This window comes from Dendropsophus ebraccatus, unplaced genomic scaffold, assembly GCF_027789765.1.
Source record: "Dendropsophus ebraccatus isolate aDenEbr1 unplaced genomic scaffold, aDenEbr1.pat pat_scaffold_1190_ctg1, whole genome shotgun sequence".
Taxonomy (NCBI): Eukaryota; Metazoa; Chordata; class Amphibia; order Anura; family Hylidae; genus Dendropsophus; species Dendropsophus ebraccatus.
Window position 1 is genome coordinate 1 of NW_027208607.1, and position 52414 is coordinate 52414.

Below are 52414 nucleotides of genomic sequence, written 5' to 3' on the forward strand. Positions count from 1 at the left end.
TTTCATTTCTCAGCACAGGAGTGCGGAGTTGAAGCCTCAGTGAACAGCCATGTTTGAGTCCCCAAATGTTTGGACTAAGAGTTAAAAGCCAGTATAGTCCTCCTAATTTTTACCATCCGGGCAGAGACTTATATACATTTTGTCCGTAGTGAAATTGAGAAATTTATGGGAGATGTTGCCAATACACATTTGATGTTCACCACAATCTGTCTAAGAAGAGAAATTGATCCTCCGTGAGCTGGCAGATGACCGTAACATCACGATTAAACGGCCGACAAGGCGGGTCCATCGTTGTTATGGACACTAGTATGTATATAGAGAAGTCATGCGCCAACTCACGGACATCAATACCTATGAGAGATTACAAGGCAATCCTTGTTGAAAATACGTAGTAAAATTGAGAATGTGATACAAGATTATGTTGAAAAAAGGAGTGATTGACACCAAAATGGCTAATTTCTTACGAGTTGAACATCCGGTTACCCCCGTCTTCTATATTTTGCCTAAGGTGCATAAGACCTTGATTGATCCCCCGGGTAGACCCTATAGTGGCCTCTATGACTCTATATTGACCCCACTGTCCAAGACGTTGGATAGGTTAAAAACAACGAGGTCTTACCTAGTAGATACATCAGACTTTCTTATGGCAGTAGAGACTTGACTGACATCGGGGAGGAGGACTGGTTGGTGACTATTGACGTTACTAGTCTTTACACCTCAATCGAACATGCAAAGGGATGTAGATCAGCGAGAGTGGTTACTTGAGCAGAGTACATATACTACAGATTCAGAAGAAATTCTTTTTAGATCTTTGGAGTTGGTTCTCTATGAGAACTATTTTATGTACAAAGATGATTTTTTTCCTACAGAAGAGGAGATCCGCGATGGGCTCAAATGTGGCCCCCCCCCATACGCAAATGCATATATGGCATATTTTGAAGAAACATTTTGTTTATAAACCATCCATTGTTTTTATCGCACGCCAAGATCTGGCGAAGATTTATTGATGATATTTTTTGCGTATGGGGAGGGCCACATGAGAGCATGATATCGTTTGTTTGAACATCTTAATTCAGTTTGGGTGGAGCTACAGTTTACCATGTCAGCTGATCGTAAATGTGCGAGTTTTTCTGGACGTACGACTGACGAAGAGTGTATCTGGGTACCTTAGACACTGACCTATTTAGAAAATCCACAGATAGGAAACAGTATATTACATTTCAGTAGTTCACACCCTGCACCACAAAGAGATCTATACCTAAGTCCCAATTTCAGCGTATACGTAGGATTGTGAGCAATCCTGATGTCCAGGAGGACAGGATGAAGGAGATGAAACAGATTCAGAGATAGAGGGTATCCAGAGAGTATTTTAGAGGAAGCCAGCCGTCTGCCAGATCCTAATAGTGTTACTAGAAGAGATACCGCACAGAATAGGATACCATTTGTTAGAGAATTCCATCCTCTCAGTTACAAAGTTGATCAGATAGTGAGGAGACATTGGATATTTTGTCACAGGCATATCCCGATGTAGATGAGTTTAGGAGTCCCCCACTTATCTGCAACAAACGTGCCCCTAACTTGAGAACACACCTTGGTAAGAGCGGAGAGCCGCTCACCCAATGCAAGTACAGTACAGAGTACACTAGCTCCAGGTAAGAACGGCACATGACCGTGTCTACACTGTTCTCAGTGTAGTAATATGATAAAGGGAAAATTCTTCTATCACCCTCATACTGGTAAAGCATTTGAAAATAAAGTGGTATCATACTATGTGACACGAAAAACGTAGTATATTTGATCAAGTGCCCATGTGGCAAGTTGTACATAGGTGAGACTATGCAAGCAATTAAGATGAGGATTTGCAAACATAAATCCACAATTAGGTGCGGCAATACATTACTCCCCTTACCATATCACTTTTGAGAACATCAACACAACTTGTCACAACCCAATTTCAGGTCATTGAGAAAGTGTTTCCTCTCAAAAAGAGGAGGTGATTTGAAAACATTACTACGCCGTAGAGAGGCGTTTTGGATACATACTCTCCGGACCCTCGAACCTAGAGGGTTAAACCGGGAGTATGAATTGTCGGGATTTATGTAGATTTATGGCACTTCTATCTTATTTTTCAATATCTACTCATTGGCTACATTATTCTACTTTTTATCATCTGGGACAATTGCTAATCTAAGATATATAAATCTAATATTCATGCATTTCATATTTTTCAGATTACTATCATAGATTGAATGGAACGGTGGTAGGCTCTTTTTATATTCTCTCTTATGCATGTACTAACCTTTATAGTTGTGTATTAACTTTTGTTATGTATTTAACATGTTTTTATGTGGGATGTTTCCATGTGTGTTTTACATGTTGCGGTTCGCGTTACTTACATCCATGAATTTCTTGTGTACTCAGCGCGCAATGATTGTAGCAGCTATACGGCACTTCTATTCCTTACAATGAACTTGTTTACTGGTTTCCTGGGTGACTGATTACGTCACTGAGAGCGACGCCGACATACTTGGATCGTCATCGAGGAGTGCCTCTTACGTGTATAAAGTCAGTCAGTTTCCTGTTTGTATTAGGCAGTTGATAAGGCGATTTTGCCGAAACGCGTTTTGACCTGTTGTATGTGTGCACCATGTTCTTGTAAATAAACGCACTTTTGCAAGTTAAAGCTGTGGTGAAGTGAATCCGGGAATCCTTGTTAATGTTACTCTACCCTGTCCCCTCCCTGTTACTTTATCAGATACTCTTCATTGTCCTCCATTACTGTACCTACAGTCGTCTGTTACATTAGCTGATATTAATCCCCGAGCCCTGTTGCTATACGGATAGCTATACGGAGGAGGATGATGGGAGTGCGCGCTCTGACAGGAGAGGAGCTGCTGGGACCGGCGGACAGGTGAGTTACTGTTTTTTTATTTTCTTTTTCTGCTGGGGGCAGTGCGGGTGCCACTTGTGGGTGGATAATGCTACATTGGGCACTATTGGGGGATTGCATACAATATTGGGCACTATTGAGGTACTATATGGGCACTATTCTGGGGATTGGATACCATGTGGGCACTATAATGGGGGATTGGATACTATGTGGGGCACTATATGGGGGCATTGGATACTATGTGGGCACTATATGAGGGGTATTGGATACTATGTGGGGCACTATATGGGGGCATTTGATACTATATGGGTCACTATATGGGGCATGGATACTATGTGGGGCACTATATGGAGGGATTGGATACTATGTGGGCACTATATTGGGGGATTGGATACTATGTGGGGCACTATATGGGGGCATTGGATACTATGTGGGTCACTATATGGGGCATTGGATACTATGTGGGGGCACTATATGGACGGATTGGATACTATGTGGGCACTAGATACTATGTGGAGCACTATATGGGGGCGTTGGATACTATGTGGGCACTATATGGGGGCATTGGATACTATGTGGAGCACTATATGGGGACATTGGATACTATGTGGGGCACTATATGGAAGGATTGGATACTATGTGGGGGCATTGGATACTATGTGGACACTATATGGGGGGCATTGGATACTATGTGTGCACTATATGGGGGCATTGGATACTATGTGGGCACTATATGGGGGCATTGGATACTATGTGGGCACTATATGGGGGTATTGGATACTATGTGGGCACTATATGGGGGCATTGGAAAGTATGTGGGGCATATATGGTGGCATTGGAAACTATGTGGGGCATATATGGGGCATGGATACTATGTGGGGCATATATGGGCATTGGATACTATGTAGGCATATATGGAGGCATGGATGCTATGTGGGGCACTACATGGGGGATGGATACTATGTGGGGCACGATATGGGGATTGGAGACTATGTAGGGCACTATATGGGGGCATTGGAGACTATGTAGGGCAATATATGATGGATTAGAGACTATGTGAGGCACTATATGGGGGATTGGAGACTATGTGGGGCACCATATGGAGGATTGGAGACTATGTAGGGCACTATATGATGGAGTGGAGACTATGTGGGGCACTGTAATGGGGGATTGGAGACTATATGGGCACTATATGATGGATTGGAAACTATATGGGACACTATATGATGGATTGGAGACTATGTAGGGCACTATATGATGGATTGTAGACTATGTAGGGCACTATATGGGATTGGAAACTATATGGGGCACTATATGATGATTGGAGACTATGTAGGGCACTCTATGGGGGATTGGAGACTATGTAGGGGACTTCTAAATCAGCAGCATGTGGTGACTGTAGGGGAGTGGCTATGGAAGGATGCTATGGGGGCATGGCTATGGAGGGTTGCTATGGGGCGCTGCTATGGAGGGACGCTATAGGAGCGTGGCTATGGGGACCGCATTGCACGTGTCCCTCTGCTCTTTGCAAAAGTTGGGAGGTATTGATATAGTAACGGTAGAGCCTAGAATGGATCCTCTTCTTTGAGTTTCTCACTGCAGGGGATACATTCTAGCACTTTCACTATTGAAATGCCTGGAATGTATCCTCTCCTCTGAGGCTGTCACTAAAGGCTATACATTCTAGCATGCTCAGTACTGAAATGGCTAGAATGTATCCTCTCCTCTGAGTCTCTCACTGTAGGGTATACATTCTAGCATGTTCGGTATTGAAATATTTAGAATGTATCCTCTCCTCTGAGTGTATCCTCTCTTATGAGTTTCTCACATTCTAGCATGTTTAGTATTTAAATGTCTAGAATATATACCCTCCCAGAGGAGATGATACATTCTAGGCATTTCAGTACCTGAACATGCTAGAATGTATACCCTGCAGTAAGAAACTCAGAAGAGAGGATACACTCAGAGGAGAGGATACATTCTAGGCATTTTATTACTGAATATGCTAGAATATATAGCCTGCAGTGAGAAACTCAGCAGAGAGGATACACTCAGAGGAGAGGATACACTCTAGCCATTTCAGTACTGAAATGGGAGAATGTATCCCCTGCAGTGAGAAACTCAAAGAGAATACATTCAGAGGAGAGGAGACTATTCTAGACATGTCAATACTGAACCATGCTAGACTCTATACCCTGCAGTGAGAGACTCAAAGGAGAGGATACATTCTAGGCTCTACCGGGTAGAGCATAGAATGTATCTCTCCTCTGAGTTTCTCACTGTAGGGTATACATTTCTAGCATGTTCAGTACTGAAATGTCTAGAATGTATCCTCTCCTCTGAGTGTATCCTCTCCTTTGAGTCTCTCAATGCAGGGATACATTCTAGCATTTTCAGTACTGAAATGCCTAGAATGTATCCTCTCCCTTGAGTTTCTCACTTTATGGTATACATTCTAGTGTGTTCAGTTTACAAGGTCTAGAGTATATCCTCTCCTCTGTGCTAATACCCTTAACCTCTTAAGGACAGAGACAATTTTCATTTTTGCGTTTTCGCTTTTTTCCTCCTTGTGCTTAGAAGGCCATAGCACTTGCATTTTTACACCTAGAAACCCACATGAGCCCTTATTTTTTGCGTCACTAATTGTACTTTGCAATGGCAGACTTAATTTTTGCATAAAATATGCTGTGAAACCAGAAAAAAAATTATGTGCACAGTGAAATTAAAAATAAACACAATTCTTTTTCTTTGGGGTTTTTACGCTGTTTGTCCTATGGAAAAACTAACATGTATACATGTTCCTCAAGTCGGTTCGATCAAACGATATGCAACTTGCATAACTTTTATATTATTTGATGGCTTTTAAAAAAATAAAACTTTCTACAGCAAAAAAATGTTCCCTAAAATTGCTCTATTCCCAGGCTTATAACCCTTTTATCCTTTGGTCTATGGGGCTGTGTAATTTTTTGTGCCATGATGTGTTCTTTCTATCGGTACCTTGATTGCGCATATGCTACTTTTTGATCGCTTTTCATTACAATGTTTCTGGATTTGATGTGACCAAAAATGCGCAATTTTTGCACTCTGGCGGGTCTTTTCGCTTGCGCCGTATACCGTGCCAGATCAGGAATGTGATAAGTCAATAGTTCGCGCGATTACGCACGTGACGATACCAAACATGTTTATTTATTTTTATTATTAAAATGGGAAAAGGGGGGTGATTCAAACTTTAATTAGGTGAGGGGGCTTTTTATAAATGGAAACTCTTTTTTTTTCTTTCAATTTAACTTTAATTTGAAGTCCCCTTGGGGGACTTCTAATACAGCTACACTGATCTCTCATAGAGATCAGTGTAGCTGTATAACACAGCACGATCCATGAGATCGGTGCTCTATTGCTTTGGCCTGCTGCAGGCCAATACAATAGAATACCGAGCCGGGATCAGCGTCATTACGTCGCTGAGGCCCGGTAAGAATTAAGGGATCCCCCTCCACAATCGCATCGCGTGGGGGTATCCGCGACTTGACACCAGGGATGGGCTGCATTAACACTGTTAGATGCAGCTGTCATGTTTGACAGCTGCATCCAACGGTGTTAATTAGCGGGGAGCGGTGATAGACCGCTCCCGCTAATAGCCGCGGTCCCATGCTGCGGCGCGGCCTCCCTCTGAACACCTCTTTGGGGACATATGACGTACGGGTACGGCATATGTCCCTAAGAGGTAACAAAACTCCGCCCCTTCTGGAAGAGGCTCCACCTCTCTTGCTGACATCACACTCAAAGGAGAGGATACACTTTAGCATTTACTGTATTGTAAAGTCTAGAATGTATCCTCTCCTCTGAGAGGGTATACATTCTGGCATCTTCAAAGTATCAAAATGTCTGAGTGTATCCTCTCTCCTGAGTCTCTCACTGCAAGGTATACATTCTAGCATGTTTAGTATAAAATGTCTAGTTTATCCTCTCCTCTGAGTTTCTCACTGCAGGGTATACAATTTAGCATGTTTAGGGCTATGTTCACACACAGTATTTCCGTCAGTCTTTTTTCAACCAAAACCAGGAGTGGGTTGAAAACACAGCAGCTGTGCAAATCTTTCCATTATAATTTTGCCCTGTTAGTTCCACTCCTGGTTTTAGTTGAAAAAAAAACTGACGGAAATACTATGTGTGAACATAGCCTAGTAAAGTCTAGCAAGTATCCTAGACTTTAGGGTATACATTCTAGCATGTTTAGTACTGAAAGGTCTGGAGCACAGGTGTCAGACTTCGGCCCTCAGCTGTTATAAACTACATTTCCCATCATGCCTTACATGTCCAGGCATGATAGGAATTGTAGTTTTGCAACTGCTGGAGGGCCTGAGTCTGACATCTCTGGTCTAGAATGTTCCCTTTTCTCTCTGCAGGGTTAAACAGTCTAGCATGTTCAGTATTGAAATGTCTAGAATGTATTCTCTCCTCTGAGCGTATCCTCTCTCCTGAGCTTCTCACTGCAGAGGACCGTATTACACGGCATGATTGAGAGGTGAAAGAGAGCGGCGATATGTTAGGTAAGTGCTCGCCTCCCCCTTGTTCCCTGCTCGCTGTCTGCGTTATTAAAGGGTAGTGCGGCGCTAAGAAATTATTCACAAAATAACCACACATTACAAAGTTATACAACTTTGTAATGTATGTTATGTATGTGAATCGCCCCCTTCCCCATGTTCTCCCACCCCCGCACGTGGACCCGGAAGTGTAGTGTACCATACATACCTGACCTGCGCGTCGTCCCAGTCCCCGATCTTCTGTCAACGACGTAATCTTCGGGAGGCAGGCCGAATCGCTGCAGCCGTCCCTGATAGCCGGCCCCCCTCTGCCACGTCTCATCAGCTGCTCAGCCGCGATTGGCTGAGCACAGTTATGCTCAGCCAATCGCGGGCTGAGCAGCCAATTGGGGTCTGTGGGGTCTGTATACAGGGGGAGAGGACTGGTGTGTGGGGTCTGTATACAGGGGGAGAGGACTGGTGTGGGGGGGTCTGTATACAGGGGGAGAGGACTGGTGTCGGGGGTCTGTATACAGGGGAGAGGACTGGTGTGGGGGGTCTGTATACAGAGGGAGACTACTGGTGTTAGGAGGTCTGTATACAAAGGGAGAGGACTGGTGTGTGTGTGTGTAGGGTCTATATACAGGGGGAGAGAACTGGTGTGTGTGGGGGTCTGTATACAGGGGGAGAGGACTGGTGTGTGGGGGGTCTATATACAGGGGGAGAGGACTGGTGTGTGTGTGTGTGTAGGGTCTGTATACAGGAGGAAAGGACTGGTGTGGGGGTCTGTATACAGGAGGAGAGGACTGGTGTGTGTGGGGGTCTGTATACAGGAGGAGAGGACTGGTGTGGGGGGTCTGTATACAGGGGGAGAAGACTGGTGTGGGGGGTCTGTATACAGGGGGAGAGGACTGGTGTGTGGGGTCTGTATACAGGGGGAGAGGACTGGTGTGGGGGGGTCTGTATACAGGGGGAGACTACTGGTGTGAGGAGGTCTGTATACAAAGGGAGAGGACTGGTGTGTGTGTGTGTGTGTAGGGTCTATATACAGGGGGAGAGAACTGGTGTGTGTGTGGGGGTCTGTATACAGGGGGAGAGGACTGGTGTGTGGGGGTCTGTATACAGGGGGAGAGGACTGGTGTGTGTGGGGGTCTGTATACAGGAGGAGAGGACTGGTGTGGGGGTCTGTATACAGGGGGAGAAGACTGGTGTGTGGGGGGGGGTTCTGTATACAGTAGGAGAGGACTGGTGTGTGTGAGGGGTCTGTATACAGTAGGAGAGGACTGGTGTGTGGGGTCTGTATACAGGAGGAGAGGACTGGTGTGTGGGGTCTGTATACAGGGGGAGAAGACTGGTGTGTGGGGGGGGGTTCTGTATACAGAAGGAGAGGACTGGTGTGGGGGGTCTGTATACAGGGGGGGGACTGGTGTGTGTGGGGGGTCTGTATACAGGGGGAGAGGACTGGTGTGTGTGGGGGTCTGTATACAGGAGGAGAGGACTGGTGTGGGGGGTCTGTATACAGGGGAGAAGACTGGTGTGTGGGGGGGTTCTGTATACAGAAGGAGAGGACTGGTGTGGGGGGTCTGTATACAGGGGGGGACTGGTGTGTGTGGGGGTCTGTATACAGGGGGAGAGGACTGGTGTGTGTGAGGGGTCTGTATACAGTAGGAGAGGACTGGTGTGTGTGAGGGGTCTGTATACAGTAGGAGAGGACTGGTGTGTGGGGTCTGTATACAGGGGAGAGGACTGGTGTGTGGGGGTCTGTATACAGGGGGAGAGGACTGGTGTGTGGGGTCTGTATACAGTAGGAGAGGACTGGTGTGTGGGGTCTGTATACAGGAGGAGAGGACTGGTGTGGGGGGTCTGTATACAGGGGGAGAAGACTGGTGTGTGGGGGGGGTTCTGTATACAGTAGGAGAGGACTGGTGTGTGTGAGGGGTCTGTATACAGTAGGAGAGGACTGGTGTGTGGGGTCTGTATACAGGAGGAGAGGACTGGTGTGTGGGGTCTGTATACAGGGGAGAGGACTGGTGTGTGGTATCTGTATACAGATCCCACACACCTGTCCTCTGCCGCCCCCCCCCATATGTTACTGTGGAGATTGGAGCTTATATACCAGTGAATGGTGCAGCAGCTCACTGCTTCCTACTTCCTGCTTGTAAGGTCAACACAACTCCGCCCCTTCTGGTCAAAGCCCCGCCCCTCCTGGTGACATCACACTGAAAGGAGAGGATATACCTAGCATTTGCCGTATAGTAACCGGAAAAACAGACCTGGAGCCGGGCACTAGTCTCTCCCGGGGCTCTTGTCCACGGTCGCGCACACAGCACGAGTGGGAGATTGAGAGGCGGAGCTTATCAGTGACGGTGGTGTAGCACGGCTCGGCCGCGGTACACGGAGCTGGGCGCCTGCGGCCGGCAGGCATGTCTGCGTTCTCTGAGGCGGCGCTGGAGAAAAAGTTGTCGGAGCTGAGTAACTCTCAGCAGAGCGTGCAGACCCTGTCCCTGTGGCTCATCCACCATAGAAAGCACTCCCGCGTTATTGTCTACGTGTGGATAGGGAGCTGCGGAAAGGTAAGGTGGGAGGGAGCCGCAGGGGTGCCGGGCATGGTGGGCACAGCACATGGCAGGGGGGAGTACTGCGGAGCCATCCCAACCTTCACCAGTCTGCTAACACCACTCACTAGGGCGCCATGCACACCACAGTATGCGGCTTCTGTCAGGCTGGAATAGGTCGCCAAGCTGTCAGCGAGCTTTGCTACCCTCTCAGTATATGGCGAGAGCCCAGCAAGATGCCGCCAGGGCTTGTGGGTAAGAGGAGTCCTAGGTATTGGGGAGATTCTGCTAGGTTCCTGTGCTGGAGCTGGGCTGCCCCATGTCACGTGATCTGCTCAGCGGATTATAGAGTGGGGACAGCTCAGCAAGTATATAGGATGTGGGAAGACATCAGTAGGTCTTGTACATTAAAGTCTCTGCTCAATCCAAAGTCCAGGGGGTGGGGGTAGTGGATTTGGTGACAGTAAGGGTATGTTCACATTAGGGAATACAGGTGGAAAGTTCAAGCAGAGGCTGCCTGGTGGAATGCACTGATGCCACCAAGATGATGGTGCCCAGTGCTACAGCCTGGGGACAGAGCATTAGGTGCAGTATTAGATATAGACTGCAAAGTTTGTATCTTAAATACACTAAGGGAATCATGTACATTTACAATAGTGACTGCTACATGTAGGTGATAGCTGCTTTACTACAGCTCAGAGCGGGGTCACAGCATTGAATCTTGTATTTCCAGTGAGAGGGAATTAGATTGTACCATGGCCTCAGATTGTTTCTGATCGCATATCCCCGTCTGCTGTCTAATAGATGGTGTGGGTCATCTGATCTCATTGCTTGGTGGAGATTCCAGTGGTCTGATTCCTAGCAGATGGCTTATGGAGATTTACACTGCTCAAAAAAAATAAAGTGAACACTCAAATAAACATCCTAGATCTGAATGAATTAAAGTGACTGTACCACCAGGCCCAGGCTGAAGCACTGGAGGCGGGCCAACCCACCCCTAGTGGGAAGAACCCCAGCCCCTCCATGACGTGACTCCATTAGAATCAATGGAACCCTATCATAGAGGGGCTAGGGTTTCCTCCCACTAAGGGTGGGTCGGCCCGCCTCCAGTGCTTCAGCCTGGGCCTGGTGGTACAGTCACTTTAATGTGACTCTGTACCCACAATCTGACCCCCAAACTGCTTGTACCTTCAGATAGCTGCTTTAATCCAAGATCTGTCCTGGGGTCCGTTCGGCAGGTGATGCAGTTATTGTCCTACAAACAACTTTTAAACTTGCAGTCCTGTGCCAAACGGCCGTGACCTAGAGTGTCTGTGCATTAGGCTGGCACAACCTCTCCCTCCTCATCATTAGGAATGCTCCAGGCAGATTTTCTACTATTGATCACCTGTGTCAGCCTGGCACATGGCCTGGATCGTTAAGGCACCTGTGCAGTGTTCAGACAAGTGAGGAATAGGAGAATACCTGGATGGAGCATTCCTAATGGTGAGGAGGGACAGAGAGCTTGTGCCAGCCTAATGCATAGTCACTCTAGGCCACGGCAGTTTGACACAGGGCTGCAAGTTAAAAATATTTTTCTGGACAATAACTGCATCACCTGCCGAACGGACCCCAGGACAGATCATGGATTAACAGCAGCTATCCGAAGGTGCAAGTGGTTTTGGGGGGGACAGATTGTGGTACAGAGTAGGGATGCACCGAAATATCGATACTACTATAGATATTCTGGGCATAAAAAGGTTTCGGTACCAGGATTTCCTGGTATTCGATACTTTATGTTAAGCTGCCTAATAGAGCAGCTTAACATAAAGTATAGTGCAGAGAACACGGCCGCCAGCTAGCTGAGCGCTGGCCATGTTCTGTGCTCCCTCTAGAGTCACCTCGGCTGACCGCCTACCCTCCGCTCCCGACAGCGCCAAATTCAAATAGCCGGCACTTAGCGATAGCTTGTGCCGGCTATTTTACTGTGTACATGCCGCTGTCACACTGACAGCTGCATTTATTCCCTCCAGAAATGATCCTGCGGGCAGCAGTCATTTAAGCAGGAATGTCCAATATGGCGCCCGATCAACCCCTTACCCACCCCCCGGTACCACCGGTGCAGCGGCGGGTTGCACGACGTGGTGAGTTGATCCAGAGTGATGCTCCGTTTAGAAGCGGGTCGCTGTGCTGCGGCAGGGCTGGGGAGACCCCGGACTGTACAGAGTATAGGCCGCCCAGTATGCCTGTCAGTGTCTCCTCACTGGGGGATGAGACACTGCATGTCCAAGTCCAGGGGCTGAGTCCTAGGGAGCCGGTGACGCTGAGGGCCAAGGTGGTGCATGAGCAGGGCTTCCTTTTTGACACCTGTGCACACTTCAAGGCTGACAGTTGCGGTACTGTAGATTTGCAGAGGGTTGTGGCCCCGGGGGGGGGGGGGGGACTACATGGAGTGCTGCCCACGGGGGTTGCTATGGAGCTAGTCTCTCTCCTTGCACAGTGGTTGGTTTGGGGCACTCCTGAAAACAAACGTGCTAGGGACCTGGATAATTAATGTTCCGGGTACGTCCCGTAAGCCCCGCCCCAGGAGCCCACCGCCAGTGGGATACTGACTCTCTTCATGCCAAGTTGCTACAATGCATCCTTCTATCTATGAATCGTATCTCTCTATCTCCTGTCCTACCTAGCTAGCTGTCTTCTTTTTCTTTCTCTGTCTCTGACAGTCTCTGAGTCTGTATATACTGTGGCAATCTACTTCACGTACGCTGTTCTGACCCAGGTGCTGTGTATACATGTACTGTCACAGTGTATGCAGACACTGGCGTCTCTCCTTTCCTTGCCTTCTAGGATTTTTTTGTAAAATAAAAAGACTTAAAAAGAGAATTATCCATAATGTTATTTAAAAAACAGTGCATAACTACTACACCCATCATACCCCGACAGCTTAGACAGTGAATAACTACCAGCCCTATCATACCCGGACAGATGAAACAGTGCATAACTACTGCCCCCAGCATACCCCAACAGCTAAAACAGTGACAGTGCATAACTACTGCCCCCAGCATACCCTGACAGCTGAGACAGTGTATAACTACTAGACCTATCATATCCCGACAGCTAAAACAGTGCATAACCACTGCCCCCAGCATACCCCAACAGCTAAAACAGTGCATAACTACTGCCCCCCGCATACCCCGACAGCTGAAATTGTCAGTGCATAACTACTGCCCCAGCATACCCCAACAGCTGAAACAGTGCATAACTACTGCCCCCAGCATACCCACACAGCTAAAACAGTGCATAACTACTGCCTGCAGCATACCCTGATAGCTGAAGTGTTATTGTCTGAACTATAAAATGATTACATTCCTGATCTTGCACAGTAAACAGTGTAATCGCAAAGAAGCCAAGTCCAAATTTGCTGTTTTTTTTTTTTTTTTTTTTTTTTTGTGAAATCATGTCCCAGAAAAAAAATTCAGTGATGAAAAGGTCACATATAACAGTCGAGGGGGGGCATGCATTATATTTCTATAGTTGTGTTTTTCTTTTTTAATTCTTTATTAAGTATCGAATTGGTATTGAGTTTTGAAATAAAAAAGTTGGTATCTGTATCAAACTCAAAATTCTGGTATCGTGACATCACTAGTAAAGAGTCGAAATGAGGCTCAGTATTGTGTGTGGCCTCCATGTGCCTGTATGACCTCCCTACAATGCCTGGGCATGCTCCTGATGAGGTTGCGGATCGTCTCCTGAGGGATCTCCTCCCAGACCTGGACTAAAGCATCCGCCAACTCTGGACAGTCTGTGGTGCTACGTGATGTTGGTGGATGGAGTGAGACATGATGTCCCAGATAATCGGATTCAAGTCTGGGGAACGGACAGGCCAGTCCATAACTTCAATGCCTTCATCTTGCAGGAACTGCTGACACACTCCAGCCACATGAGGTCTAGCATTGTCCTGCATTAGGAGGAACCCAGCGCCAACCACACCAGCATATGGTCTTACTAGGGGACTGAGGATCTCATCTCAGTGCCTAATTGCAGTCAGGCTACCTTTGGTGAGCACATGGAGGGCTGTGTGGCCCTCCAAAGAAATTACACCCATCACCATTATTGACCAGTGAGCACTCCCCCCCTCATTGGTGGACGTCGGACCCTCATACCATCCTAATGGGGGTTGGTCTCTAACAGTTTTGTGCAGACACATGCATGTTTGTGGCCTGCTGGAGATCATTTTGCAGGGCTCTGGCAGTGCTCCTCCTGTCCCTCCTTGTACAAAGGTGGAGGTATCTGTCCTGCTGCTGAGTTGTTGCCCTCCTACGGCCGCCTCCTCCATGTCTCCTGGTCTATTGGTCTGTCTCTTGGTAGTGCCTCTGGACACTACGTTGACAGACACAGCTTGCGCTGACATGCCATCCTGGATGAGATGCACTACCTGAGCCTTGTGTGGCTCATGCTACCACAAGTGTTAAAGCACCACCAACTTTCAAAAGTGACCAAAACATCAGCCAGAAAGCATAGGTACTGAGAAGTGTTCCCCACCTTTAGAACCTCTCCTATATTGAGTGTCTTGCTAATTGCCAAGAATTTCCATCTGTTGTCTATTCCGTTTGCACTACAGCATGTAAAGTTGATTGTCAATCAGTGTTGCTTTCTAAGTGGACAGTATGATTTCATAGAAGTTTGATTTAGGCTGCATTCCCACGTTCCGTGATCCTGACGGATCACGGACTTGGAATGCAGTTACCGGAGTCCCCCCGTGCCCGGACAGCATCTGTTATTAGATGCTGGGAGCGGGGGAGACCGTATTCATAAGCGCCACGCTGTAGTAACAGCACCGCGGCGCTTATGAATACAGTCTCCCCCGCTCCCAGCATCTAATTACAGATGCTGTCCGGGCGCGGGGGGACTCCAGTACATGCATTCCACGTGACGGATCACGGAACGTGGGAATGCAGCCTAAGGGTAGCTTCACACGTATCGGATTCGCAGCGGAAGCTGCGAAATCCGCTGTGAATCCTGGTACTGTCACGTCAGTAGGGTTACATACCGGTAGCAGAATTTTCATTCCGCTGCGGTTATGTAACCCCATTGAAGTGACAGTACCAGAATTTGCAGCGGATTTCGCAGCTTCCCTTACTGGGAGTTATATTGTGTTGTTTAAGTCTTCACTTTATTTTTTGAGCAGTGTTGTTAGTTTCTCTTGAGAGTAAAAAAACAAACATTTAGGGGGACATTTATTAAGTCCGGTGTCTTTTATGCCGGGTTTACAAATGTCCCCGCAGCTCCGGAGCTCAGGGGATTTATGTAGAGGCGCACTGCCTCTACAAAATCCGGATCGCAAGGAGCCGTCCGTGCAAACATTTGAAACCTACATCAGCTCAGAGCTGGCATAGGTTTCAGTATCGTTTTCCGCTGCAAATATTTTTACGCCGATTTGCGCCTAAAAAACGCATTTACGCTTTTTCATACATGTTTCCCTAGTGTTTTACAACCCTGTCTGAGGGGAATCATAATTTTAAAACATATCTAGGAAGGTAAACTGAATACAGAAATCTGAATATGCTATAGGAATAAATTTATAAGCATATGAGCTTGTAAACCTAGCTCTTTCATGATCCAATGTCATTTACAGTCCCTAGATTACTATACCTACATTGTGCTGTAGTGAAATTCCCTGTCAAGAGAATATTTATTTGCAGGTGTGGAAAAGCTGTCTATAACCTGCAAGCGATATGCAAAATGTAGAACTGATGCAGGCTGTCAGCACCTCTTCAAGCTATGGGCTTATAGATAATGGGGCAATGCCATGAATGGTACCTTTTCCAAAGCTGATGGCCTTTGGAGAGGTTTTCAGACAAGCTTTTCTTTCTATTCTGAGCTGTAGTGGGGGGTGCCAATGCCCCAACACTGCAGGAAGCTTGACCCCACCTACTTGACCTCTCCAAACGCCATAATCTTTTAACATGTATTTAAAGAGAATCTGACAGCACCCAGACCCGACCTGAGGTGTATATTACGTTTTTCGAATGTGCTACCACTCTCCATAGAGTACATTGCATATTCTGTCCCTTTTTTTTTGCCTGGCGTAGCTACCATGGGGGCAGGGTACACCGTCGCTATGGGGCCCGGGGGCTCGGGCCCCCAAGGTAAAACTTCCATGGTGGGTGCTAATAGTATCACCCCCCCCACCCCCCGCGGGTGGAACAGCTTGCAGTGTGTCATTATGATCGCGCGTGCAGCCGTCCCTCCCGCGCATCACATGTCACCTCACCCGACCAGCAGCTTTCCTCCATAATAGTCTGCCTTCAGCCTGGTACAACGGCTCCCCTCCTGATCTTGTGTACCGGAGGAGGAGGCCGCAGCCGCTGAAGGAGCTACGTTAGGTGCTGGAGCTGCAGTTGCTGGAGATGTACAGCGGGATCGGGGGTCTGCACTGCGCCCCTCTATCCTGCTGTACATCTCCAGCAACTGCAACTCCAGTCCCGAACGTAGCTCCTTCAGCGGCTGCCTCCTCCGGACACCAGGGACCTCCGGTGCACGATACCAGGAGAGGAGCCTGTGTTCTCGGGGAGGAGATGCCAGGTGTGTGCCCGGGCCGGTCCCTCTGCCCAGCCTGCTCCAGTCTCCTGCCCAGCTCTCCCTCTGCACTCCACCCCATTCAAGGTTTCATGGGGCCCCATGCAGTTTTCTGCTATGGGGCCCCATTACTCCTAGCTACGCCCCTGCTCCTGATAGTAGTATATTCTGCTGTGAAGCAGGTGATCATTTATAAGGTTTTTGGATGTGCTACCATGACTGTTTGTTTTTCTCTCCATAGAGTAATCAAACTGACCCACAGAAAACACCTAACATTTTCACAAGCACACTGTAGAAATGCAAAAAAAAAAACTTTATATATAATGATCCCCAAAAAAGCCTGTAGGTTTACATATGATGCTAATGTCCCGTACATGCAGCAAAATATACATATTTTAGCTCTGAGTTGTGCAAGAGGGAAATCTTTGATTTTTAGTTGTGGACAGAGTATTTAGACAAAGGGGATGCACACCATATATTCAATGCCTTATGACATTTTTTGAGTTAACCCCTATTTTTATAAGCTGTCTGCTCAACTGGTACCCCTGCATTTACCAGGGAGTTCCATCTTGGCAATGTTAGGGGACAGGGATCAATCCAACGGAGGGCTATTACTTGTTTTGTTTTTTTCTGCTACGTAGATGGTTAACCATAAGGCTTTGTTCCCACACAATGTTTGCGATCTGTGTTTTGTTGCCAAAATCAGGAGTCGATTGAAAACACAGGCTATGTTCACACATTTTTTAAAAATTCAGTGGATTGCCGTTATTTAATGGTTGTTTTAAAATAACGGTAATTGTCATTAAATGGCGACCATCCACTAAATTTCAGCAGTGTGTAAACATAGCATCCACTTTCCTACCCTGCTGAAGTGCTACCACCCATGTTCTGCATCTCCAGTCCACTTTCTGGACTGAGATGCGACACAGCAGTTCTGCTCAGCCATTTAGTATGAGCCTGCCACATTTAGTCCTGTCTGTCTGACATGGAAGCAGAGGGACACCATGGGACTGGAGCCGGTGTGGTAAGTGGATGTTACTGTTTACACCAGCCTCCTCCCCTGGCATTACCAAAAAAAGGAGTTGTCAGAGTACCCCTTGAGTACTACCAACTTTAGTTCCCTGGTCTGTTGCTGACCCAAACCTTCTAATGAACATTCATCCAGCTCTCTGCAGTGATAATTGCTGGCAATGCAAAACGATGTGTCAATATTCATTAGGAGGGGCAGGCTGGCTAGGGGCGGATCAGTGAGTGGTAGTCCGAAAATTAAGAAAGCAAAACACGACGGTAAGTTAGGTATAAAACAGCTGTGTTTTGAATCTAACTGTAAAATATATATAGATTTTTATTTTTATTTTTTTTTTTACAATCTGTGCATGGACTGGATTTTCCCATAGACTTTATTGTAGCACATTATTAGATTTAAAATACAGCCGTGTTTTATACCGAATTCACTGTTGTATTTTTTATTTTTTTCTTTCTTTTTTTTTTTTTTTTTTAACCATGTGTGACCATAACCTAAATTCCACTTTTAGAATGTTCTGACTTTCAGGTTCAAGACCCTCTGTGATCTGGAAAAGAAGGAGGGGGGGGCTCCCTACTCTGAAGGGCCATAGGCAACCTTGCATTGCATAGCTTGCTTCATTTTGCTTGCAGTGAAGAGGGGACTCACCAGCTACTCCAAAGAAAAAAGCTTAGGGACTGCCATACTTAGAACTTTTTAGCTCCCAGCTTATTGTCCTAGTAACTCTTTAATACATTAATACAGTTAATACCCTAAATGTACATTGTCACCTTGGAACTGGCTTAAGTACAACTTACAAGTGAATTATTATTATTATATATAGTTGTTCATAAGCCTAGCCCTCACCTTATAATGTAAAGGTAGGAGAGATGAGTGCAACTTGAGCAGGCTTTAGTCTGGTTGTTCAGCATTTGAATAACGGTGGCTGAAGAAGTTGGGTACTGCCTCAGGGAGTCTGGAAAAACATGGATACAGCCATAAAGTCCTGTATTCCAGACCTCCCTAGGGCTGCCAGCCACTTGTATTCAAATGCCGAACAGTCAGACTTGCTCGAGTTGCGCTCATCTCTAAAAAGTAGCATTAAGGAAAATTACTGGTTTTCCTTGAGGTATGCTATTCCTTCAGAGACCTTAAGGTTGAAACATCATAGGCGTTAATTAAGAGAGCTTTCACACAATGTTGATGAAGACTGTTGTGTGCTGAGCTTAATTTATATAATTCAGATCAAAACCCCACAGGGAAACCTAGAATTACAGGAGGTAATGAACCCTCGGGAAAGCGTAGCTGCAAAAAAAAAAAAAGATACTATTTTATCATATTTCTGTTCTGTTAATAAAGCTTTCTACTGTTTTTTTTCTTAACAGCTTTTTAAGAGATACAAAATATTGTAATGCTTAAAAACTATTTTTTTTTTTAAGAAACTACTGTACATTCGGTAAAAAGACAGATGCTTTCTATCTTACTTAGGTACACTGTCTAAAAGTGCTCTCATCTATCTGACTGTATATTGGTTACCACTAGAGATGAGCGAAGCAGCTCGAAATTTGTGTTGTTTTTCGTCATTCATTAAATGAACAGGGAAGGAGGAAACCCCTGATGGGGTACGGGAGTGACTGTCCCATCCTCGCTTTGGTCACTCCCAAAAAAACTCACCCTAAGGTTACAAACACACACATCGTATACGCAGCAGATCTGCAGCAGACTTGGTGGTTCAGATTTGATGCTGTGTTCAGTTATTAAGATCTAATCTGCTGCGTATCGCAGCAGTAAATACGCTGCATATACGGTGTGTGTGTTTGTACCCAAATGGTGCATTCACATGTCGCTCCATGGGCTTCTGCGTAAAACAATAAGCAGATCTTTATGCATGGCGGTACTATGTAGACTTTGGGAAATATGCAATTTCAGTGTTGAACAAGGTAGTTATGCACTGAACTGTGTATTATACACTCGCACCGTAGTGCTAAAAGGTGGCAGAAATATGGCTGCGCTCTGATTTTTGGTTTCTGTTGCCCAAAACCCTCAGCAAACATTTACGGATGAATGCATTATAAGGCAGGGTAACTTGCTTTTTAGCAACAGATAGCTGCTGGTGGTAGCTTAAAAGTTTCGAATATCACATCATCCTCTGGGATATATACACCATCAGAAACTCTTCCTATAGCTTTTAAGCAGTGAAGAAATCACAAGAGCCATTAAAATGTCAAAGAAGTACCCTATCAGGAACCATTGTGCAAGCTCTAAGGACTGTTGTGATAGTTTAAAAATCCCAAGAACAGTATCTTTCCAGTTACCACGCATGTCTTGAAAATGGTAAAATTGTAAAAGTGCCATGGTTGAGACCCCACTCTTCTGTTTAACAAGAAGGTAAATGTCCTCTTTGTGAAACATAGACGTGGGAATGTTTGTCTGGATAGTTCTAATCTTTGGGGCATGTGTTGCACATTCGACTGTGGTAAAGGCCCTTTTCCACGGAACGACTATCGTCCGTATTCGGCCGCTACGGATGACAATCGTCCCTAGGAATAGAGTGCAACGATCAGCCGACATCGTTCATGTCGGCTGATCGTTGCAGTCGCTGGTTGAAAAACCAGCGACTGATACAGCAACGATCTGCTGCCGTTGCTCCGTTGAATAGGAGCAGCGGCAGCAGACGCTGCTGTATCCTATGGGCTGCCCAGACGATCAGCGATCACCCGTGGCAGCCCCCCCCCCCCGCAGCTCCACGTAGCCTTTCCCGCACTCACCCGCTCGCTGCTGCTGCGAGGAATGGCGGCAGCAGCGAGCGGGCAACGAGGACCAAAGAGCGCAGAGAGCGCTTGTCTGCTCCTCTAAACGACCCGTGAAATAGGGCCATAAGACATTAAGGGGATTGTCCAGCCAAAATCTTTTTCTTTCAAATCAACTGATATCAGAAAGTTATATAAATTTGTGATTTCTATTTAAAAAAATCTTAAGTCTTCCCATATTTATTAGCTACTAAATGTCATGCAGTAATGTTTTATTTTCAGTCTGACTCAGTGCTCTCTGCTGACACCTCTGGCCGAGACAGGAACTGTCCAGAGTAGGGGAGGTTTTCTATGGGGATTCATAGAAAACCAAGACAGAGGCCAGAGATGTCAGCAGAGAGCACTGTGTCAGACTGAAAATAAAACATTACTGCATGACGTTTAGTAGCTAATAAGTATGGGAAGACTTAAGATTTTTTTTTTATAGAAATAAATTACAAATTTAAGCTGGTGTTGATAAAAGTGGGGGAAGGATTCATTGGGTGTTGAGGGAGACTGCTATTTACCTGGGGTCACGTTTCTCCCAATCGGTCCAGTGCTGTCACTCCATGTGTTTCTGCATGGAAGTGGTTGTGGGGTTTTTACCCAAATCTTGACCCACTTTCTGTTGGCAGGTGACAGAATTGTCTCTCCCATCACCTGCACAGAACTGCCACACTAATGGGTGCAGTCGGCGTTTCTTGTGAGGTGGCACACTGCTTAGCTCCTCCTGACTGCTGCTGGGCTTTTCCTGAGTGGCACTACAGCCTTGTGGAACTTCTGTGCAAGGGCGCTGTTGTCGTGGGCCTACATGTTCCTTCCTGGCCCTTTTCACTCCTGACCCAGCATCCTTAGATGGAAGCAGCTGCTGGTTCGGTGGCACAAACTGTACTTGCTGCTCCTCCGATGTCAGCAATGATGTTACACATGGCTGCCAGGTGGGGTCTGTCACATCATCTTCTACCACCTCATCATAGTTGGGGACAAAGTTCTTCTCCCCCAACTCATCAGCCATTCAGTATGAGCCTGTACTGCGGCTACAACCTGCCTCTGCCTCACTCCCCTCACTGCTCTCATGTAACTGCTTAACATCTCCTCACTCCATGACATCCTCAACATTGAATGTTTTGGAGTCCAGCCATTGTAAGAAACTGAGGAGGACCTGGCGTGCAGATGGCTCTGGCACTGCAGTGACAGGAAAGTCACTTGGACCTGCAGATGCACCCTGGCTGCTGGCACTGGCTGAAGGGTGTTTTTGGAATCATGGTACTGTGCAGCAACTTGGTGTCACTGTCGTTATAACAGACAGGAGTAAGAAAGGAGGATGGTACCTGGCTGAATAATTCTATATGTGGCTCCCACAAGTCTGTAGTACAAACAAGAAATAGTGAAGGAAAAAGGACTATTGTGGTGAGCCCAGCATATTATACAAAAAGCTACTTTATTATATGATCATAAAGTGCAGAGTACATAGAAAGTGCAATTATTCCATAAGTGTGCAATAGAGGTGTGAATGAGTTATTAAAAAAGGTAGGGTGCTGTCGGGTAAGGTGACCCTGTTATACCCTACCTATACTAGTTGAGGGACCACTGGATAAGGCATCCCTCCTCCAGACGGTTTCTGGATCTGCACTGATTCGTCATATAGAGGTATGTAGGCTGTCAAGAAAGTATATATGTCAGATCGATGGTGCCTATTTTACTAAAGCCAATCGGTTGTGCAGTAAGGGGAGTTAGGAGACTAGGATGGTGTCTCAGGTCAGTACACGGCAATAATGACTCAACATTCGTATATGCTATCGTATGTGCTCTGTACAATTCCTGTGATATTAGGAGTGTGTAGCAAGTTTCCACTTCTTCCAGTTACTCCGACGCATTTCCCCTCTGGTGTACAGAGGTTCATCAGGGAGGTATCATGGAAGTGTTATGGTTTCGGTGGTCTGGAGGACCATCTTAGTGTGGAAATGGTCTTGGAAGCAGTTGGTGTTCCATAGAGAATGTTGATCGGTCCTGATGTAGGTCGTTGGCTCAATGTGTCCATCAATCACATGACTGCCTTCTCTTCGAGTGCTCAGATGGGATACACATGACTTCCTGTTTTCTGACTGTTTTTCTGTTTTTTTTTTTCTTCCCATCAAAAAAAAAAAAGTAAACAGGAAGTGCCATGTTTTCTATAACTAAAAAATGAGTGTATATTGTAAACTTGTTTTTTTATCAGATCTACTGTTTTTAGATTTTGAAAGTTATAACGACAGGTACACTTTAAGTGATGGTGTTTTGTAACAGTACCTAACACATCTATAAAAGTATTCTGTAAAGAAAGTGACTGGATGTAAAACAGCAGCCACTTGCCTTCTAGTCTGAAACCAGCTCTATTTTGGAGAATGCAGCAGCACCCAGATTATGGCTACACTGGCTGCACTGCTCTGATTATTATATACCCACCCAGTCCCACAATCAGCCCTCCTCCCTTTCCCTATAGCTCTTTTTATTTCCCTGCTCTGCCTCTGTCTGCTGCCACCTGCACTACTTACAGCCCACTCGCAACCTTTGTAAATGAACCGGCTTGTGTATAGGGGGAGGGCGAGGTGCTGACATCAGAGGGGCCTGTAGCTGATTGGGCGAGTGCTAGGGATTATGATCCCTTTCTCCCGCCCAGTGATGCTCCAGACAGCATGTGCGGCCGCCATCAATTTTTTTTTTTTTTTTTTTGGTGTGTGAAGTTTCATAATGAATCTGTGTGAGCTCGCTTTGTAGAACGAATTGACGGCGAGATTCCCAGCCAATTTTGATTAGTCTTAGCTCATCTCTAGTTACCACCATGGTACTACCCATACTGTGTAAGATGTTTATATATACTCCTCAACAGTGAAACTACAACACAAAGTAAATTATGGTAATTGTAGGATTGATACATTTTGTATAGTAGGGAATATGCGGTATGTTATGTGCCCCAATATGCAGTATGTTATGTACCCCAATTTGTTCAATAAAGAAAGTGAATGCCACACACCCAGTAACTTTGGCATGCTAATAGTGAGGGTATTAATGTCCTGGGAAATCCTATGTCACCCTGAATGCACTTAGTCACACAAGTCATCAAGATCTGCTGCTGGTCTGGAGAGGATGGAGGCCATGATAGCAACATCAGGCCTTCAGGTTGTTCACAGTAGTACTAGCAACATATGGTCTGCTATCAGGGTAATAAGTGCCAGAGTATGAGGAAAGCACAGATGAAAATGAAAAGGGGGAGTGTGGGTTTAAGAGATATGTGAGATCCAGGAGAGGGCCAGGTCTGTAATTCCAAGGGATGAAAGCTTATAGAAGGAGGGAATGGTAGATTATGTCAAGGAGAAGGAGCACAGAGTATTGGTGTGAGGCTTTGGCGGTTAACAGATGATTGGCAACTTTGGTGAGGGCAGTTTCCGTTTAATGTTGGGTATGGAAGCCAGATATAGGTGAATGAAAACTGGGAGGACAGTTAAAGGGGTTATCCAGCGCTACAAAAACATGGCCACTTTCCCCCTACTGCTGTGTCCACATTGGGTGGGGTTTTGAAGCTCTGTTTCATTAAAGTAAATGAAGCTTAATTGCAAACCACACCTGAACTGGAGACAACAGTGGCCATATTTTTGTAGCGCTGGATAACCCCTTTAAAGGTTGTTGTCAAGAAAATGTGAGGCAAAGATAAGTAAGATGGGCCAATAGCTGTACAAGGAGGATGGGTTGAGGAATTGCTTTTTTAAGAATGGGAATAATGGTTGCCTGTTTATATGAAGAAAAGATGCTAGTGCTTAATGATTGAAGACATGAGTAAGGGCTGTGTTAGACTGCCTGATACCCCAGGTAAGCGAGTGCATATCTGCTTGATCAGCGCTTTCTTACAGAGCCTCATATGGCTCGATTATTGTGCAACAATGTCTGTGCAACCCATGCTTTATATAGTAAATAAAGTTTTATGCTGTGCATGTGCTGTGATGTCATGCTGACTGGAGCCACCTCCGAAGCTTCTACACCTGTCTCTGAACTGACGAGTGGCTTAGTCAATCACTGACCGTGATGGGACAGCGCTGCGGCCAGTGTTTGCCTGAGTGGCCTGTCACTTCAGAGGTGTATAAGCTCTGCTTAGTAGTTATCTGGCCACGCTCTCCAATGTCGTCCTTCCAGTTAAGTATAAAACTTAATTATTTTCTATATACTTTAATCAGCTGCCGACCATGCACCTCCTATACATGGAACAATGTGGGAGGAACAGTTGGAGCTGACCTGGAGTTTCTATATGAAATAGCAGCTGACATTATGGTTGTTGTCACTGTCTTCTATGGCTGGGTTTGACAATATCTACCCAGAAACAGGTTACTGACATGCAAAAGACGCACTCACAGGATGGCAGAGGCGTATGCCAGAAGAATATGAGGGGGATTATGCTACTCGCAAAGCCAAAGTCGCACGTGTATTCCTATCTGAAATGGACCCCATGGGTGAGAATGCTGCTTCACATCTAAAAGTTTTAATGGGCAAGCTGGAAAACCCAACTGTCGAGGAACTAAAATTGTGAGATCAAGAGACACCTAATACATATATTGAAAAACAAATGATTCCTAGGTGATTGAAGACTTAAAAGAAATCCCCACTACTATGTATAGTCCACCATTTCAAAAGTGGCTAGAGGCATTGAATGTTCATTTAAACTCATTTCTATTATAATGTGGCATTAACATATTTTCCCTTTAGCTGAAGAAAATAAAGTGACACAGGACTCTCTCATGCTCTTTAATGGTATACCAGGTTAAATGTTCCTGTAAGGGATAATGTGGATAAACTGGAAAAAGAGATTATGGCACATAAACCATGCAATAAGTTAAAATAATTTCCCTTTAACATACTCTGCTGCAGTACCATAGTAATTGTGAGCTATCACATAGAAAGTCTATATTCATCATGCAGAGAGAAACAGAAGTCATAGAGGACTGCACTTACCAATTGTATTCTCATGTAGCTGTCATTAGAGGTGTATTATTTTTTACAGAGCTGTGCTTGTGCTGTGATCTGTAATTTTTATTACTTAAGTTGTGTAGATGTGACATTTTATACCATTTTTTTTTTGGAATGTGGTGTGACCAAAAAAACAAACCATTTTGGATTTTTTTTTTTTTGCGTGGTTGACAGATAAATTGAACAATTAATGCACAGTTCCAATCTCTGGATAGCTGATAGGTATGCTCACTGTTAGTAAGAAGTTGTTGTTTTGGTATATGACTCTCATAGTTATGCTGACTGTAGTGTGTTTAAATTAATACAAAGTTACTGTTGGTAATATATCTTTTTTGCTTCAGCCTCCTTATCTGTAACGTCTACACACGCTGGAGAAGGGAGAGGACTGTGCAGCAGTGAATGGCTGCATGGTTCTCTGTGGCTGGGCATAGCACTAAATTAGTTCTTTGCACCAGGGCTGTGGAGTCGGTAAGCTGCAGCTCCAACTCACGACTCCTGAATTTTATCAAATATGCAAAAGAACACTGCAGAGACACCATCACATGTCTCGACGTCAGTGAACTAGCCAGACCTTCCCTCCGGGAAGGAACAACCAAGCCAAAGGTGTTCTCCAGTTAAGGAAACCACCTCAGCAAGGTATCCATCCACAGACAGCTGTTTCGGGGTTTTTTGCCCCTCATCAGTGTGGAGTAGGTTTCTGGCTAGTGGGAGCAATGACTAGTAAATGCATGCAAAAGGACGCTGGTTGACCTCAGGGAGATCAACCAAAACACCGCAGAGACACCATCACGTGTCTCAATGTCAGTGTATTCTAGAACATTGCCTCCTGGGAAATCAAATATGCAAAAGAACACTGCAGAGACACAATCACATGTCTCGACGTCAGTGAACTAGCCAGACCTTTCCTCCGGGAAGGAACAACCAAGCCAAAGGCATTTTCCAGTTAAGGAAACCACCTCAGCAAGGTATCCATTGCTCCCACTAGCCAGAAACCTACTCCACACTGATGAGGGGCAAAACCCCCGAAACAGCTGTCTGTGGATGGATACCTTGCTGAGGTGGTTTCCTTAACTGGAGAATGCCTTTGGCTTGGCTGTTCCTTCCCGGAGGGAAGTGGCTAGTTCACTGACACCTCATTGATAACAAAGGTTACTGCTACATTACTTATGGCTACTCCTCCTCTATATTACACAGGATATCTTACACTGCTGCTCATATACAATCATCCAGCATCCAGGAAGAGAACAGAACAGATCTCCCCCACAAAATAGACTCTTCCAGCTCAGAAACAAGCTGCCAAATAGTGATCGCCAATTTTTCCCCAACCACCCTTGATAAATAGAGCCAGTGCTTTATTACTGATATATGGAGATAATGATTCACCTTTTTCTAACAATGAATGAGAAAGTGGTGTTCTGTTTTATTTTTATAAATAAGGTCCTAGACTGATAGAACATAAAATGATGAGGACCTTTCATAAAATTCACATAAATTCAATAACGAAAATTTTAGATGTTTTAAAAGCTGGAGTCTGTATGGTCCCCCCCCCCCCCCCCCCCCCCCCCCCAAATCCACAGCCTTGCTTCACATGATCACTAGGTAAGCAGTCATGACTGTCTGATGCTGTTGGGCAATGCTGGCTGCAGACTATAAGATGCAGGCACTTTTTAGCAAGATGCTTTCTTGTTAAAAAAAAAAGTTTGTCTAATCTCCAAAAAGACAGTATATGTTAATGTCCTTCATGTTTGGTGATGTTTTATATTTGGTGACCATATTAATTTTAATCTTCTATGTCTTTTAGCAAAATCAAACAGGAAACTGACTTTTCTGTATCTGGCAAACGATGTGATTCAAAATAGCAAGAGGAAGGGACCTGAATTTACAAAAGACTTTGCACCAGTTATAGTGGATGCTTTCAAACATGTTTCAAGGTATTGATAATTGTTTACTTCCTCCACATAAATTATGAAACATCTACTTTTGAGTTATTTTTATCTCTTAGGTTGGCTAAATGCTGCGGACAGATGCTAGCTGGGAGTCAGTAGGGAAATATGAAATGCCATACCCAGAAGGCATTTTGTTTTTGCTGTTTTTCACAATTTTTCTTCCGTAGACTTCAATGGGTGAAAAAATGTCATGTCTTGTATGCATGTTGGTGTTTTTTTTTTTTCTTTTTTCTGGTGTTTCTTTCCCTAGATCTTCAATAGAGATTCTTGAATCACATGGCTTATAATGAAAAGACATGAGATAAAATGTCTATACTAATATACACTGAATGAAAAAATATAGTAAAAACTGTGGTGGTGTTTTAGGCCAAAAACGGACATGCAATATCTGAAGGAAGCCTTAAAGCAAATGTACCATCAGTACATTTGCTTTAAAGGACAACTCGGGCAACTTTTCTTTTTTAGCTTATTGAACACACATTATAAAGTTAAATCCCCCCGGAAGTTAAATAAAGTATACATACCTAATTACAGTCGATCCTGTCCTCTTCTCCTGGGCGCCATTTTGTGACAATTGACAATGTCGTCACAAAAGGGGGCGGGCCAGGTCTTCTTCCTCCTCAGTGTCTTCTGGAAAAGTTAATGTGACATGAAAAGGCAACTGGTGCACTTGCGCACCAGCAGCCTTTTCATTGGCTGGACTGCATCACATGGCTTCCAGCTTGCTCAGCCGTGATCTGATTTGCTGGCCGCAGGTGACGGAGTCGCGGCCGGTGGGAGATTCAAGTGGCAATCGTCACCGTAGGGATGGTGTGTGTGTGTGTGTGGGCGCCAGCATGCCTCCAGTGCATCACCCTGGTACCGGGAGTAGAAAGGTGCCATACGCAGGAACTAGGACGCTGTTCAAAAGAAGGACTGCGGCACCAGCGCCATTGTATCCATGTGCAAAATGTCGAACAAATGTATTGATGGTAAGTTCGCTTTAAAGGGGTTATCCAGGCTTAGAAAAGCATGGCTGCTTTGTTCCAGCAACAGAACCACTCTCATCTATAGTTTGGGTGTGGTTTTACAGCTCTGTTCTATTGAAGTTATAATAGAGCTGAATTGTAATGGCACAAACAACCTGATGACAGATGTGGTGCTATTTTTGCAGGAAAATATGTTTTTTTCGAAGTCTGGATAGTCACTTTAAAGAGGTTTTACCTTGACTTTAACCTTAATGTCCTAGTCTCAGGAAAGCCCATCAATGTCAGATCATTGGGTTTGACTCCCAGCATGTCCACACATGAGCTCACTAAAGGACTGTCGTGCTCTGGAAAACATTTTTAGTGGTTGTGCCTAATATGGGTCCTCTTTAAAGGGGTACTTAGTTCTGGTCCTTTGCAGGTCCTCTACGTCTCCTTTTTTTTTTTTTTTTTTTTTTTTTTTTATTTCAAATAAAATGATACACAGTGGTGTTCGGGCACATTTACATCTTGTGCCCAAACTACCGTTCCAAACATAGTCAGACATGTAGTACAATTTCCCAAACAAGTTCAACGTAAGAAAGCCCCCCTTACCCTCCCCCACCCCTTCCACAGATGCAGCTAGTGAAACTAATCGCTGGTATGTAATACAATGTACATGTTACACCTGGTTGCCTGTAATCCTTAGCCGACCCAACGTTCCAGCCAATTCGGCTGTAAGGTACCATTTTTGTGCCGGTGAACGGCTGCATTAACTCCCTGATCTCTTGGTTAGAGAGAAATTTCACAATGAAAGTCTTCCACTTCTTAAAAAAGCGTTTGGCGTTTGTTTCTTTTACCCTCTCGCATTCTATTCTCTCCAGGAATAGGAAGTGTTTCATCTGGGCCACCACTTCCGATACCGTAGGGAGGGAGGGTTGCAGCCATTGTTGTAATATACATCTCTTGGCAGCCAAAATGAAAGCATGCAAAGCCAAGGACACCTTCACTGACTCTGGAGCAGAGTGGAACAAGAGCAGTTGTGCCGATAAAGGCAGCCTCACCTGCCATCTCGTCTGGAGGAGCGCCAGAACCCGTGCCCAGAATCGTTGGGTGTATTGGCACGTCCAAATGCCATGCAGGAAATCAGTGGAGGGCAGTTGGCATTTTGGACATGCCAATATGCGATCCGGTGCCAGGGGATGAGGGGGTATATTAAAGCCGTAGATCGCCCTGTGCATGAGCTTGAACTGTGTTTCACGCCATCGCTCGCTGGGGACCGCCTTGCGTACTACCGCCCAGCCGTCTAGTATTTTTTTGGGCAGATCTTCGTCTCCGATTGTGATGGCCCATTTAGAGAACAGTGAGGAGTTAATGGAGTCGTTCGATCGAGATCCCAGTTTATAATACAAGTAGGATAAAGAGGGATTAGTGGGGGGATCGTTAATCATTGCGTCCATCTCCGTGAGTTTAGTTAAAGACGATAAAATCCCTCAGCCCGTGAGGTTAGGAACCCCATTACCTGGGAGTATGCCAAAAAGTGGGATGGAGGCAATGAGTAACGTGCACACAGTTCGGGAATGTGAGAATCTGTTAACCTGGAGATGAAACATCTGGCTTAGCGACACACTACCCGCTTTCCTCCAGAGCTCAAACATTGGGTTCATCCTTCCTTGGGTAACTCGGGGTGCCTCCATAGTGTGAGATACCTAGATAACAGTTGCGGCAGACCATATAGTTTGCGCACAATCTTCCAAGTTGGCTATTGTATCCTACATAGTAGAGAGTGTTGACATCTGGTGGAAGAGCCGGGTATTTAGTGAATGTGTAGCAGCGCCGCCAGAGAACAGGGGCAGCCAACTCCGCTTCCAAGGGTACATTGGAGTAAAAATTAGAACCTTGCAACCAATCATACAGTGTCACAACGACAGGCAAGGTTATATTCCGTAGATCTGGGAAGTTTATACCCCTCTCGCTCTTGGAAGCTGTAACTTAGCTAAAGCAATCCGGGGGCGCTTACTGACCATATGTACTCTCGAGAAAGCAGACTGAATCCTCACGACGTCCTGGTGACGTAGCAGTAAGGGTATCGTTTGGAGGTGGTATAGAAGTTTGGAGAAACTGAGCATTCTGATTAAATGGCATTTTCCCAGAAAGGAGAGCGGGAGCCTCTCCCATGCCCTAAGCTCATTAATGAGTTTCGTGAACAGTGGGGGATAATTTAAGAGGTAAAGCGACTCCGGGGTGCGCCAATGAAAATCCCTAGATATTTTATTGGTTTTAGAGGTGACTTTGATCGGCGTGTCGTGAGGCAGCTGGGTACGCAGGGATTGGGGGCAGACAGATCCATCAGTTCACTCTTAGTCAGGTTAATTTTAAACCCAGAGATAGAGCCAAACGTCTCCAACATCTGGTAAATGACCGGCAGGTCCTGTTTTGGGGAGGACAAGAACAGCATAATGTCGTCGGCAAACGCCGTTACCTTCAGTTCCCCCTGACCCACTTCTATTCCCCGTATTGCACTACCTAGCAACCATCTCAGGAAGGGCTCCAGCGCAATGTTAAACAACAGGGGTGATAAGGGGCACCCTTGTCTAGTGCCTCTCCGGAGATGGAAGGGAGCCGATAGAAACTCCGCGGTATGAATCCACGCTCGTGGCTCAGCATAAAGCCCCGCCAAGAACGTCCTGAAGGCTCCCTCAAATTTCATGTGGTCTAGCACCGCTCCCAACCATCCCCAGCCCACGCTGTCAAAAGCTTTCTCTGCGTCAAGTGAGAGGAGGGCTGGGGATGGGTGGGATCCCGGGTGACGCCTCACAGCGTCCAGCACCGCCACCACCCGCCTAATGTTGGCCACCGCCGATCTCCCCTGAACAAAGCCAACCTGAGGGGAGTTTATGAGCTTTGGGCAGGAAGGAAGATAGCCTGTCCGCCCTTAGCTTAGGATACCAGTTTTTAGGTCGACGTTGATCAGGGAGATCGGACGGTAGTGCCGCTGGTGAAGCTGGGTCCCTTCCCCTGCTTTGGAAGGTACTTTGATATGAGCTGTGTTGGCCTCGGTTGGGATTGCCCCCTCCCCCGTTAGATATCCATTAAACATATTGTTAGGTGAGGAGTGATTTGCTATCTGAGCAGCTTAAAAAATTCGCCAGAGTAGCCATCAGTGCCCGGGGCTTTCCCATCTCGGCAAATTTTTTATGGCCGCAGCGACTCCTGTTCGTGTGAAAGGGGAGTTAAGCAGTGACCGTCTTCGATGATAAGCTGGGGAAGCCTAATCAAATGCCAGGGAAACAGCTCGGCAGACCGCTCATCATCCTTTTTAGCGTATAGTTGTGCGTAGAAGTCACACAGGATGCTGTTTATTTGGGCAGGATGGGACTTCAGGGACCCAGCGGGTCACGGAGTTGGGTTATGGTAGTAATGGGCCTTTGCCCCCTTCGCTAAATATTCGCTCAATAATTTGCCTGACTTGTTTCCGGATGCGAAACAGTCTTGCTTCTTGTCTGGACATAAAAGTTTTTCTCGGCTCTCACACCCAGAACTCATATTCAGTCCTTGGCCTGCCGCCATGCCTGTTTATGTGCAGCTGAGGGTACGGTTTGAATGTGGTATAGGCCCGCCTCAAGGCCTGGCTCCTGTCTCCAATTGGGAGTTGATTTTCCCTTTTCTTTGAGCCATGTAAGAAATGATCTGGCCTCTAAGGACCGCCCCTTCGCCGCACTCCAAAACAACAGCTGGGCATTGTCTACGTGTTGCCTGATTGTTGGCTCTATATTTCAAGCCACCAACCATCTCACGAGTTCCTGGAAAGTTTTCATCTAATGCCAGCTGTGTTGGAAGCGCCAGAGGAAGTCCCGAACCCTTCAATTGGGTATCTTTCACCTCCATCACACCACCAGCGCGTGGTCCCGATATGACCAAGTCACCGATGTCAACGGATGTTATGCGAGACAGCAGAGCTGGGACACTAAAAGGAAATCTATCCGCGACAAGATTGGTGAGCCAGGAAAAGTGGGTGAAATCTCTACCTTCCGGGTGCCGGTCCCTCCACAGGTCGGAGAGGGCCGTCGCTGCCAAAAAGATAGGCAGAGGCGTTGATCTCACCACCTGCGGAGGAGGAGGGCATCCGCCTTGGATCTCCTGTCCTCAGCCGGGTTCCCCACTACATTCAGGTCTCCCCCCACTATTTTTAACGGGCGTACTCAGACAGGATAATAATCTCTCAACTCTTCAAGAAATTCTCTTTTTGTCCGCTATTTGGGGCATAGGCACTATAAATACTGATTGGGGAGGATTGGCCTTGTAATGTTATATGGGACCCACCCTACCCCCATATCCTGAGAAATGGTAGCGACCTGTGTGGCCAAGCGCCTATGAATGAGTATGAGCATGCCAGCTTTACCTCGGAGCGCCGGTGGAGCCCACCACCTTGCCAACCCATAGGCGTTGCATTGCGGATGAAGTCTGCTTCCTCGAGATGCGTTTCCTGCAATAAAGCAATGTCAGTATTTAGGCGTTTCAGGTGTCTCAATATCATTAAGCGTTTTTGCGGGGATTTCAACCCCTTAACATTCCAAGTGTAACACGCATAAAGCTAAGTATTTCTCTACTCATCCGAATTCCTGCATCTGTGGATACCCACCCTGCCCTCCCACCCCTCCTATAACTGTATTCCAACACAACAAAACAAACCCACGCCAAGCTTAAACTCACAAACTTGAAAGCAAACATTTTGTAAGTGACTTCCTTTTTTCCACCATGGTGGGCAAAGATCCCACATAGAGCCCATGAAGGTAACTCAACATATATGCCAGAGGCCACATCCGGTCAGCCAGACCCAGATATGCTCCAACCAGAAAAAAAAAGATGAACAAAAGGAAGAAATGCAAGAGGAACAACATAGAGCACCCCAATGAAGAGTCTCACTGCAAGGTAAGAAAGGGTTACGGCAGCACAATATCACAGTGTCAGTCAATTGGGTTGCGCTTAAATAGGGTCATCCCCCAGTAGGTCCCTCCAGGTGTGCTATGGCGACAGGGGCCGCTGAAGCAGCTATGGTAGTAGGGCATCTCAGTGCCTCCCCAAAAAGATAGACTGGAACATTCAGGGCTTCCCGCCCCTGTCACCAAGCACACCAAGAAGGCAGTTGCAGGAGGCATCAAAGCCCGGGTCCCTCGGTGGCTATGGCAATGAGTTGCCTCGCTATCCACGCCTCAGTAGACCGCTTAACAGGCGAGTCCACCCCTCTCGGCTTTCTGCGTGGTGTTGCTCAGTAGGATCAGCCGTGTATAGAGGATCTGCATGGGGGGAAGAGTCCCGCTGTCCCTGAGACGGGCTTCTGTGCCGCGTATCTCCCGATGTGGAGAAGACGCACCCTCACTCGAGCGGGGAGAGAAGGACCAAAGCCTAAAGTCCTCGCGGCCACCTGAGGATCTTGAAAAGTCATGGTGATACCATCCGGATAGGAAGACCTCCAACGTTGCCCGGGTACACTAGGGCAAATTTCAGTTGTTTGCCATGCAGCAGGGAGCACAGTGGGGAAAATGTCTTTCTTTTCCTGGAGACTTCAGCTGAATAGTCTGCAAAGATTAGAAGCTTGTGTCCTCTATATTGTAGGGTCGGTTCAGTTGCTTGAAGGCCCTTAGGATGGCGCTTTATCCGTAGAATCCAAGTATCTCACTATCACCTGACGTGGGCGAGGGGTGGCAATATTGCGGGCGGGGAGAAGCATTCACCAGACGGGCGCAGGTCAGGTCCAACACGGTGGGCCCTTTCAGCTTTACACAATTCCATGATGCCCAATAGAGCTGGGATATCAGATTCACAGAAACCGCGTAGGTCTTTCTGGGCTACAGCTCCGGGACCCCCACTATGCGCAGGTTATTCCTGCGAGACCTGTTCTCCAGGTCCTCCACTCTGTCCCACATATTTTTGTTTTCCTGCTGGAGCTCCTGGAGACCCGCAAAGGAGAATCCATGTCATGTTCTATGGAGAGCAATCTCTGATCCAAATCCGCTATATGCTCACTGTGCTGTGCCACTGTATTTGCAGCTGTTGAAATGAGCGTGCACCGTATTGGCTAAGGTTTCCTGAATATCGGGGGCCAGGCGCTTAGCCACTTCCTCAGCCAGGCGTTTGTAATCCAAGGAAGAGTCCTGTGATAGGCATCATAGTATGGGCTCAACAGGATGTGCGGTGCTCAGAGTCTCATGGAGGCTAGAGGTGGAGGCAGAGTCATTCCGAGTAGGGTCAAGTAGCGGAGGCGCCTGCTTGGTACGCCTTGGTCACCTTTCCTTAGATTAGTGACCATTTTGACCAGGTATTGGTCCATCAAGTTCAGAGATATGGCAATGCAGGCTGGTGCTCAGCGAGGCGCTGTAGTGCAAGTTCAAAAATATGGCAATGCAGGCCGTTGCACAACAAGTTGTTTAGTGCAAATGCAGAGATATGACAATGTAGGCTGCCGCACAACAGGGTTGTAAGTTCGGAGGCCAGGGCAATGCGGGTTGTTGCCACAGCAAGGCGTCTCAGCGCAAGTTCAGAGATATGGCAAGCAGCTGTTGCACACAACAAGGTGTTCTATTAGTGCGAGTTCAGAGGTATGGCAATGCAGGCTGTTGCATAGCAGAGACTTTTTAGTGTAAGTTCAGAGATATGGCAATAAAATTTGTTGCACAGCGAGACGTCTCAGCACCAGTTCAGGGATGTGGCAGTGTAGGCTGGTGTACAGCAAGGTGGTGTAGTGCACTGAGTGTGAAAAGCTGGCAGACTATTATGGCCAGTGGCTCTCTCCCCCTACAGAAGATCGGGTCAGCAGGGTTTATAGGCAGCCTCTGTCCTCCCCAGAGCGGCAGCTGGAGAGGGGAATCCCCTGCACCCCCAGTACCTGCAGAGCAGACGTCCGCCTCTGTGATGCCTCCCGGTAGGTCCGTGCAGTATACTACTTGCGTCCCGGCGTGGAGTCTGGCTACCGGAGTGACTTAGGCCGCGCCATCTTGTCGGGCCGGCTCCCTAACTTCCGAGTGCTCGTGTCCAAGATGGCGGACCCCTCCGGAGGCTTCCCGGCCTGTCCTCATTCGTCCACGCCACGGCCTGCTGTTCTCACGGTCTCGCCCCGTCCCAGGTCAGTGATCTCACCGGAGAGGGTAGTGCGGGGGCTAACGTGCCGGTCTTCCGGAACTCACCGCGGCCAGTGATGGCGTCGTGGTACCGCCGGAGGGCCGCGCGTGTTCTGACGGCTACCTCCGAGCTCGGTACCGTCGATATAGGTGCCGAAAGGTTGCCCCTGCGGCTCAGGGTATGGTCCCGGTGCTTGTGCCTGTGAGGATTGTCGTTGAAGGGGGAGATGCTGCCGGATTGCGGGGTGATGCTGCGGAGCTCCCTCTTCACAGGTCCTCACATGGTGGCGCCGGAACCGGAAGTCTACGTCTCCTTTTAGTACATCAATCTTCTCTCTTTCTGCTTTCAAAAAGAGGTCTCAGTATAGGACCTGACAACTCAGCCCATCGTTGGCCACAACAGACTATAGACAGAGGACAGGCCATAAAGGAAAGATTGAGATTTCTCCTCTTCAGATCCTTTCCTGGCTTTGGCTACAATAATCTGTGAGATATCTGTCCGATAAACCTGCCTGTGTAAGCACACCATTACCTACCTGGAAATCTATACCTGTGTAGGTCTCAGTGACTGTTAAATAATATCCGATGGCCTAGAGCTGTTATGCTACCTCAACATAGCTAAATATGCACCAAAATGAAAGAGTTGAGTGTTGTAGCAAATCTTCATTTATCCATTATTAACATTAAAATCATGAAAAAAGAAGTTTGATAAGCATAGTACACATGGCTTTTTATTTCTTTTTTCTAAATTTTTGTGTTTTTCTCTCGCTGGCATTTTTTGCGGCTCTGTGGGAGTTTTTGCAAAGCATGGGGGGGCGGCAGATGCTTAACTTACCCTACGGTCTTCTCACAGTCTTCTTCCCATGAGCAGCTGAGCAGGGACACTGCTTCAGCTGCTGATTTGGCTAAGCTGACGCGTGAGCATCGTCAGGTCGGCCAATCAGCAGCTGCAGAAGTGTCCTGGCTGAAGCCACTGATTTTGTGGCTCCATTTTTGAAGAGGCAGAGCCTGGCACACTTGTATCACAGTGTTCCAGACTCTGCTGCATATATAAGAAATTGGGGTGAGGATTATTAGAGGCCCCCCTTCTCCCCAACACTTCACCCATCCCAGTAAGGAAAGAGGGCAATTAACACCCTTCCTTGCTTGGGTGGGTACATTGTGACATTATTGTGGCCCCCATAGGGTTAAGTGAGGATGGTACTCTGTGGGGGGCCACATTGTTTAGTCTGGCACACACAGGTTTAATTGTGGATGCCATGCATCCATACTTAACTCCTTGTGTGGCAGACTGTAAGCAACATCTGCTAAGATGCTGCCTAATGTAGGGTGCAGAACAGCTGTCACAATGATGGGTGTTCTGTTCCTGGCCTTTGTTTTGTGTGTTTTTCTCTTTGTTTTCCAGATATCTGTATCCTGTGGATTACGTTGGATTTTGCTGGACTATGTTGATGACTAGCATTGTTTGTATTTAAATAAAATGGTCAACAAAGGGGGTGGGGGGTTGTTGTTTTTTTTTTATAAAATATTTTTCTCTAGTGTGTTGTGTTTTTTTTATTTTTATTGACTTTCTGACTTAGTAGTGGAAGCTGTCTTAATAGACAGCATCTGTTACTAAATCGGGGCCTAGTGTTGGCTGGAATAAAATAAGCTCACAATACCCCCCCCCCCCCCCCCCCCCCCCCAGTACCCACCGCACCAGGCGCTTCTGGACTGAAAGGTAGCAGACTGGTATTAGGCTGGGGAGGGCAAAAAAAATGGCCCTTCCCACGCTGGTACTACTAGGCTGCTGCTGTTTGGTTTTTTTTTTTTTTCAACCTGGTGGCTGATTATGGAAATAGGAACTCTATATGTTTCTTCTCATCTATATTTTTTTTATGGAAAAAGTACAGGGTTTCCCCTATTTCCATAACTTGCTAGGTTTTGAAACTAAACAGCAGCAGCCTAGTAGTAACGGGGTGGGAAAGGCCAATTTTTTGGCTGTCCCCAGCCTAATACCAGCCTGCTCCTGTCCAGTCCAGGAGTGCCAAATTTGATGTTTCAGGACTATTGGTACTCGTCTCTTCCCAATACCCCTGGTGTGGTGGGTACTGGGGGTAATAATGGGAAACTTAGTGTTAGCCATTTTATACTGGCTAACACTAGGCCCTGACTTTGTAGTGGAAGCTGATAGTAATGGATACCATCTAAGTCCTAAAGTCAATAAAAATAAAACACAACACAGTGAAAAAATAGTATTTTATTTTGAAAAAAGATCATTCCCACACCCCATGTTGACTATTTCATTTAAATAAAAACACTGGTCCAATGAATCTGATGTAATCCACAGGATACCGATATCTGAAAAAGAAAAGTAAAAAAAAAACACAAAACAAAGGCTAGGAGCAGAACACCCATCATTGTGACAGGTGTTCTGTACCTTACAGTAGGCAGGATCTTAGCAGATGCTGCTAACAGTTTGCCAAATGAGGGGTTATGTGTAGATGCATGGCATTCACACTTTAGCCTTTATGTGCCAGACTGACCAATGTGGCCCCCAGGGGGTTAAGTGAGTATGCATGGCATCCTCACTTAGCCTCATGGGGGCCACATTGATGATGTCATAAGGAAGGAGATTAATTAGGGGAGAAGAGGGGCCCCTATTGGTACTCTTCCGACATCTTTTATGCTCTGCAGAACCTGGCACAATGAGAAACAAGTGTGCTGGGCTCTGTCTCTTCAAAAATGCAGCCCCAGAATCAGTGGCTGCAGCCAGGATACTGCTGCAGCCTCTGGCCGAGCTGACGCATGAACATCGTTAGCTCAGCCAATCAGTGGCGGAAGCAGTGTCCCTGCTCAGCCACTGATCTGAAGAAGATAGGGAGAAAACCTAATCCTAAAACATCCCCTTCCCTTGAGAACGGCGGATTATATAGTTCATTTAACCCCCAGTGGACCAGATTTTGACTTTCTGCATCCTCTGTGTGCCGTGTCTGCCACCCGCTCCAGCATGAAACGTTTGGGGAAAAACACTGACCCCAAAAACGCCCAAAGTTTCAAACAGATTTTCACTGAGAAAGTCAACGGCGGTTTTTATTTTGTCCATAAAAATGCCAGACAGGAGTGAGAACACCCTCAGTAAGTCATTCAGGACGTTTTAGTAAATAGTTTTTCCTGTCCATAAAAACAGGGGGGAAAAAATTACAAAACACGTACTTACCTGCTGCACAGCCAGAAAAGTGATTAAGGTGATGCCCCCATTGGCTGCCTGCCCTGTCAAACACAGTGGCAGATTTAATTGTGTGTGCTCCTGATTAGAAGCACTTACAGTGAAAATGCCCCGGGCTGACACTGCCCCGGGCTGGCTGGCAGTGCATCTGGAATCCCAGCCAGTTTCTGAATGCGCATCCGGAGCTGTTAGTAATTCCAGATGCTTCCATAGGGTTCTATGTGGGCATTAATACCAGAAGTCCAGACAAAAATAGGACAGGGTGTATAATTTTCTGACCTATTTTCCAGCACAGACAGCCTTCAGGAAAAATCCTGAGGCATGCCATTAAATCGACTCTGTAACCACAATCTGACCCCCCCCCCCCCCCCCACCAAACCGCTTCTACCTTTGGATAGCTGCGTTTAATTTAAGATCTGTCCTGGGGTCTGTTCGGCAGGTGATGCAATTATTGTCCTAAAATACAACTTTTAAACAGGCAGCCCTGTGCCCTTTGGCCGTGGCTTAGTTTGTTTATGCATTAGGCTAGCACAACCTCTCCGTCCCTCCTCCCCACCCTCTTCACCATTATTCCTATTCCTCTGCAGTGAAAACTACACAGGTGCCTTAACGATCCAGCCCATGTGCTGTCCTCTCACAGCTGATGAATAGGAGGCAATCTGCCTGGGGCATTCCTAATGAGGAGGAGGGAAAGACAGGTTGTGCCAGCCTAATGCATACACAATGTAAGCTACGGCCAAAGGGCGCAGGCAGTTTAAAAGTTGTTTTCTATGACATTAACTGTATCATCTGCAGAACGGACCCCAGGACAGATCTTGGATTAAAAGCAGCTATCTGAAGGTACAAGCGATTTGGGGGGGGGTCAGATTGTGGGTACAGAGTCACTAAATGTATGAAAACTGGAGGCAAAACCTGGTCAGGATTGGTCTTAAAGTCTGTCTAGTGAAAGAATTTAAATTTTATACCTGTTAACCCAACTTATACTAAGTTCACATCTGCATTGTGGGTTCCAGTTAGAATGGAAACCACACTGCAATATTTAATTCTGTGCCAATGGACAACACCAACACCCAGTGGATTCCATCTGGTCCTGATGAGCTGTTTGTGCAATGTGCATATGAGAGACTGTTAGACAAATGCTCTGAAAATATTCTTGTAAACATTAGTGAAATATTAGAATATCCTTTTTATGCAATAATAGTTTATTTACTTTATTTACACAGTGAGGCAGATGAAGGCTGCAAGAAGCACTTGGGCAGGGTATTATCAATTTGGGAAGAAAGAGCTGTTTATGAGAATGACATCTTGGATCATCTGAAGACTGCATTGTGTAAGTAGACATTATTTTTTAAAGGTAAAATGACCATGTATAAGCATTTACCCATTCTGCAAGTTTCCTGTTGCAATGAGCATTGCTTACATACCATTTAGCAGTGCTCTTTGATCCAGCATGTTAGTAAAAATGTTCTTTATTTCATTTTCTATTTACTCTCTATGGCCGCCTACACTCTCCGGGCACCGCTGTGTCTTCAGGCCACCCCGTGCCCCCTCCAGATTGATTGACAACTGGCTAATTGACAGATTGCGGTGAGAACGTAAACTGTGTCACAAACTCACCTCTGTTATACTGTCAGCCCTAAATAAAGATAATCTTTTTATAAATTGCCGCCTGAAGGTTTGTACAAAATGCAATGCTTATGTGATGGGCAGTGAGAAATTGGCAGCAGATATATGCATATCCGTTGTGTACTCCTCCCTTTAATATGTAGTTAGAGAGTGTATCGCCTAAATCGGTTTTTACTGGTTAGAGCCAGACACTGGAACTTTGCTTTTTTACTAAACTGTTTCTGTTTTCTAATGCTCTATGTCAAGCCTCATGTACATTGACTCTGAGCATCTCTAGACCCTATCCTCTGTATAGGACACATTTTTGAGCATGCTGTATGAGCTCATTCCACAGGAGGTGGGGGGGGGGGGGGCTAAGTTGGGAAAAGCAGCTATTGTGTGGACCGCTCTCATCTATATACTGGTGTCACTTGTCTTGTCTCCTGAAGAAGGGCACTACTGTAAAATGTGTAAAATGATCTATATAGAACAGGAAGTTTCAGTTTAGTTTTAAAGGGATACTCTTGAGAAATCCTTTTTCCCACCCTCTCTCTCTAAACCAACTGATATCAGAAAGTTTTAGTAAATTACTTCTATTTAAAGGGGAAACTGTCAGCACCAGGGCCCTACCACTGCTGCTGTAGTTGGCAGCCTTCTTGTGAGCATGTTGCCTTTTTGGTAATTTGTCTGTGGAATAGATTATGCATAAGCTCAGGTCTCCTACTGTAATGAAGAGTCAAAAAGGAGTTGTGGCTCAGTGTTTGTGCTGCACTCTGGCACCCTATCCACTGCTTCTTTGTCCCTTTTCTTCATGAAAAACCAATGCTGCCCAGCCTCCTGCTCTCTCAGCTGTCCGTATTTGCCAACAGAGGACAGATCTGCAATGAGATAGTTGAACATCCTAGCCTGTGTTGAAGCTGTGGTCTAGGGGTAAATCATCTGTCTAGATACCACCAACAGGTCTTTCTTTTGTTCAGATTCCCAAATGGAAATTAAGTATAGGTATTTTGTTTTTGTTTTTCTCATTATTGTATTATTGTTGTAAAACTGTGTTCCCAAACAGTATTTTTGCTGAGTACTTTGTTCAGTATCTTGTTCAGTATTTTGCAAGCAAAACCAGGAGTGTGTTGAAGACTCAGGGTATGTTCATACAATGTTGAAATTTGGTGCATAGCTGCCATTTGTGTTTAAAAGGGCATAGCGCTTGTATTTTTTTCACCTACTATCCCACATGAGCCCTTATTTTTTGTGCCACTAATTGTACTTTGCAATGACAGGCTGAATTTTTGCGTAAAATATGTTGTTAAATCAGAAAAAAATTATATATGTATATATTTTTTTATTATTTGAGGGGGGGTGTGGGGTGTTTACGCAGTTTGCCCTATGGTAAAACAGTCATGTTATATATGTTCCTCAGGTTTATGATTACAATGACAGACAACTTGCATAACTTTTATTTTATTTGACAGCTTTTATAAAATGTAAATCTTTTTAAAAAAGCTAAATGTTCCTAAAAATTGCTTTATTCCCATTCTTATAGCGCTTTTATCCTTTGGTCTATAGGGCTGTATGAGATGTCATTTTTTTGCGCCATAATCTGTACTTTCTATCAGTACCTTGTTTGCATATATGTGACTTTTTGATCACTTTCTATTACAATTTTTCTGAATTTGATCAGAAAAACGCACAATTTTGCACTTGGGATTTTTTTGCGCTTACGCGGTTTACCATGCAAGGTCAGGAATGTGATAATTTAATAGTTCGGTTGATTTCGCACGCGGTAATACAAAATGTGGTTTTTTATTTATAAAATGGGAAAAGGGGGTGATTCAAACTTTTATTAGGGGAGGGGATTTTTTTTTTTTTATTAATAAAACATTTTATTTTTAACTTATACATTAATTTGAAGTCAACAAGTGTGACTCCTAATATAACTACACTGATCCCTCATAGGGATCAGTGTAGTATACATTATACAGCACTGATCGATGTATCTTAGTATCTTGCTTAGTATCTGGTATTTGACCAAATTTAAAGCGTAACTGTCATTTCAGGGTCATTTTTCTGAAAACATTAAATATCAACAGTACAAGCGACTTTAAGAAACTTTGTAATAGGTTTTATGTACCAAGAGCTTCCTTCTGTACTGAAAAAGCAATCTCCCAGCCTCCCCCCTCACATCAAATGAAGCAGGATTTCTGTGTCCATTATGTGGCTATGGAGAGGGGAGGGGCTGTTAGGAGAGACTGAGCACGGAGGATTTCTGCAAAGCACAACACCCTGCAATCTTCTCTCAGTAAGTTCATAGATAAGCACTGACCTTTCTGACCCCAGAATCCTGCGGTTTAGCTGCCAGAGAGTCTACAAACAGCTGACCTTCATGTCACCTCTTCCTGCTCCCTCATCTCCCTCAGCCCCTCCCCCCTTCATAGGCTTCCAATGGAGAGAGCAGAGCCCGTCTTCACTGGCTTCTCTGTAATGAAGACGTGTTTGCCTGATAATGCACAGATAAGAAGTCAGGGGGGGAGGCTGGGAGATTGCTTCTTGAGTACAGAAGGAGGCTTTTTTGGCTAATGAAACCTATTACAGAGTTTCTTAAAATCGCTTATACTACTGATTTCTGCAATAAAAAAAATATGACAGTTACACTTTAATAAATGACCTTTGCATAATTTTGGTCTTATATTCTCTATACGCAGCACTTACATTGTCTTATTAGCACCCATCTGTCTTGACATTACAAGTGAGCGTAAATAGCCAAAATATCTTTGTTCTACTCTATATGGTATACAAAACTATGGCTTGAATGTAATAATACATTTTTTTACTTTGGCTTTAAAGATGGTGAGAACAAAACAAAAAAGCGACCATATGAAGATGTGAAGATTGACAAAGATGAGGACGATGAGGATGATGAATTATCCAAGATAACACCAGAGGAACCTCCACAGGTAATACAGGCCCAAATCGGGCAGTGCATGGATGAATACAAACACCAATTAGCCTGCAGTGCCTTTACAAGGCACAATGAATCTTGCGGCTGAGGACGATTGCTAGATTCTTTATGCGGCCATTAACATACATTGATCGCCAATCAAAGGTCCAAATTAGTGCTTCTAAAAACGCTTGTTGCTTGAAAAAGAGCCTTAAGTTTATTGTGGATTTCAGTATGTGAATTCAGGTTATCACTTAAAAATTAATACTGGGGCTTGAGTGTCTTGCTCATTTGTCTGTAGAGCAGTGAATCTGTGAGGTACCACTAGACATTTCTGGCTGCACTGATCGCTAGTTTACCAATAGAACAGATTTTTTTTTGCCTGTTTTATGTTATACTGAGTTAGAGACAAGTTAAAGAGAAATTGAGATACAGTTCTAATTGTGCCATGGACTTCAAGTAATAGTGTATACACAAGGCTACTGAGAAATGAGATTACATAGAGATTAGCACTACTGATGAGTTTGCCCGGCCTGATTTTCTAATGTCTCTATGGTGTGGAGGTAAGTATATTGCGTTTAGTACTCAGAGTCATGGATTCAGCACTGTTGTTGTGGAGAGTTACTAGTAATATACTAAGAATTATAATCATGTTGGCAGTAATTGTAGCATAGGGAGAGGGATCATGTATTTTCGTCTTTGCCATAGATCTATTGCACGGCTAGTTTCAAGTAGGGGCTATGGTGCAGAGGTAAGTCACTTGCTAATAACACTGGAGACCTAGGTTCCAATCCCCTTATTGGAGGCTAGGGATTCATTAGAAACTGCCTTATTTACTTCAGTAATAAAATCAGTGGTGAATAATTTTTAATAACCCCTTCAGGAAAAAACTTCTAAAGCCCATTGCGCCCATGCCACACAGTGTCTGGGCCGCGGGTTGTGCTTTAAGTAAGGTAAAACTTTAAGTGAAGCATAGTGTTAAACTTAGACACTCTATAAAGTTACTAAGAGGGCAATTTTATGCCTAGTACTTTACCTGTTTGTTTGTTTTTTTGCTCATACTCTTTAGACAACAGATCTTATCCATGCACTGCAAGAACTTGAAAATGCAGCTTCTGGGGATGCAGCTGTGCATCAGAGGATAGGCTCCTTACCAGTGGAAGTACAAGATGTGTCACTGTTAGATAAAATTACGGGTAGGTTATGCTACATAAGTTAAAAAATAAAATAAATATATAATAAGCAGATGGCACATTGTATTTGGGTTGCTTAAATGAAAAGGTTGTTGCTTTTATTATTAGATAAAGCTTCTGGTGATCAACTATCCAAAATGGTGGACGATGCCTGCATGCTACTTGCAGACTACAATGGCCGATTAGCAGCAGAGATAGATGACCGTAAACAACTTACAAGAATGCTTTCAGATTTCCTGCGAACTCAGAAGGAGGTACTTGATGAAAAGGAACAGCAACTGGAAGTGCGTAACATTTTAAAGTCTCCCTCCTTTATATATTTTCTAATGTTTAATTGGAATACATTTAAAGCGAATGTACCATCAGGTACATTAGCTTTAAATGTTGCATATGAATAGAATTGCGCCAGTGCCGCTGTCCTTTTTTAGAACCACGGACCGGTTCCCACGCATGGCGCCAGTCTATTACCTAGCATCGGCATGGGCTGAAGCACTGGAGGTGGGCTAGACCAACTCTAATTGTAGAAACCCCCCTCCCCTCCATGACTCGTCTCCATTAGAATCAATCCAGTGCTTCAGCCTGGACCGGTGCTCGAAATAGACCAGCGCCATGTGCGGGAACGAGGTCGCAGTTCAAAAACAAGGACCGCAGCACCAGCACTGTTCAATTCATATGCAATACTTAAAGTGACACTGTCACCTCCTTTTTGCATTCTGACATCTCTACACAGATGTAAAGGGTAAATTTAGCTTTTTTCATACCTTATTTTATATCATACGTCATGGTGCTTGTTCAAGTAAAAAGTCATCTTTTATTAACTGCAGATTGTGTTAAGTGGGCGGGGCTACGCTGCATTAGTGCCACTTAACCACGCCCACAATTGCGCCGTTGGCCCCACCCCCTCGTCGGCCATTGGAACAGGCTGGCTGAAAGGTCTAGACCCCACCCCCTTTACGTCGGCCAACCAATGGGAGTCAAGGGGACGGGGCCAATGGTGCAATTGTGGGCGGGGCTAAGTGGCGCTAATGCCGCAAGGCCACAACCACTTAATGCAATCTGCAGTTGATAAAAGGACACTTTTTACTTGAACAAACACCATGACGTATAATATGAAATAAGGTATGAAAACCGCTAAATTTACCCTTTACACCTGTGTAGAGATGTCAGAATGCAAAAAGGAGGTGACAGTGTCACTTTAAAGCAAATGTATCTGATGATACATTTGCTTTTATTTCCCTTTAAAGGAAAAGACTGTTTAAAAAAATAAGATGCTAACATAACAAAGGAAGTTATACCCACCTACTTTTCTTTATACCCACCTACTTTTACTTTTTTTTCTTTATATTGTTTTTATCTTTGTGATTATTGTTTGGTCCTCCTTGGTGCTTTTGTTTTCTTCCCTACAAGATGTGCTTCTATCACTACCCTGATGAAGCGCTGGAGCCCCTGCAGTGAGTTTGGGCACATCATTGTTGCAGAGGAATAAAATGCAGTGGGGATGGGGGTTTAGTGAAGCATTTTTTTTTTTTTTTTTATCCTAGCAGGCTTTAAAGTACTTTATAAATAACTCGGCCAACCTGTTTTTAAGGTTAAAGCTGAAAGTCGGCTATTTTAACTTTAGTCCTTAAAAATGTGAGGTGAGTATACGTAATTTTATTTTCAATACCTTTTATATGAAAAAGACACTCTACTTTTAGCTTTGAAATGTTTTTATAGCTATTGGTGCTTTTTTAATGTTATACAATAGCAGAGGTTCATTTTAAAGGGGTTTTCTCAGCTCGACCTTTAAGATCACCCCTGCCGCGTCCCACTCTCACATCCCAGTTTAGCGAGCAGGGGGAGGGAGGGGTTGGTGGTACCGTGGGCACTGGCGTAGTAAGGACGGGACACGGCGGTGCTGAGCTGAATGAGCTTGGCACTGATGTGTCCCCATCTGACATTACACGTGCCTCCAGGGACAATCCAAGCTCTGTGAGACATTTGAATGTCCGAGGGAGACATAGAACATGTACAAATATAGTCCTAAGCACCTGGGTCCAATCTTTTACTGGCCACCACTGTCATAGCTCAGAGAACTGGTCACGATCCTATGCAAACACTGACAACATTACTGGAGGCATATGGCGGCGGGGCGGAGAGGGAGCAGAGCTGCACACCTCCCGGCAGGCGTATGGCATTGGGGCGGATGGGGAGCAGAGCGGACGGGCCGCGGAAGCAGGAGGCATGTCGCGGGGCGGACAGGGAGCGGAGCGGCACACCTCCTGGCAGGCGTGCAGGGGAGACGAGCGGAACGGGGAGCAGAGAGACGGCGGAGGCAGATGGGAAGCAGAGCGGACAGGCCGGGGGAACAGAGAGGTGATACGGTAAGCGAATTCAATGTTGCATGGGGAAATAATAGTTCATTCCATCATTTCCCTGAAAGGGAACTGATGGAATGGCGCGATCATTTCATCATTTCCCGGGATTTGATCAAATCCCTGATTCTATCATTTCACTACTATATATATATATATATATATATAATATATATATATATATATATGCAAAAAAGGGGTCCGTGGAGCCTCAGTTACGAGTCTCAAAACACGGGAATAGCCAGATATGCCTCTCTCCATAGAAGGAAGCCCATTGCCAAGGGGTGCCTCCTAGTGGGGAGAGCACCAAACCACCCTGATACGTAGTCCTTCAGGTCCTCACTCTGTTGCGAGCTTTGGGACCTAAATAGGGAAACACCAGGGTGGCCCCTGTAAGTCAAAGTCTAACTCTGTGGCGAGTATAACGACATAAGACACGGGTTACCAAGGCTAGGCATCCATCCACAGACTGCAGTTTCGGGGTATTTGCCCCCTCGTCAGTGTGGAGCAGGATTCTGGCTACTGGGGCAATGATAAATACACCAACAAAACACAACAATCACTGAACTCAGGGAGAGCAGTGAAAAATTCCAATGGAGTACTCATTTGCGAGTCTCCATTGACTGTCCCATACAAAATTTAAATATGCAAAACAGGGGTCCGTGGAGCCTCAGTTACGAGTCTCAAAAAACACTGGAATAGCCAGATATCCCTCTCTCCAGAGAAGGAAGCCCATTGCCAAGGGGTGCTCCACACTGACGAGGGGCAAATACCCCGAACTGCAGTCTGTGGATGGATGCCTAGCCTTGGTAACCCTTGTCTTATGTTGTTATACTCGCCACAGAGTTAGACTTTGACTTACAGGGGCCACCCTGGTGTTTCCCTATTTAGGTCCCAAAGCTCGCAACAGAGTGAGGACCTGAGGGACTGCGTATCAGGGTGGTTTGGTGCTCTCCCCACTAGGAGGCCACCCCTTGGCAATGGGCTTCCTTCTCTGGAGAGAGGGATATCTGGCTATTCCCGTGTTTGAGACTCGTAACTGAGGCTCCACGGACCCCTTTTTGCATATTTGAATTTTGTATGGGACAATCAATGGAGACTCGCAAATGAGTACTCCATTGGAATTTTTCACTGTTCTCCCTGAGTTCAGTGATTGTTGTGTTTTGTTGGTCTATATATCTATATATATATATATATATATATATATATATATATATATATATATATATATAATATTATATATCTATATATATCTCTATCAATAATAAATAAATATTTGGTGGGGAAAAGAACATTTTTTTTTCCATTGTATTGTAAAAATGGGCTGTGATTTACCCAAAAATCAGAACCCAAATGCAAGAACAGCCAGGTACTTGACAAATAATGTAGACGTGCAAATAATGGCTGAGGAATTATTTGTTAGGATGAATCTGTTTTAAATCAAACTAACTTTATTAAAGCACAAAAGAAACAAGAATAGAAACTGTATTAAGGTTACAAAGACTTAATTAAAGTTAATGCTTGGAAAGCCTAAAGTACATGCTAATTTTTTTTATTTTTTTTTAAGTAATTTATAAATCTGCTTAACTTTCTGAAACCAGCTGGTTTGAAAACTATTTTTTTCCCTCAAGAGTACCCTTTTTAAATTTTGATCATACATTAATATAGCAAACTTTCCTCCTCCTGATATGCCCGCTCTTTCTCTCCCTTTGTTGACAGCTCATTGTGTAGACTGACCAAACCTGTGCTCTGAAGCAGTGGGTTTTTCTGGTGTATATACAGTATAGCTACAATTAAAAAGTAGAGATAGAGTGTATATATGTGTGTGTGTGTGTATATATATATAATATATATATATAGTGTGTGTGTGTATGTGTATATATATATATATATACAGCAGACAGACATCTACTTTTAGAGCAGAGAGGTGGTCAGTAGCCTAGACAACAAGCTGTCAAGGAGGCGAGCTTGCTTGCAAGTATGCAAATATTTACCTAGACAAGCCCTGCAACTTTTAGTTATAATGGCAATACCCCTTTAAATTAGACATGCAGCTTTTACAAGCGCAGGTTTTCAAGGAAAATCCATTCGGATTCATTGCTACCATTGTTAGGCATGGTTCACAGTGTTTTTCTTGTCTGTTTAACATACATGTGAAAAAGAAAAACATGCAACAGTTACAATAACTTACTGGAGAATCCATTTCCTATTCTAATCGTGTAGGAAGAGGGAGATTGGGATCCCGCTGTATAGAGCCCTAGTGAGACCACATCTGCTGTGTCCAGTTTTGGAGACATCACCTTCATAAAGATACTGATAAAGTAAAACAAGTGCAAAGATGGGCTATGAAAATAGTGGACAGTCTGATTTATAAAACCAGGAAAGACTTAAGAGGTTGTGTCTCAACAGAAATTAGCCTTGTTTGCATTATGTTAAATGAAACTTATTTCAAACGTACAAGCATTTCTTTAATTGCATCATTTGAAAGATATCCTCCATGGGTCTGCATTATTTAATAATCTGTTGCCATTGGTAATGGCCCACCAGGCTTCTACTAGGTTGGGTCACTTATGCTCAATTCAATTGCAGTCACATAATCTGTCCCTGTAAGTACTGGTGGTTGGTTTTCACTTCACATGCAAGCAGTGGGGATTGTGGGATAGTTTCTGTACTGTTGCATGGCAATAGACAGGTCACAGTTCAGAGAGGAAACCAGGGAGTAAATAGATTCATGGGGAAGGGAAATGGTACGGTGAAGTCAGTTACTAAAAAAGGATGGTGTTATGAAGGAATGATGGGGGAGATTTATCAAACTGGTGTAAAGTAGAATTGTCTTAGTTGCCCCTATCAACCAATCACATTCCATCTTTCACTTCTCAAAGAATCTGTGAGGAAAGAAAAGTGGAATCTGAATTGTTTTATAACCTGTTGCCCACCAGCCTTCCACATTTTTGGGTCACTCATGCGCCGTTCAATCATCACATGATCTGTCCCATTAGTACTGCCAGATGGTTTTCACTTCACATGCTAGCAAAGAGGATTGTGGGAAAGTGTCTAACTCTGTTGTTGCCATGCAAAAGCACACAGTTCAGACAGGAGACCAGGGATTGATACATGGAGAAGAAAAATGGTACAGTGATGTAAGCTATTTGACTAAAAACAGCACGTGTTTTCCTGTACATACACATATATACACACACACACACATGTGAGGTACACTTCTGATTTATACCTTTTTTGATTTTTTTTAAGCCACCCCTTTAATTTTAATAAATTTTCAGAAAATTAAATGCATTGCTTTAGTTTTATTATGCAATAAAATGTGAAAATGTCTATTGAGGTGAATACTATTTCTGGGTACTTGAGAAATATTTATGAAGCATAGTAAAAAAAATTAAGATTTTGAATATACAAACATAGATTTAAAAACATATATGCTAGCCACACCTTTTAGCAGCCTTATCCAATGGTTACGAATCATGTTTGGTATTACGGCAGATTTTACTATGAAGAACTGTGGATGAGCTGAATTCACCTGAGGATATCCATAACAGTCTGTGGTAGAAATCTGGGCTTCACATTTCTGCTGCATTTTATCTACAAAATGCAAATCTGTGTACCATGTGACCATATCTTTAGGTACTGTTGATCACAAACTGTTGGGTTTCAATTTTTTTTAAGCTCTTACACATACAGTATTTCTGTAATACTTCATTTTCCTAAACGTCAGAATTCTGTGGCATTTTGTCATCAAATATAGGTAATATTAAATGTAACTTAAATTATTAAATGTGACTTTTTTTAAATATATTTTAACTTCTGTTTCAGGTAAAGAATATGGTCATATGAAAAAAAAATCTGCCTTCATTTCAACATTGTTAAATTTCAATGAAATATAAAAATAGTTGTATCCATTTGGCAGTTGGAACATTTAAAAACAACAACAGTGGGCAGTAATCTTAAAGGGGTTAGCCATCATGTTGATTTAAAATTAATCAGGATCCTTTATTAGTAAGTGTATGCATTGTACTTACTACCCAGCTGCATCATGTGTGCCCCATAGTTCTGATATAAGAAGGCTCAGAATTTTGCTGTGTCATCCTGCTATATGCACTGGGAATAGCCATTCGATCCATAATATAACCAAGCATAAAGAAGCATATACTGATCCTGTATATGCTTATGGGGGCCACCCAGGGATGAGCATGGGGCACACAAGATGCAATCGGCAGTAAGTACAGTGTATATTGTACAGTACCCTGATTAAAGTTCCTGTCGGGAAGCTGATATCCCCAGATCAACATGCAGATGCAGCTGTCATCGGAGAATTAGGTCGCAGTGGAAACGTTTCATGCTGACAGCTTGGGTGCATGAACCCTGTTCATTATATAGTGCATGGAACTTGTATGGTTCCATGCACTATATCCACAGCAAAAACGGTCTTCCAGTGGCAGCTGCGTTTGCAAGCCAACTGGGAGATACAAGATTTGTGAAGGGTACTCATTAATTTGGCCATCCCCTTTAAATGTGGCTTATGTCTTACAGAACTATTTCTGTTGCTACTTTTAAGGATTTTACAGTACTACAATAAAATGGCTGCTTTAATCCGGAAAGATGCCATACGGAGCCATTGTGTGCACTGTCAGGGTTGTGCAGCCGCTATTCAATGAATAGTGGCCACACAAAACTGACATGTCAGTTTTCGTTGCGGACGCTAGGAATCCTGGCCAGAGCGTATACTGTGTATACACTCCGGCCATGATTCCATAGACTGCAGCACAATGTAAATTTTTCTATTAATCACGGCTGTTGTGCAAAGCGGCAACATGGCCGTAATTTAATATAAAATTTTCGTTTAGTAGGTAGTAAGCGTTAGGTTGGAGAAGAGATTAATCAGTGGCCGTCGCTTCAGGTAAGTTGCTTTATTACTTTTAACATTGTCCATCAGATGGCACAAATATTGATCTTGGCAAAGCTTCTGATTAGCAAATTTAATTTTTTTATGAACCCTTTCAAAGCTGAGTGTATGTTCATTTTTGTATTTTCATTTTTTTTCAGTCTATTTCTGGGCCCGTCCCAGTGCTTCATGCCAGGCCGGTGCCCAGGAATGGGCCAGCACTGTGCATGGGAACCAGGCCACAGTTAAAAAAGGACTGCGGCACCGGCATCCCCATTCCGCCGCCAGTCTTTTGATGGTACATTTGCTTTAACCAAACTTGATTTTTACTTCTAAATATGTCATATAGTTCTGAGTTGGGGAAAACCCTTTAGGGTGCGTTCACACATACAGAACCTGCAGAAGATTTGATGACCCAAATTAGATTCAAAGCAAATCTGCAACTTCAAATCTGCTGCAGATCTGCTGCTGGTCCTGTACATGTGAACGTAACCTTAATGTGAATTGATGCTCAAAGATCAGTCCCTACTAGCTCCTAATTATAGTATAGTATTAAGGATGCGTTGTACATGTCCAGCAGAATTGAAGTTGCAGATTCAAAGCAATTCGAATCTGCTGCAGATTCAAATTTGCGCCATCAAATCTGTTGCAGATCTGCTTCGGATCCTGTACGTGTGAACACACCCTTAAAGATGAAGTCAGGCGAACATTTTTATTTAAGTATTGTATTGCCCCCCCCAAAAAAAAAAAAAAAAAGTTATACAGTTATAAAAGTTATAAAGTTTTATTACTGGAAATGCTTATAAAGTGCTTTTTCCCTGCACTTCCTACTGCATCAAGGCTTCACTTCCTGGATAAAATGGTGATGTCAAACCTGACTCCCAGAGATGTGAGGGCTGTGGCT

General features: G+C 44.8%; 1 pseudogene; it reads left to right on the forward strand.

The window, feature by feature from the left end:
* The first annotated feature begins 9618 nt into the window (after positions 1-9618).
* Positions 9619-50478, forward strand: LOC138774975 (regulation of nuclear pre-mRNA domain-containing protein 1A-like; annotated as a pseudogene).
* Positions 50479-52414: the final 1936 nt, after the last annotated feature.